Here is a 69542-nt window from a genome sequence, read left to right as displayed (position 1 = left end):
CACTCTCACCCTCCTCCACACAACATACAGGAAAAGTATTCAGTTACTGATCTTTGATTAGATGGATGTATTTCAAAGTAATTACCTGCAACCTGATGAAACTAGAAGGTAACAGATTATTCCAGGGCTGAATTAATGCAACCTTATTCGTTCCAGTTCAAATGATAAACATTGACATCACTTCAACGTCCAGCACAAAAGAGTTTATTTTTATGAATGTGAAATAAAAAATAAAAAAATGTGTTATGAGATTATTTAGTAAATTACACTAGAGCCCCCCCAAAAAAAATTAGCTTTGGGACACATTTAGTTGACAGAAAATTAGAAATAAAAGAAGCTGACATTGAAAACATCCATCACTGTGAAACACTATCAACGGATCTGCAGCTTCCACCTTTTGTTTGTCATTTGCTACAGTTCTTCCTTGTCAAGCCACGCGGTGCTGTCGTCTAATTGCATTTGTTTAAAATTTAACAGTGCTTCCTGAAAGCATCAACGGAGCCATCTTACGTTACTGCCTCATGATTGGGGAAACCACGCAGTGATACAAGAGAGCAGGATGGAAAAATGCTCATTAACATACAGCAATGCATTATGTAATACTTACACGTTTGTAAAACCTTCTATAATGAACACAGTCTCGTTTAAAGCTTTCAGACATTGGACTGTTATGTCACATCTGGATATCTAAATAATATTTGGGGAAACAAAATTATACTCTTCACCATAGACATTATATTGTATCTTTATTCTCTGAGATAAAACCAATCTTGTTTCTATAGAGACAAACCTGCTTCCTCCGCAGGTCTAACAAGTTCAAACCAACTTATTCATTTGAGGAAGCAGCTTCATGCTGAAGGGGACTCTTAGTTTCAGGGAGCTCTGTTAAACTGCTACAGATACTCTACAACTTCAAGGTTTAAAAATAATTAAAAAACTAAGTAAATTCTAGCAGGCATCAAACCTTACCTTTGATTCCATGTCGGACTTCTTCTTCGGACTCACCGCTACGACTCTGCTGAGTTTCAGTGATGTTCAGGGTGAGTCTGCGGCTGATATTGGGACAGAGGGATGCGCTGTGCAAACCACCTGTCTTGTATTTATGGCTGTCCATGCCGCAGCCTCAGTGCATCCTCTGATGTCCTACTTTGCTTCTGCTTCTACACCTGACCTTATTCACGTACAAGGGGACAGAGGACTTTACGATTTAGATGCTCATCAAAAGCTGCATGAAATCTGGAGAGTCTGGAATCAGCTATGAACAGGAGAAATGCACTTCATCCCTATTTGAAGATATTTCCGTTTTATAATATGTGCTTTGGACTGGCAGCTCACCAGGATGTTGAGTTTATTACAAAGACAAACAAAAAAGTCTGGTTCAGTTTGGAAACAATCTGAATAACATGGTTGTGTAATTTGAATAAAATACTGATTATTCTGGTAACATACTGTTTTTCTTAATGATATTAACACAATTACTGAGCAAACAAGCACACAAAAAGCAAGTAACACAACTGACAACACATAAGGCTTGGTTAGAAAGTTAAAAAACATCAGGGTAATAGCACAACCTACAGTCTGACATACATCATGACACTCAGCCATGCAAAATTGTAAGAAATGTATTTTGTTTTCATCACAGCAGCCCTTTTATCTACATTTTTTTAATTTGCCTGCAGGTAAGCTATTTTTCTGCAATGAAACTGTTTTTTGGAGGGTGTTTGGTATAAGTCAGTATAAATGGAATAACGTCATTTATGTCTTTATCTCTGCGATGTCAGATAAAAAAAATGAAAATAATTTTTGATGGAGCAAATAGCTTGTCTGGTAGATAACAGAAGTACCATTCACTATTTCTGGCCTTTAATTTGTATTTAGATACCTTAGATACAAACTCAGTTATGATTTCTACACTGTACCTGTAAAAACCTTCTTTTATTCTCTTAGGGTTTCTGATCCAGCTTGTTTTTGTCTATATTTGTTTATTTAAACTCGAAACTGATAATGACACTTTACTCCCAGGAACATTTTTTTAATTTAGCCTTCTTATCCGAGCATCGTTCATTTGACATATTGTATTTACCAAAACTTTGCCTACTTTGCACTGATTCTTTTATTAAACAGCTTTATTGTGAATCACCCCTTGTAAAGCAACGTTATCGTTTCCTGGTGTAACCACGCCCCCTTGAGTTTCTGCAGGTATTGTTCTCTGATTGGCTGTCTCGTTGAAACTTGAAGCGACTGCACCAGCAGGTTTGACAACAAATGACCTGTTTGACTTCAGCTGTAGCTATGCGTCCTCTCTATTGCAGGACTACAACATGGAAAACTGGACAAGATCTGCTAAGGTCACTTACAAGCGCTGGAGGAATCCTGAACCAGGGTAAAAAAAAAAAAAAAAACACCTAGATTTTTGTTTCTCTCTGTAAGTTATTGACAGGTGTTATATTCTCAGAAAAAAAATGTGCTTTCAGGGTTTGCTAATGCTCCTTCACTTCCTCATATGAACATATAAATACAGTTGTCTTCTTTTTTGGGGGGGTTAACATTAAGCTGTGAAATTAGTCGTTTTAATTTAGCAATTACTGAACGTGTTCTTTCTGTGTGCTGACAGAGATGAGGGAGATTTTGTGGGTCACACTGATGAAGACCAGGCCACGGATAATGAGATCTGCACCATTGCCTCAGCAAAAGTCGACTCAGGGAGCAGAGAGTCCGCAAACAGCTCTGGAAATAATAAAACTGCAGGTTTGCACAGCCTACTTGTGAATTGCACAGACTTGTTTCTTTGTGTTATCAACTATACTTGAATGCTAACAGAAGCCACAGATGTAGCTCAGTCAGAATCAGCTGATATGATGAATTGTGGTGGTTTTCTAATGGAAAAGAGTGAATGCAATGTAAAGAATGCTTAACTACAGGTCAGTCTAGAAATATGAGAACCGTTTATGTAGGCCGTGGCCTCTTTTAGTGTTTGGTTACACAACTGGATCCATAACTGTGATCAATTCTCTAAAGTTACGCTGCTGATTTATTTCTCTTTTAATAGCTAAACCCACATAGTTCAGTCAGTGAACACTCCTTACTACACTGTCATCCTATTGTGTATTACTGTATTAATAGATACTTGTTACATAAATATGATTGACAATTCTTTGTATTTGTAATCACAAATAACAGTTCAGTAAGGCCAAATAAGTGAAACATTGGTGTTTTTCTACCATACATAGAGTTTTGCTTAAAGGCCTAAAGCACCTATTTTAGTCCTGTCCAACCAGATAATCATCCTCCAGAACAGGGGTCACCAACTCCAGTCCTCAAGGGCTACCATCCTGCAACTTTTAGATTCACCTCTGCTCCAAAATGTCTGAATTCCCTCAGCAGCATTCATTCCTCTCTGCAATAGGCTGGAAACGAGCAGTTTATTTGATCCAGGTGTGTTTGAGGAGAGACGCATCTAAAAGTTACAGGATGGTAGCCCTCGAGGAGTTGGTGACCCCTGCTCCAGAAAGACCAGATTTATGGAACTTTGTTTACTAAGTGTCTTGAGGACAAGGGTTGGGAGACACTGCTCTAATATTCTTTAAAAATCCCTTCAGGCCTTCACAGAACAGCTGGATTTATCCTGAGATTAAATGATTGCACTAGAGTTTATTTAGGCCTTTGAAGATATCAGGCTTTGAAAGCAAACCACAGACTTTTAAAAGTAACTAAAAATAAGAAATCTGCATTTTGTCAACTTGCATCCACAAACTTCAGTGACTTTTTCTTGATATTTTATGTGTCATTTTATTGTGAAGTGGAAGGAAAATGATAAATGGAAGCAAAGTGCCTGATAAACTGACACCAGTCGCTGTTTCTGCCTCTTACCTTCCACAGGAACGTTTACAGTGGACGATGCACTGGAAATGATCGGATTTGGAGTCTTTCAGTGGAAGATCTCGTTCGTTACGGGACTCGCGTGGGTAGGAATCCTGAAGAGACCCTGGAGATGCCTTTCTCTCATTCTGTCCGTTCTGCGTGTGTCTCATGTGCTTCTCTGTGTCAGGTGGGAGATTCCATGGAGATGATGATCCTCAGCATCCTGGGCCCCGAGCTGCACTGTGACTGGAGTCTCCCCAGCTATCAAGTGGCCCTCATAACATCAGTAAAAAGCCTTTGGGTGCTTTCTGAGAGTTGTGTGGTGGTTGCTGTTGTTTGCATTCAGCTTGTCTATTCTGTTTGTTTTTGTTTTTGCATCAGGTTGTTTTTATTGGGATGGGGTTCAGCTCACTCGTTTGGGGTAATGTGGCTGACAAGTACGGAAGGAAAGTAGTAAGTGTCACATCTTGGGTTTTTTTTTTTTTTGGTTTTTTTTTTTAGGTGTGTTTCATGACCTTCCAGTACCTTCTGTATTGTTTGTGTCTTGGTGACAGGGTCTGGTAATGTCCATGTGCTGGGCTCTGTACTACGGCCTGCTCAGCGCCTTCAGTCCAGTCTACGGCTGGCTGCTGGCCCTTCGAGGCTTCGTAGGCTTTGGCATCGGAGGAACACCTCAGTCGTACGTTCTCTCGGTCCTTTTTGCGAAAGCGAGATACATTAGCAATTGGTTAATTTTTTTTTTTTTTTGCGTTTGAGTGTTTTTTTTTTTCTTTTTCTTTTTTTTAGAGTGACTCTGTACTCTGAATTCCTTCCCGTGAGAGCAAGAGGCATGTCCATTATGTTGATGGCGGTATTTGGAGTTTGTTTCTACGTGGTTCATCAAAGTTTACACTAAAGATATGGTAACACTTTATTTGAAGGGGGATGAATAAGACTGTCATGACACTTTCATAAACATGACATAACTCCTGTCATGAACATGAATAAGCCTTCATGAATATTTATGACTGTTGTCATAAAGCGTCATTCGGTAAATTATGACACTTCTAATACAAAGTTGACATTATTCAAAATGTCTTTGTTATGACAACTTGACATTAACCAGGAAATCATTACTATTTAAACTTTACCTTTAATAACATAAAGATACCTAATTTTTAAAGTGCAATCAGTAACACTTTTATAACAAATTTATAACAGTAATGACTTCTTGGTTAATGTCAAGTTGTCATAAAGACATTTTGAATAATGTCAACTTTGTTTTAAAAGTGTCATAATTTACCGAATGACGCTTTATGACAACAGTCATAAATATTCATGAAGGCTTATTCATGTTTATGACAGTGTCATGTCAGTCTTATTCACCCCCCTTCAAATAAAGTGTTACCAAAGAAATCACTCAGAAACATTACAGAAATCATTCTCTTCTCCAGGTTTTCTGGGTCCTTGGCACCGTGTCCGAGGTCCTCCTAGCCCTGTGGGTAATGCCCACTCTGGGTTGGAGGTGGCTACTTGGTCTCTCTGCCATTCCAGTGGGAATTTTTGTTTCTTTCTGCTTTGTAAGTATATTTTATAAGATTCAGACGTAAACGTAGCGAAATAAGCTACTGACAAACTCTAACCTGCCTTCATGTGTCACACAGTGGTTGCCTGAAAGTCCTCGTTTTGATGTGCTGTCGGGGAGAAGAGAAAAGGCCATAGCAACTCTGACTCGCATCGCCCGTGAGAACGGCAAAGAATTGCCTCAGGGAACACTCATCGAATATAAACAGGTGACGTTGGAGATAAATGTTTCCTCAGAGATGAGATGATGACGATGTCAGGTTATTTATATGTACTAGCACAAACATTTGTTTATGACTTTTATTTTCACAGAATGAACGTGGGCAGTATAAAGATCTTTTTTCTCAACAGTACTGGAAGATTACTCTTCTTCTATGGTTTATATGGTTAGTTTGTTTAATGTGTGTGCTTTGTTCTCAACTTTCAGCTTTAATCAAGTTGAAATATTTGGGGTGAATCAGTGGGTTTGTAGCTAGTTAGCATTTAGCAAAAAAAAAAAATTATATTAATTTTTTGGGCTCTATCAGAACATGTATAACCATGTACATAAATGTCATATTGGAGTTTTCCATTATTTATTTGATCTATTCTTTTATTTGGAGTGACAGAATTTTTAAACAAGCAAAAGTATTTTTTTGATGCACAAGTTTGAATTTCTGTTTTGTAATTCACACACCTGAACTGAGCCTCTGGTCAGGTTGGATATTTGACTGAAATAAGTTAAAAATGATTTCAAAAGGGCTTATATGATCGGCAACATTCTAGAAGCTAGTGCTAGTTTGATCCTGTGATTTAAAACTTAGTAAGATTATTATTGTTGAGAAACCAGATTTATTTAGGAAGGATTTTGAAAGTAGGTTAATTAGCTTTAAATAATGCAGATTAGTTTTTTAGAAATTGACAAACTTGCCTCCCTTTATTTTTGTATATTAAAGAGATGGGGCTCAAATAAATTATTACAAAGCCAGAATAAATATTGTATTTATGTCCGTTGTACATGTATATACACACACACACGTCTAATTCTAGCTATATTATTTATTCTTCAGTTTTTTTTTTATTTCCAAAATCTAATATTTGTCCCTCTTCTTCTTTTTTTTCTTTCACCAAAGGTTTTCTTTTGCCTTCTCTTACTTTGGGATTGTCCTGCTGACCACTGAACTGTTCCAAACAGAGTCATGCGGAAGTGTGTACTATATTTCACAAATTATAATAAGTTATACTTTTATAAAGTGACCATAAAAAGATATTAACAGCTCTCGCCTTCCTTATAGTGGCCCAGGGAAGCAGCATTGAACCGAGGTGCAGCTTAGAATGTAAATATTTGACATCAGCTGACTACAAGGATCTGTTATGGACAACCTTGGCAGAGTTCCCCGGTAAAACATTTGCCAGTATTTTTTATTTTATTTTTTTTTCTGAGGACTCGATCTGAACTGTAACATTGTTGTGTGCTTTAACAATTTTTCCCTTTTTGCTTTGTTTGTTGTTGTTTTTTTTGTTTGTTTTTTTAGGCCTTTTAATAATCCTGTTTGCAGTTGATTACCTTGGCAGAAAGAAAAGCATGGCGATTTGTTTTTTCATGTTTTCTTTGTGTATTCTGCCCTTGTATGCTTGCATTGGGAGGTGAGATTACTCTGTGATACAACAGCAAACGTACACTTTGAGACTCGTGGCATCGCTGACACTGACTTTTTTTTTGTTTTGTTTGTTTTTGTAGGATAGGTCAGACGATATTCATCTTCATTGCAAGAGCCTTCATCTCTGGAGGATACCAAGTTGTTTTTGTTTACACACCAGAGGTATGAATCAGTTTTGCATTAAAAATATCTGTAGACAAACTGTTGCCCAACACATGTACTTATTTTTATGATTCAGGTTTTTCCCACAGAAATCAGAGCCTTGGGCATGGGGACTTGCAGTGCTTTTGCAAGAGTTGGTGCTCTGATTACCCCATTTGTGGCTCAGGTATGCAGCTCCACTATACAGTTGAAACGCCAGATATTGATATACAGTGCATAAAAATATACATAGCCATATTTTCTCACAGTCATACTAAACTTTTCCTGTCGTAGGTTAGTTAAAATTGCCAGAAATATTTCTATTTGAGCTTTTGTGGAATGTCACCATTCTTCTTCAACAGATCATTTCACTGATAAATCAGTGAAGATATACATCAACAAACAGTTGCTAAAACTGCTACACACCAAAACCTCTTGAATGAGACTTTAATTTTCAACAAAAATAACAAATGTATTTTCTTTCTATATAAACATATGAAGAAAAAAAACTACAATAAATCACCTTTTTTGCAGTAGCTGGGGGGAAAAAACATGTAAATTTAAGTAGGTTTAAGCATTTGGAAATTAAATCACATTTGATTATCTTGAACAGAATAACACTGTTTAGACTCTATAATTGCATATTAAAGCGAGAAGATTTTCAGTTTTCTCTGACAAACTGATTGTGTCTGTCATTTTCAGGTGCTGCTCAGGACATCAATGTATCTGACCCTTTCGGTGTACTGTGGCTGCAGTCTGCTTGCTGCCCTTGCATCCATATTTCTGCCTATTGAGACTCTGGGCAGGAGTCTGCAGGAGTCCAGCCTTGACTCAGACAGATAAACAACATAACCAGACTGTCAAATAGTTCAACACGCGCCATGGACCAATGACAGGTCAACCAGGAAGAAAGTAATATTTTGTGCCATCTAAGCCTTCTGGGAATACATTTGCTTTTGCAACAATGAACTGAATTATCAGAATGATGACTGGACAAGGTCAGAGGGCAATCTTACAAACAGGAGGGAAATAAGTGAAGGGCTGCTGTCTGTGTCTAACAATAGCAGAACGATTTTGTACATTATCTTCCATTTCAACCAAAAATTAATTGAGTCATAGTCACCTTAGACATTTTTTGGATCGTTCATAAAATGATGCTGCTTAATTAGACTCAGAAAAACAAGAGGTCACTTTGAGCCAAATGGAAATCAGTAATTTCCAAAATTAATGTCTTATAGTTTTTCTCCTGTCTGTTTTACTGAACTGGATGTAGAAGGAAAAAATCATCTTGGTGAAATAAAACCTGATAGATTGAGGAGTGTAGGAGATCTGTATGATAATGGATTGTAATTTAAAATCTTTTAAGAATTGGAAACAGGAATGTATCATGTTCTATTTCAAAAGCTATCCCATGAATTTTTATTTTATGTATTGGACTAACACAAAATTATCCATTTTGATCAAATGAGAGGACATTAATTTATGCTTTTTTGTGCAGTTTTACAAATAAAAAAAAATTAAACTGTGCTCAATTTGTTTTTATCCTCTCCTTTTACTATCAAACTTTGGCTTCAACAAAAAATATAATGAAATATGTACAACATGGTGACTGCTTGTTCTTTGGGTCAATAAAACTCAAATATTTTACTGAGATTCCAGAAATGTAAATATTTAATATTACATTTGTTTTAATATTTAAATAAATTTTATCAGCATCATTTTATAATCTCAGTCATTTTATTTAAAAACTTATTCGCTGGAGTTTTATTTTATAATTTATTTCATTTTATTTGTTTTATATAATTTTATATTTTAAAAAAGCACGACTTAAATAATATTTATTTCGCAGAATAACAGCATGGTGTGGGAGTTCCTAGTCTGGTCTGTCACCTTGACAACATTGGCCCAATGACAGCCCGCACGCGAACTAGGCCAGCCAATCAGAGGCGGCCGCTAAAGCTGCATGTCATTTCTGCTCCGCTTTGCTACCTGCAGCGTGTTTTGTTTGTCTGTCTGCCGTGAAAATCTGTTGGACCGCTGGCTGGAGCCAAACACGGGACGTCTCGCCCCACTTCACGCTCATGAGGACCCTAGGAGCCGCGGAGGAGACGCGGAGCGGGCTTCCTTGGAGTCAGGTGCCGCTGGATGAGAGGGTCTGACTAGGCATAATTTTCTACCCGGTGACAGAGGCAGAAGCAGCGGCGCATCCTTCTCCCCTCCCTTCCCTGCTCCTCTGTTGCCCTCCACGGCCGCCGCAGTCCACCAGCCATGGCCCTGGTGACTCTGCAGCGATCTCCCACCCCTAGTGCGGCATCCTCGGCCAGCAGCAGCGCGGGGGAGGTGAGTGGGAAAGCCGGGGATCGGGATTTGTGTGAAGAAACGCTCCTGCACGAACCGATACTGTGTGTGGCGACTAATATCCTGCAAGTCACCCCCGCCTGTGTGTTTTGTGCACTTGACAGGGTTTTGTTTCGCTAGTTTGTTGCAGCTTTTGCAGCGGATTTGTAAACAAAATCCTGCAGAGGGGGAGGGGGAGCCGTTCAGGGTTTAGCTGTCAAGTCAAAGTGCTCATTTTGCACTCAGAGGTTGCTCTCTCTGCTTGTTTATTGGGATTTGTGCTCTCACAGCTTTAGCAGTTTGGCAGAGTGGCAGTCTTTTTTACACAGTTTAGTCCACACAGACTGTTGGATTGACCCGAGATCTTTAAGTGATGCAATAAAAACTTACAAAAACAACTCTGTTATGGGGTGGCAGCTGATTTTAAGGGCACAACACGTGGCTTTGCCAGGATAACAATTTCCTCTACAAAACCACACAAACCAGCCTTTTTCTGACAGTTTTTTTATCCCTTATTTTGCAGATTGCAACTGCTGCTTTTGATATTATGCAGATTAAAAACAAATATATTTTCTGAGTTGCAAGAAAAAAACTGCGTACTTTCTTCATCACTAATTATTCATATCACATTTTCTTTTCTTTGGCTTTCAATTCTGTAATGAGGGAGACAAAAATGGATATCCGCTTTCTGACTCTTTAAGAGTTTATAAAGCGTTAGATAACTGACCAGCAGATGGCGCTACAGCAAGCCGTGTTAGAAATCATTTCATGTGAACGTTTAGAAAAACAAAACTATTTAATATTATAAAACAGGTTCGCTCCTATCTGTGCTTAATATTTTTAATATTTTAAAATATTTCAACTTAGAACCAATGAGCTAATTTAAGTAGTATCAACATTTGTTCATCTGCTGTTTTTATTCAAATCAGATTTTCTTTTTTTTTAAGCAGAGTGGTTAAGAATAGCATTAGGAAAAACTTAAATTGTGATATTTTTGATTGCTTTTTTTACGTTTTGGAGAAATAGACTTAATTTTCTCAAAATGACTGCAGTAATTATATATTTTTTTTTACAAACACTAAGCTGATTACATCTTGAATAACTGTTTTCTTAAATAATGAATTAATCTAAATTAACTTTTTAAAATGACAGGAACAGTCTAATCTTTAACATATATTTAAAAAAAAAAGTTGATTATTAGGTAAAATGAACTCAGAGGTATGCAAAGGTAAGCGACCTTCTTAGAGAAATGACCCATATTTCAAAGGCGATCTAAAGCATTTCACTCACAGCTGCTGTCCGATTTCAAAATCTGCACTTTCTTTTCTTCTTCTTTCAGGATTTCGGAAGTGATGATGACAGGAAAAATAACCAGAGGTAAGACTTAATCAGTTACATTATCCTGAAGTTTGACAACATCCTTGTCCAGGCATGGATCTGAACATGATGCATCTTCCAGAGCTTTTCTGAAGCCTCTGGTATTTTCTTGGAATTGAGATCTTTTGTGGGATTTGTTTTCAGTTCGGACTGAACTTTGACTCCAGCATCAAGCATTTCACTGTTCTCTCTATTCTTTCTGCCTCTGTGTAAAGAAACACAGTCTGTCAAAAAATTAATACGGCATTGCATGGATTTGGTAGTACTCATTGTGTGGCTTTTGATTTCTGGTTTCCATGGTGACACCGTTTGTAGCTGTTGCATTGGCCGTGTTGCTGCTTGTAGCTGCGACGGTCTAGCAGGGTGGTTCAGACCAGACATGTAAATAAAGTTTAATATTATTTGACACCTTTATTGATCTTAATCCAGATGTTAAAATTAGAGTATTACATCAGACCAATAAACAAGTATTTTTAAAAACAGATGTGTGGGCTTAATGAAAAGAATGTTTGCTCCTGCTTAAAGGTTGTTCTTTTCAAAAGATGTTTTTAATCAGACAAACGAGACTCATCGGGACATATATTCAAATTTAGTGAAGACGACTGTATGTTTCCTCAGTCTTATGATCATTTTTTTAAAACCCTGAAATACATCGTCAGCTCTGAGATATTACATAGCTGGCTGGCTAAATCCTTGTTTTATTCGTCTGCAAGATATCTTTTCTAAAAAAATAAAAAAAAGATTACGCTGTCCTTTAATTTTACTTACTCCCTCCAAAAGGCTGGTTTTGTTTTGTCATGACAGAGATTTCAGCAGCATCTCTGATCAGAGGAAGAAAAAACAAACAAACAAATTGAATCTATTTTAAGATCAGTTGAAGTCATAACATGTGGACAGACATGAAGATTTCTGATCTTAGAGGTAAAAATAAAGGCTGAACAATTTTACTAAACAAGTTGAACAGTTTTTTTTTTCATACTTTGACACAACAAAGCATCCGTGATAATTGGATGCTGCTTATAGTACTATTGTCTTGGTTCTGTTAAGGTTTTTGGACTTCATTCGTTAATTGTTGAACAGGAAAAAGGCCAAAAAGTTTTTTTGTTAGTGATATTTGTGCTGATATGCTGTGTTTTGGCTTCTCTATCAGATTCATATTGATACTCTGACTGGACCGCTCCAAAACATAATTACTGGTCACTTCACAGTTAGACTTATGGGGAATTTTGTTGTGATACCCAGCTGTGTTGCACGCTTTTTCACGTTGAGTAACGAACGTTGCGTTGTGCGGTACTTCACCCGGTTTGATTTGCACAAATAGTGACTTCTCTAATGTCTTTCCTGAAGTATTTGCACCATGACTTTGCGTTTTCATGCACCTGCAGCCTTAACACCAACAAACTGTCAAAATCTTGATTTTATAGAGGTGGTCACATTTTCTGGAGACCAGTCAGTCAAGTTTTGTTATTATCATATTATATTTGGAATATTCTTTTTGCTTTTATACAATAGAGGTTTGTTTTAAATCGTTTTAGGACCTGGGAAATGCCACGTAATTATCCATGTCGTAATCCACAAAGTCTTTAAATTAGGTTTTACTTTTTGTCCTGTTATTGCGGCGATGTGTCAAACACAAGTCAACATTAAACAACGCTGTGAGAAGAGAGTTTTACTTTTTTTTTGTTAGACTTTATCCTGTATTGCATTTCTTCCTGCCTATTCAATACTTAATTTTCCTCCATGGTTCTCACAAACAAAGCAGGTGAAAAAATAGATTAAATTAAAAAATAAAACAGTTTCTCATGCTCTTGCATAACAAAGTGAATAAACTTGTGTCCCCGCTCAGAAACAAGGCTTTTCTTTATCCAACCAACGTCACAGAAGTCAAGGCATGTGTCAGCAAAGCTTTGCTGAACACTCTTGCCTTTGTGTTGGATTTGTAGGCTGAAAAAAGCCCCGTCATGTTTCGTGATTCATCGTCGGCGCGAAGCCTTGATTCTTGCATGTCAAACATGAGACGTTCCCACCCGCCTGCACACACTCGCATGAATGAAGCGCATTGTTGCAGAGCGTTGCACCGCAAGAGCTGATTGCCGAATCACATGCTGCGAAGGGAAGCCGGCAGCACGGCCATGGAAGAAGCGTGAGGTGGAAGGAAAGGAGAAGATGAAGGATGTGGAAGGCGGTATGAGTCGAACCAAATTAGGCTAAATCCAGCTGGAGGAACGGGCGGCTGCAGGACATGGACACCAGGGTGGAAATGAGGGGCGCCTTCTGGACGAGCTTGAACTTCTCCGAAGTGACTGATAACATTAAAACCAGCAGGATGCATCTGGTTGTGAAGTCTTCACATGGAGCTATTTTCAAAGAGCTGCCTCACCTTGTGGAGAAAGCGTCTGTGACTCGGAGGGAGATTTGTCGCATGTAAGTTCTCAGAGCAGCAAGACGTAGCGAGCTTAAGACAGGAGAGTTTCATCGGGTCGATTTACTAATAGTTCTTACTTTTTTAAGCCTTTCAGTTACGGTAATGTTTAAGCACACTCCTCATCTTTTCATAGTTTGTTTGCAAAGAGCTAGACTTTTGTCTAATCCTTCAACGTGATCTGAAAGCAGCTCTTTGCATGTTTTTATCAGAGGTTTTTACTTGTTTCTCTTTCCATTTCCCAGACCATGTTGGTATCTTGTGTGAGACTAATGTGTGGTTTTCCCAAAAAAACTTTGCAACAATTAAAAAATATGTTATCAGTGGCATACAAGTAGAATATTTTCACCTTTTATTCTGGGTGGCAAATATGCACATATGGAAAATTTCATAGAGGAACATAAAGGGATACATTTCGGTTCTGAAGATGTATGTCGTTATCACCATTTGCTCTGCAATGCACAGAGCATCAATCATGATGCTGAACCTCTTAAAATCAAATCAAAGTGAAATGCTTCAGAATTTGATAAATGCTGTTAAAGTTGATAATTTTCCAATCTGATCAGGTCAATTTCTGTTTTTACTTTATATTGTCAGTGTCAATTTGTTCAAAAATCCAGTTGACAGTCTTCGTGTTCTTTTGTTTTTTTTTAAATAAATTATTGTTTCTAGTATTATGTTGGTTCAGCAAATCAAGCCTCGGACTCCTTTTTTCCTTTTTTTTTTTTGCTGCCAACTCATCAAATGACAGGAGCAGCAGAGCTGAAACAAAAGGCCTTGTCATGGTCCCACTCAGACATACCAGGCTTTGTGGGCTTTTGGTTGAAAGAGGAAAATAAATAAGTGGTGGAACAAAGCCAAACTCTGTACTGGGCTAAAGCTCTCTTTCTGCTGCCTTTGCGTTACAATGTGAAGTTCTTCTTTTGGCATTGTGATCTGCAAAGGGCATGTGAAACATGCAGTATGTCGTAAATGCTGGATTGGGACTCAGCTGAGTTCCATTTAGCAAAAATCCTGCCTAGTGAGCGTGCAAGGAGGTTTTTAAAGCCCCTTTAACCAGTGGGTATATAATACTTTAATGAGTCGGCACATAGAGATTTATTATTTGTAGTTATAAGTTTCTTGGCAGTTTCTAACTGCATTTACTCTGTTATTGAGTAAAGCTTATCATTACTGGAGCAAACACAGCATTCTTATGTTGCCCTAATTGTTTCTGTTGCCACTACCTTACTGTCCACTGTGTTGATGACCTTTGTCAGACCGATCTAGACCTTTTGTTTTGCTTTTTTTTCCCAGCATCAGTGAAAGCTTCTTCATGGTCAAAGGAGCTGCCCTCTTCCTCCAGCAGGGCGGCAACGCACAGGGACCAAAGACTCCGACGCACCACAAACATGCAGGTAGGAAGAAATAGACACCAAAAGCTTTGACACTCCAAATGCTCAACGCTAAACCATATTTTTCTGCAGTGTTTGGGGAAAAGTTTATTGCCTTTTTTTGTCACATCTGAAATGTTTCGGAGCAGCAATGAACAAAAATCAGTTTAATCAAACGATTATTTATCCAAAGCAGCTCGGCCCTTTGTGGAAGTGTAATTACCCCCTAACCCTGAAAACATGTTTTCATGCCCACGCAGGTAAAAACTGGTATTAAACATTAGTGATTGTCGACGATGAGTCTCTTACATCATACGTGAGGAACTTTGACCCACTCTTCTTTGCACACGCAGTTGTTTCAATTCAGCAACACTGGACACTTTTTTTTTCATATAAACTGCCTGCTTAAGGTTGTGCCACAGAATTGCAATTGGATTTAAGTAGGCCACTTGAAAACACTCACTTTGGATCTTGAGCCAGTTTTGCTAGTGTGCTTTGAATTATTGCTCTGCTGTATAATCCAAGTGTCTTTGTGCTCAAGTTCACAAATTGATGGCTGTGCATTCTTCCTCAGCTTTTTCTGCTTGGTTGCAGATTATTTGGGATCATTTGAGAAGGACCTTTGTGCTGATTTTGATCAGCGATAGTTTTCACCTTGAAATGCTGCCTTGGATGCTATTTTTACCCCGTCTCTCTTTCTTATTGTTGAATTGTGAGGCAGTGAGGCCTGCAGTGCTCTGATGATTTTCTGGGTTCTTCTGTGACGTTCTGTATGTGTCGTCAATATCCTCCTGGGGTAATTTTGGTTTTCACCTAGAAAGGTTTACCGCTTACTTTGTTCCGTATCTGTTCATGAATCTCTTTCCCTTAATAAATAAATCTATAATTTGAGAGCTGCATTTTGTATTTGCCCTGGCTATCTTTTATGTTAATGCTTCCTTTTCAGGTGATTTACCTCAACACCTGCAGGTGATGTTCAAGATCCTGCGGTCTGAAGATCGCATCAAGCTGGTCAGCTTTTTGCTCTTCTGTAAACATAAACATCATTACATTTATGTAGGCCTCTAATATTACTGAAACACAGTTAAAATATACACATATTAAACATCCATTGTGGGGAACTTATGATAAGGATGAGATGTTAAGCACTGCACACTGCAGATGATTCATATTTTAGGCTATTTCAACAGAAAGCACAGATGGCAGATATGACCCAAATAATAATCCAGACCTGCTTTGAACAACAACTTCAAGTCCTCTCTAAGTTGTTACTATTTTTATCGTTGGATTAAAGTTGAAATATCTCCACAGTGCTGCTCTGTTACGTCTTCACTGAAATAGGTTTTTTTTTAATCACCAAATATTCTCCTTTCGTCCCCCAGGCTGTGCGTTTGGAAAGCGGATGGTCGGAGCGCGTGCGTTACATGGTTGTTATCTACACTAACGGCCATCAAGACACGGAAGAAAACATTGTTTTGGGAATGGATTTTCCAGACAAGGACAGGTATTCTCTCTTTCAAGCCGCTACTTTCTGTGTACTTTCAGATTACTTAATTTTCTGAAATGATATTCTGCTAATTTCCAGTAAAAACTGCTCCATTGGGATGGTCCTGCCTCTGTGGAGTGACGCCAACATCCATCTAGACGGAGATGGGTAAGATGGCTTACTGATGAGTCTTTCTTTCACGCATGTAGTGTGTCTGTTTGGGGTCACATGGTGACATACTGCCTCCTACTGTCAAACAAAGTGAACTACACATAAGAACGATTCTTGCTGACCTGGTAACATTGCCTATGTATGCTGGAGGAATGTTCCACCACTTGGGCCCACTAAATGGATCCTGTCCCGCTTTTTAACCTTAAACAGATCCTTTTCCCTCCTTTTCTAATTCACCAGAGGCTTCAGTGTGAACACAGCAGGCCGGTCACATGTCTTCAAACCTGTTTCTGTGCAGGCTATGTGGTAAGTAGACGCAATATTTGGTTTCTGCTTAAATTTATGGCAGCAATTTAACAATACAGTGTTATTTCTTCAGAGCAACACAGAATAAAAACGGCAAATACAGTCAATACAGTTATTCAGAACTTCATAAGCTCTAAAATCGCATCATCAAGGACCCAAATAGAACCTTTTTTTTTTTCTGCTATTACGAAATAGATAATTTTCCACTATTCAATTGTTGGATGACATAAACATGTTTCAAGCAACAATGATGTATATAGCAATATGAAAAAAATCATATAAAAGTTCTGATTAATTTTTGTCCTTGTGGGTGTAATTTATTTCTTCTGTAGCTTAAGTTTGTTATTGGGTGAACTAGAAACTGGATACATGTTTTAAATTTGCATAGTGTTACATTTTTTTTAACTTTCCCCATTTTCTCTTGGAAATGAACTGGGAAAACTTCAGAGCACGCAGATTTCAAAACAGAGACATGTTTAAAATGACTTAAAATGAATGAAATGTTCATTGCAGTTCCATAATCTCACACTGAAATATTTAGAATTGCAAACATTTAATGAACGAATTATGAATATGTGGAATAAATCACTTCATCAACACTGTTAAGTATGGTAGAGGATGTATGATGCTGTGGACCTGTTTTCAGTCTCTGGAATTTTAAGTTTCACACTCTGTTGAGAAAATATTAACTTTAACTGCACCCAAATATTTTATTACTGTAAAATAATTTGGTTATTATAATTATAAACATGTCAGATGCCACCTGCTGGTCAGTTTTGAAAATAACAATAAATAGTGTTTTTTTTTTTTGTTTGTTTTTTTTTTTTTCCACCCTAGAAGCAAGTTTTTTCTCCGCTTTTAGTTATCTCATTACACATTATTCTGACTGGATGACCTCTGGATGACCAAGCTGCCTTTATGCCCACAGGTCTGCCCTGCAGGTCCTCCATAAGGCGTGCGAAGTGTCCCGCCGGTTCAACTACTTCCCAGGTGGCATTGCTCTTACGTGGATGGCGTTCTATGAGAGCTGCATCACCTCGGAGCAGAGCTTCATCAATGAGTGGAACGCAATGACCGACCTGGAGACCACCCGGTCCGATTCCCCCAACATGTTCGTCGACGGGTAAGAGCCCTGCATGCTTTTGGGTTTAATTGTTCTTTTGTTGTCCCTGTTTTAAATATTTATAGTTTAGTTTATAACTTGCTTTTTAGACCGACGGAGCGAGAAAGAACAGAGTGTCTTATCAAGTCCAAACTTCGCAACATCATGATGTTTCAAGACTTGGAGAACATCACGTCAAAGGAGGTTTGTGCCGGGTTTAAACCCAAACGGTGTGAAACGTTTTACGTCGTTGGCTTTTTGGCAAAAAGTGTTACTTTACATTTGAAACTGGATGAGATGTATCGAACGTTTTGCGTGTCCTTCTCGTAGCCGAGGACGAAGCAGACGATGGGTGGTCCGCGTTTCTTTCTCTCCTATCTTGGTTGATTTAGTTCGACTGTGATGTCACACAAGGAAACGTTCCTCTAATAAATTAAAAGCATGACACCATGATCTGGACTTTTCCAAGTTGTCAAAAGGAATAGTTTTGTTAGTATTTGTAAATTTCTGATTTTGAAGAAAGTCATTATTCTGCCAGTTTAGTTAATCATAACTGATTATACGTTGAAACATTTGACAGTGAGAAAAAAAAATAATATTATGTATGTAAATATCTGGTCACAACTGTGTGGTTATCAAAGTGACTGCATATATGTGGAGTTTTACAGTGAAAAACGTGAAAATAATCTGGAATAGTACAGCACAGTAATGAGCTCCTCCTCTTCAGATCCGTAACGAGCTGGAGCAGCACATGAGCTGCAACCTCAAAGAGTACAAGGAGTTCATCGACAACGAGATGCTCCTGATCCTGGGTCAGATGGACAAAGCCACGCTCATCTTCGACCACGTTTATTTGGTGAGTCCGTTTTTTGCTTCGTTTCATTTTAGTGACTGTTTTTGGTTGCTGCTGCTTTCATGGTTGCGCTGAATTATCAGCAACCACATGTCCGAACAAAAGGTGACGTCACATAATTTCTGTTTGCTTTAGGATAAATAATTGAACCTTTGATTACACTTAGTAATTATTTATTTGAAATTTCTTACACGTGTTCTTCTGTTTTTACTTAATCCTTTATCCTCTTGCACCTCTGAATAGCAGTAGAAGGTTATAAAAACATGGACATCTGTGCCTTGTTTCCTTGTAGGGTTCTGAGTGGAACGCCTCCAACCTGGAAGAACTGCAAAACTGCGGGTTAGCAGTTCATTCATCATTTGAAACTGGATGAGATGTATCAATATATTCAAGATTTTTCATGATAAAATCTTGAATATATTGTTTTACTCCATTTAAAAGCTGAAACAAAAAAAAATGCATAAAACATAACTTCCATATTTGACACTGTGTACGCGTCAGGAGCCTCAGGTTACAGATTAAAGAATTTCATACGCTTCCTTTTGCAGAGTCGGTTACATTCTGAACATCACCAGAGAGATTGACAACTTCTTCCCAGGGATGTTTTCCTATCACAACGTCCGCGTGTACGACGAGGACACCACCGACCTGCTGGCCCACTGGAACGATACCTACAACTTTATTGTCAAAGCCAAGTGAGAGCCCTTCACATAGACATGAATCTGACATCGCTTAGAGAGGATTTGTCCAAAATAAACACCATGTGAAGAACAGGAGATGTGGAGATGTATTATGAGTGTCTAGTGGAGAGAAGATTACTTGAAGTAGAAGTAATATCTTTTTTTTTTTCTTTTGTTTGATTTAGGAAGAATAACTCAAAGTGCCTGGTGCACTGTAAGATGGGTGTGAGCCGCTCTGCCTCCACAGTTATCGCCTACGCCATGAAGGAATACGGCTGGTCTCTGGAGAAAGCGTACAACTACGTCAAGCAGAAGAGGGGCATAGCTCAGCCAAATGCTGGTTTCATGCGGCAGCTGGCGGAATATGAGGGAATCCTCGACGCCAGGTCAGCTGATCTAGATTCTTATGCATGGATCCAATAAGACAAAAGGCTTTTTGGCAGATTTGCCTCAATGGAAATTAGATCATTTAAGTGTGTTTATTCTGTTTTCCTTTGTCATTCATCTACATTTTAATTAGGGGCTCACAGATACAAAAATTTAGTTCTCTCGTTTCCTTCTCTCCTCCTTTCCTTCTTTCCATCCTTACTTCTGAATTGTCCATATGTCCACACATCCGTCCGTACGTCTACTCACTGTCTTTCTTTTCAGCCGTTCATCCACCCATTGACCTCACTGTCCAATGGTCACTTTTTCCTTCCTTACATTTGTTTATTTTTCATCCTTCCTGTTTTTTCATGGTTCTCCTCTATTATATCTTCCATTAATTCAGAGTAAATGTGTAAGAACTGGCATTGAAAACTCTATAAACGAATGTAATTTTAACATGAAAATGAGTGGAAGCCTTTTCATGTTCACAGTAAACAGCGTCACAACAAGCTGTGGCGGCCTGACACGGACGAGGAAGGTTCAGACGATCTGCAAGCATCGGGTCACAGTACAGGTGGAGAGGAGACGCCGGTGCTCAGAGGGGAAGAGGCCTGGGGAGGCTGCGGGGCGTCGCCATGCAGGGGTCTGGAGATGGAGCCCTTAGACTCTCTCAACTACAACTATTACTTCAGACGTCTATCGGACTCTGCACTCGACAGCGAGCCGTCCACACCGGTGCGGGGGCCTCCTCTGCTGGGCATGGAGAGAGTTTTTATCGAAATAGAGGATGTGGAGAGAGATGCCCTGCTGGAGGACGAGGGTTTCCCCATGGCCCACCTGACTCTGCCCGGCGAGGGCACCGCTGCGCAGACCTGCAGCCGCCTCGACCCGATGGAGGACATGAGGCTGAGGCTGGAATTCAGCACGCTGGAGGAAGAGGACGAGGAAGAGGCCAAGAAGGAGGAAGAAGAGATGGCGGCCTTGGCTCAGACAGCCGGGAGTTCGGATGGGAGGAAGACGGGAGAGGAGGCTGAGGGGAACGAAGAGAGCCAGCTGGGATTAGCCAACCTGAACACCAACAACAGCAACCGCCTGGCTGCCAAGCGTAGCTGTCCTGCAGCTTTTGATGTGAGTTATTTGAATGCTTACCTTGATAAAGTGGTCAGTTTAAACATTATTTAGGTTTCAAACACAATTTTAAACAGAAATGCAGCTAGAAATTGTTCTGTTTTACCATTTTGGATCTGGTTTTTACTCTGAGCTTAAAATTTCTCAGTTTAAACTCACCTTGGAGAAAAAGCTGGGAAGTCTAACATCCAATTTGGATAGATAAACGTTTCTCACCGCATCCAAAAGCCAGTAGAAAATTTGTTGTAATTCTGGTAGCCTGTAACTCATAAAGTCAGACACATTACTGTACAATTTGTCTCTTGAATGTGTTCCTTTAAAGTGTGAATTGATCAAATGCAAATAAATTCACTCGTGTTAGCTAGTACACTGCAAAAAAGCAAAATCTTAGTAATTTTATTGTAGGTTTTAGTGCTCAGACTCCTGATCTTTACACAGATGTGCAACACAGCTACAAACAGAAAGGTCAGACAGTAAGAATTAGATTAAAGTCTGATGTAAAACCTTAAAATTGTCTTCAAAGGGTTAGATACTGAATACTAAGAAATGTCTGTGAATTTTTTTTTCATATGGTTTTTAAAGTGAATTAGAAATTGGCTAAAGCCAGTCTCGGCAACAGGACAGTATTATGATTTTATTTTATTTTTTTAAATTATGTTGCTGACTCTACTCTGTTTGTGTTTCAATTCGGATCGATTTAGGACAGTGCCAGCGCAGGAAACCCATTAAAAGTGAAGCCTTCCTATCAGTCCTGTAAAGACTGCATGCGTCTACCACAAGGGCGGCGCTGTGACCGCCCAGCAGGAGGCCGTTCACACCGCCTTAACCCCTCCCGCCACTGCACCGTACCCTCCATATGCATAGATCCTCCGGGGACACACTTTACGTCAACTCCGGTTCTGTCGACCCCGGCGGTCATCCCGTCTAGCTTGGTCCAGCCCTGCACTAACTTCTACCAATGTTCCAGCTGCACGCTCGGTAGCACATCCACCCCTGAAGCCAACCATCAAAAACTTTTCTCACCCATGAACTGTGAGGAAACGCCTCCGGACGGCAGCTCGGTGGAGACGGAGGACATGGAGGAGCCGCAGAACGGAGATCTGCCGGACGAGGTCACGAGGCAGAGTAGCGAGGCCATCGATGTGACTGAAGCCGACGGGCTCAAATTCGGTGCTGAGATTGCAAGTTTCCAGTAGGTCCTCCGCCTTAGTCCCAAACCGATGCATCCTCTCCATGAAGGAGCTGGCTTACCACTGCCTCAGCTGCTGTGATGGCTGTGAATATTAGAGGCTGTGGTGTTGCACCAGGAATGCAGAAGCTCTGCAGTGACCTCTGCTGTTTCAACCTTGCCTCATAACTTCAAAAAATAAGTCAGTACACTGCAAAAGCACGCTGTTTTTTTTGTCTAGTTTCTAGTGGAAGAACCTTATTACACTTGAAATAAAACAGAATTAAATTACAGATAGCTTTTCAGTAAGATACAGGAGCCTGTTTTAAGTCAATAATTCCTTAATATTGATTTTTTTTTTTAAGTACTAGTTCTACTTGCAGATTATATCACTGTATGTTTTTTATTAATATTAAGGAATTATTGACGTAAATCAAGCTCTTATCTTGCTGAAAAGTTATTGGCAAGTTAGTTTTGTTTTATTTCAAGTGCACTAAGATATTTGCATTAGAAACTTGACCAAAAATACTTAAGATTTTGTGCTTTTTGCAGTCTAGCAGCTATGTGCGGCTTTACAGAGAGTGCCCTTTTGTAGAAGCTGGCTGTTTTCAAAACCTGGATAGATGGGGAGAGAAGAGCTGCTTCCCAACCCGTCATTAGCTGTTTAAGAGCCTCATATGAACCCTGTACACTTTCCAGTCCCAGCACACATGCAGTTTCACCACATTTCAGTGGTGATGCACCCATCATACCTCTAGCAGAGGTTGTTAGGTCTAGTTCATGTTGCTGCCTGGATACAAAACGCTAAATTTGGCATTATATCTTAACACAAACAGCTTCTGTCGGCATGCTCTATGTTTTCAATCATATTCAAAGTATTCAGTATGTACTCATGCGGGAGCTCAATACAGTATTTACATTTGGGCCTGTTCTCACACATCATGTTATCCTCTTGCCTGCTGATATTGTTGCTGCTGCAGCTGCTTTTTGCATTGTGTGTGTATTCACAATAATAATTTGAGAGACGGATGTAATCATGAGTCTTTGGACTACACACTTTCCCGACTGTTTTGGTGAAGGACTGTTTTGTTCCCAGTTCTCTTTCCTTGTTAAGCCTGACCTCTTCTATTAAAGTCAATTGAATCATCTACTTTAGGTGCTCAGTTTAGCCCATGAGTGAGCATGCAGAATTACAAAACACGTTTTTTTTTTTTTTGTTTTGTTTTTGTTTTTTTTTAAACATTTCTTTATTTTTACATTTTTGCTTGTATTAATATTGAAGCTGCGGGTCACGCTATTTAATAACAACTGAAAGCACATTGACTTAAAATTCAATTTTGTCGTATATGGACTAAAATGTTAGTTACCTTGAGGTACAATTTGACTGAACCACTGTTAACTATTTCCTCCCATATCGAAGTTTTCCTGATGCCTCTGCCACGTCTTGTGTGTTTTTCTACTTTTTGATACAAAACTGTGCCATTTATACAAATTACATCCACTTTTAGGGTTTTTTCCCCTAATAAATGAGTAGCTCTAAAGACTCTAGAAGTCCTCCATGTAAATGAGGGAAAGTATTGCCCCCCCGGAATCAGATTGTACCTTCAGTCCTCACTTTAAAATTGAAAGAAAGAAAGAATTATAAGACATAAATAACAAGAAGCCTAAAGGTCGACTTAATTGTGAGTGATATCAAAATGCATTAAAAAACTATTGAGTCCCACATTCGATTTTTATTCTTGGTTATGGCTCAAATCATAGGCATCATAGTTAATCACATCCTATTTATTTAAATATTTAGTCATTTAAAGAACAGCCAAAATGTGTCACATTTTCTCTGCGGTCTTTGAGAGCTCTAATGGAGTGCATCTGGTATGCAGCGAGAGTTTCCTGAGTGATTTGAGCATGCATTGCTCGTTTTCATAGTGGCAACAAAGCTGACTTTATTAATACAGGATTTTAAGAACAGCAAGCTTAAAATGAATAAAACAGAATAAAAATAATAATAATTGAGAGTAGAATATTGTACAAGTAAAATTAGCAAGAAGAAAACATGACGGACATAAAAAAATCTAAAATTGAATTCACAATGTTATGCTGAGGCTAAAGCTAAAGGAATGAGACGTGTCTTTGGAGCAGATTTAAACATGTAGCTAGTGAAGAGGCCTTTCAAATTTCTATAATTTGGTTGCTTCAATGGAAAAAAAACCTTTTCCTCCCTAAGTTTTTTTTTTTGTGTGTGTGTGTGTCCTTGGCACCTCAGCTGCAGCTGATTAGCTGATCCGCCTGACCAATACAAAGATTTGCAAGCACATAATTTGAAGATGAACTGGGAACACACCTGACTCTGAGTACCATAATTTATTATATTTACTTAATGAAAAAAATATCTCAGGCTTTACAGCCTTGGTGTGATTAATGTGGTGTTTGCAACTCCACAGCAAGCTGAATCTGATCCTGAAGGTGCAGAATCTTATTCTTTGTGTAATAAAACTATGAAGACTGTGAAAAAAAAAAAAAAGTTTCGCCTTGACACTAAAGCACGGTTTTCCAAATATGATAGGGATGGTGTTTCTGGAGGTTATGGGGCCGATCCATTTGTAATTGCACATCAACCAGTCAAAAATGTATAATTGCTCTTAAATCCAGTCAATCTTATCTTCATTCTTCAAGAAATATAAATATAGCATAAAGAAATGTCAATGGTAATCTTCTTTTAACTATGTTAAAAGCTGGAAAATATTTGATATTGATAGCAAAAGCTGCTTTTGTTATAAACCGAGTGATCTATGGCACATGGAGGTTTCGACGTCTGGCCAATCCGTTGTCTTTCTAATTTTATTTTGAAGATTATTTTGGTTTTACATGAGCATCCAGTCCAACTCACAGTTGACCAGTTTATTGGAAGTTGAGCCATGATTAGTTTCTCTTTAGGTTGTTTCTGTGTAGCTGATGGTATGTTGTGTTTTTTTTTGTTTTGTTTTGTTTTGTTTTGGGGGTTTTTACGGTTGAACCTGAATGATGCCTGCTTGTGGGCAGGAAAAGCACTTGTTTGTTACTTTGCTCTGTCTATTTTGAGCACTTCAGGGAAATGAAAGAACTGAAAGAGTCATTGCTTTTGTGTTATTTTACAAATTTGTATACAACTTGGAAGAAAACGATGCACCCAGTGTGTCTTAGCTGAATCTGAGAGAGCTGCGAGATTGCTCTTCTAATGAAATTATAATACTTTGGGTGTTTCTCAAGCTGTTTTGTTCTGTCCTATGACTACCTGAGCATCTTTAACACATATTCCTGGAATTTTTTTAAAGAGTCAAACTATTATATTTAAAAGTATAATTCAATTCTAATTATTATATAATTAATTTTGCAGACTGGAATTGCATAAACCTATTCATCAAATTCTCAAGTTTTTCTTTTGTTTAGATTTTCTGACATCTAGTGGTCAAGCTGCAAATTGCAACTTCTTGAAAAGCTTCATCTTACCTACCTTGTGCCGCATAATTTCACATATTTCACTCATTAATATATTACTGTAAGTGGACTATGCTGGGATGTTTTAAATCTAGCCAACCATGTAGTCCACTGTAATATTAAATAATTCAGATTTTCTTGTTTTGCGTTTATCGTAGATATGTGCCTGTGCGATTGTTTCTATTTCTTTAAAAAAAATGCCTCTGAGAGTTTATTTATAAAATTCAGGTGGTACTTATAAAACATGTGTCTATCACTTAGAAGTATGAGGTCTATGCCCCATCCTGGTGCTATTATGTTTTATGGTTTTTACAATTGTTTTTGTTTAATTAGGATACCATTGTTGTTTTTACTTTAATTGCTAATATCTCAATGTTCTGTTTTTGTTTTTTTTAGACTTCTGTGAGCTTTTGGTGACTATTTGGGTATGGTTGTACTTTTTCAGCTTTGGTGGTTTCTTGCAAAGCATTTTCTGGTGTTTAAAAAAAAAAAAAGCCGGACAATTCGTACTCATTGCAACAACCGATTTTCTACTGCAATGAGACGGGGTCACATGGCTCCAATAAACAATGGCCGTCAGCTGAAGTTATTCTGGTTCATTTGGGGGTCATAATCAAAAGGTGCTGACCGTCCCAAAATAGAGATCAGAATCACAATTATTTGAAACAAGAGTTGGAATATAAAAGGTACAGAACATATTTTATTGTTAAAACTGAATCATGTGAGCTCTGAGTTCTCCATAATTCATGAAAAGCGGTTCAATAAACTGATATCCAAAGCTTTAGGGGTATAAAATGGAAGCAGGAAGGCATGAAATGGTGATGTATGGGTACAAAATGAGTACTAATTATCAAAACTTGCTCAGGAGCCTTAAATTCAAATATCCACTATGCCACCATCTAGAATATGCTCAGTTTTAGTTTTTGTTACCTGGTGCTCTGTCTGCATCAGTCTCCTTCTGCATAAGTTATTGATTACCTTACACTCTTAACAGCTGCTTTACTTCTGTCTTCAAACTACAGCACCCTATTTGTTTTGCTTTTTGCCTCACATTTAAATATCCTTTTGTACGGAAGTGCCTTAACTGTGGCCACAGCTCTGTTGTAAAGCACTGCAGCGATTGCAGATGGGTTTTCAGAAAATGCGTTTAACTTTTAATTTATCTTCACTCTTTGAAAGTTTATGCTTCTTGCAGCATTTAACTCAGCACATGAATATTGTATGCAAACATGTATGCTCATACACGCCGTCCGCTCCCTCATAACTCGCATACTTAATGGACTTCCATCTATTATTAGCCTGTAATGATACTGTATTTGTTATCGTAAAGCTTGCCGTATGCTGCATCGGTTCAGTAGCTGGCTGAAGAACATTTATTTGCTGGACAAAGATAAATCATCTACATCAAATTGTTACAAATTAAGAGTTTGTCTTTGAGATGCTGCAGTCTGGACAAGTCTTTCTTCTACAGTACATCAGCTTAATGAAAACATTAAGAAAAAAAATGCCAATAGTGTTATTGTGTATCAAGAAGCACTTGTGAATTATTGTGTTTTTAGCACAGTAAAAATGATTTGCAATCATTGTAAGTTTGGAAAATATTTTCCAGTTGTGAATTAGGTTTTTAAAATTTTTATTTATTTATTTTTCAGTTCAATTGGTGCCAAACACAGGCATCAAAAAGGACAATCCCAGTTATGAGCCGAACATAACCGTGAGGGCCGTGGGGCATGTTGTAGTTTAAAAAGGGGGAATTGTATTTATTGAGTGTACAGAGCACAAGTATTTCCCAAAGCATGTGAGGTTGAGATGAGTGGTAAATGTAGAAAAAAACACCTGGAGAGCAAGTTGATGTAATGTTCACCTTTTGTTTTCTGGTTATTTGTGTACTGTATCAGTGTTCAGGTGTACGCACTTTTTTTTTCTTTTTTTTTTTTCTTTTTTTTTACATTTTGTTACACTGTGTCCAGTCTGATGTATATAATGGAAATAAATAATTTTTCTGTAAAATCTGAGCAATAAGTTGTTGTAAATGCTTAGAGAGTGTTGTTTTTCATTTAAATTTTTTGAACAAGTGGATCACACAGAAAAAAGTACGTGTGGCGTTCCTCTTGGCTATATTCTTACACTCCTTGTTTTCCTCTCACAGTATGACACTCAAATCAGGGCGATGGGACAAACACTCCTTGTTGATGGCTTGAACAAGTACTTTCTGCAACAAAATGCCTCAAAACGCTCGTACTTTGTAGCTGGATGGTTTTCTCAGGCTTTTAAAGCACTCCTTCTTTTTCTCTTGATGTAATGGTCACCATAGTGGCTAAACACTTCAAGTTTAATTTCACCAGACCACGGTTTATGTGCTGCTGTTGGAGAAATGGTTTCTTCGTCTGAGTTGTCTTTCAGTGTTGGTAAAGGAGTTTTTTTCACCAGTCTTACCAAGCGTCATCACAGGTTATTTTGCTTTTCTGCAACATTTCAGAGCAAAACACATTTATCTTTGGAAACCAGAACTTCCTTCCTGAGTGAATTAATTCCTGGACAGCAACAAAAAAAAAAAAATGTGTGTTTTCTTATTCTTACCTGGTTTCTGACACTGGACAAGAGAAGAACTTTTAACTGAGACCAATTGTGCCCAAATGCAACTTTCAGGTGAATGTCAATAGAGAAAAAAGGAGAAACTGTCATGAAAGAAGCTCAGAATGTAATGATAAAAAGCACCAGCAAGGACACAAACCAGATCTGCCTGCTTCTGCTTTGACTGTCTTTTTTAGTCAAATCCAAGGAGCAGCAGGCGCTTTTATTGAATTAGTCAAATGAAATACAGCTGACATAACGGGGCAGGTGACTCCGGGAGGAGTGATCTCCCAGACGGACCAAAGTCCCAAAGGACGACGGTCAGGCGCAGCATCATCGTAGGTAAGTGTTCACTCTATCGATTTATCCCTCTGCCTGATAAAACTCTTTGCTAACACTGTTATAACTTGTGAAAAATTATCTCACTGTTATTGACACATAATGGTTTTTCTTTAGTTTTAATGCGCATGTGTTATGTGTTTATGGCTTAAATGTTAATGGTTGATTTATTTTGCTATAGTAATAGAATAGCCGTCATATAAAACAAACAGCAGGGCCAGATCAGTGTAAAATATCCAAACAGGGGGTTTATGAACACATAAACACGTCTCTGAACCTTAATTAAAAACATTTCTTGAGTTTTTGTAAACCCTTTTTTCAGCTCTTTACATCATAGCACATCCCGTCTCGCTTGTCTCCATGTAAATTTTACTGTGCGGCTTGATCAGACATCTGAATATCACCTCCGACAATTTGAATTTCAGTTTATTACCGACAGTAGAGTCGATTCTGCAACTGGAAAACAAGGCCTCTTCTAAGACGGAGATAATAGTTCGGGTACTCTTGGTCACAAGGCTCTTATAAACTTTTGGCTTGCACTGTAAGGCATGAGAGACACAAACATGGGAAACGGGCGTAGAGACAGAAAAGGAGTGGGGCTGGAGGGGGTTTCACAAGCCAATACCATGGATGCCTCCCACTGCTGCCATTTTAACACATCCATCTCAAAATAACGCTTCAGATGCACTAAAGCCGCAAGAGCACGCATCTGTCAAGCTGCTAAACTGCCGTCACCGACACACCAGATGAAAAGAGCTGCAGTGAAAACATGTTAGCTGATACGGGGATATAAGGAGTTTAAGTTGAACAAAATGTGGCAGAACTCCCACACTCCGGTCAGAAAATGTCCCTTTTGCTGATCCAACTTTTCTGAGTTTATCTTATCCAGTACATTTCCATAATTGTCAAGACAGGGAATACAATTAGTATACTATATCTTTATTCTAATATTTAACTAGCAAAAATTAAAGCCACACTGTCTTCCCTTTTGACCTTTTTGACATTGTCATGTAGCAAAAACTTAGTGTGCTCTATCTGAATTACCACAAAAGTTTCAGTGAAATTAAATGTAAAATAAAACAACAGTAAAAACAACTGCTTTATGAAAGTCTTAGACATTTTTCAGAGAACTTCAGAGAACTAACAGCATAATGCAGGCCAAGGATAAAACCAGACAAGTCAGGGATGAAGTTGTGTTGAAGATTAAAGAATTATTATGGTATATAAAAATCTCAAAAAGCATTGTTCCAACCATCATCCACAAGTGGAAAGAGCGTCACATACCCACTGATATTTGGCCGTCCACTTAAAATTACAGACTGGACAAGAATCAGAGAAAAAACCTGGAGGCGTAAAGTAACTGGGGGAGCTGTAGAGACACACAGCTCAGGTGGAATAATCTGCCAACATGCAGGAACTCCCTGACGTGCCACAGGTTTTGACCTTTGCAGAGAAGAAGCAGGAAGAAAGTCATTAAAAGCCTTGCAAGATATAAATCCCTTATGGAAAAAGAGTGAGATTCTTATAGCTTAGAAATCAGTAAAACAAGCCACAGATGTGTTTTGTTTATGTTTTGATTTACTTTTGTTCAATCACTGGAAAACTTTCAATGCTAGCTGTTAAAACCAGAGCAAAAAAAAAGCAGGATAATCTTGCTAAAATGACAATTAAATTAATCCCAAAGTTCATTTTAAATCAACTTTATTTGGAGTTTAAGTGGTATTTCAACAAAACTACCTGGTATTGCATTGTTTTGGGGATCATTTCTGTTTAGGTCTAGTGTTTTCTTTGTAAGTTAAATATACTCAGGGCGCCTGACCGTAAAGTCAGTTGAGCTGTTTTCCCCTTGTTATAATCCCTCATGCACCGTCCATCATGTCTGCAGCTAAAACCGGCTCATCAAACCACAATTCCCCTCATGTGTCAGAGCCTTTGTGACTCGAATCACGTTTTCCCGGCGACCTTTCTGTAGCTCCCGTCACCAAAACAATCATAAACATTCAGACTGTCTGAAGGAAGGCACGCATGGCACAAACAAGTCTTGTCAACACAGCAGTAATTGGCAATGTGGGGTTCATCAGAACTGAGTAGGTGTCTCTGTAGTAGAAAAATTTATTTCATAGAAAATCAAAGCTTAGTGATTTAGGTTCAAAGAAAAACAAAAGGCGTATTTATTTCGTTGACGTATTTGTCTGCAGGCGTGGGATCATTTGATCATATCTGACCTTGGCACCTGGCAGCTGACCTCCTATCAACCTTATCTTGTTTCCTTTTTGGCCTCTTGACTCACTGGCAGCAGTCAGACCTGCTTTAATTATAGCCTCTGCAGCATTCCTGTCTGACAGAATAGGGAGAGGAAGATAGTGAGGCCTTGGGAAGCCAATTATGAACAGTGGAAGAATATCTAAAAATAGAGAGAGGTTCAAGATAATTAAAGATAATCTGTAAAAATCTGTAGTGGAATTTCACTTCGTTCAGGGTAGAGACAAAATACATCCTTTATGTGTGTGTTTTGCTTTTGCATTTACAGAAAAGGAGTCATGGGGCAGAAGCTGGAGAGGGTGTCTGAAAAAGACGAGGAATCCCTGGGTAATTCTGACTGGTCCGAGCAAACCGGAGACAAGCGTCTCTCCGAAGTTACAGGACAAGACGAGGGAAGACATCAGGAGGACAGCAGCTCTGTGTCCCATCTGATCATTGGTGGGATCAGAGTAATCAGCAACTCAGGGAAGCTGGCTGTCGTTACTTCACGTACAGGCCCCCAAAGCGGGCCGCCAATCAGGACTGGGAGTCAGCAGGAACACCTTCTGAACTCCAGAGGAGAGTGGGTGGCTCCAGGCAGGGAGACAGACTCTCACGCAGTTGGGGACTCAAAAAGGGTCCTGAGCTTTAGGGAGACGGGACGAATCTCCAACAAAAAGCAAAGCTCTGAAAAAGGGTCTGCAGCCGGGACGGGGACTGCAGCAATGGATGAGCAGGACAATCTGAACTTCTCAGAAACAGACAGTAGCAAGGGTGTAACAAACGCATGCAACCTTTCCAATGAGGAAGACTTTGTAGTTCTGGAAAGAGACGAGAACTGGATGTCAAATAATGTGGAAAACAACACAGCAGGTCACCAAAGTAGACCTGGGGACGAGGAGGACAGTTCTGATGGCAAGCTTTCACAATCTTCCAGGATTTCTCCTCAAGAGAAGAATAAAGACATTGCACGTGCTAAGGGTTCAGCCGGAGACAGTTTAGAGACGGAAATGGGTCGTCATTCGACTCAAGTGACAGGCAACAGGTGTCAGCTAAAAGGAGTAAGCTGTGACCGGGCTGCTCAAACCAAGACAACTGGTAAGGGAATGGCAGAGACGGACCAAAATGTTGGCATTCGTATGAGGGAGGAGCAAAACAGCTGTAAGGATCAGCGGCAAGAAGTTGATCACAACCATGAGAACAGGTTTGCTGGGGCTGTATCAAAGAGGGCCAAAGCTGGAGTCCAGAGCCTATTACTGTCTACCAAAAGAGATAACATTCAAGTCACCAGCTCTCAGCTTTCACAAACTGTAGCATCTAGTTCTGGAGAACCACGCCTGCAAGACGGTCATTCATTTACCCTGGAACAAGCTAACTCTATGCCTTCTCCGTCGCAGGCGGGAAGCTGTGATGAAATTATGCAAGTCGCTTGCCTGAAGAAGGAAAGTGAGCTTGTTTGCTTCTCTGCTGTCGTCACACCTCCACCTGTAACTCATCGTTTACCGGGGGACGATGCATCAAGTCCACCAGAAGCACCGTCTGCCTTGTCCACCATGCCAGCAGAGAAATCCAGACCTAAAAGTCCACCTCCTCCTGTTCCCAAAAAACCCAAGAATCCTTTCATAAAGCTTAAAACTGCACAGCTAATGTCTACTGATGTGCAAAGAAGAGTCAAAGACCACCTGCGATCAGAGGACAGGGCCAAGAGGAGACACACGTTTCATTTTAACAAAGATCTCCCATATGGTGCACCAACTAATCAGGACATGTGCATGTTGTGGGACGAAAGGGGCTCGTTTGCCGTACCACCTAACTTTCGCCGACTATCAGCTGACGTTGGTCTGTGGGACCATCTGTCTCTAAGGGACATGGATGATCGCTTTGGAGATATGATTGACTATGAATATTGTGTTCGAATGGCAGAGCTGTCTCCAGAGGAAGAGCCTCAAAACTTGGACATGACGCAGAGACGGATGTTCCTAGAGAGACGATCCAGGCGCAAATGGTCACCTCCTCCTGTTACGGAAAAGCCACAGCACACTCTGACCTGCACCGAAACTCTTTCCAGGCCAGGGGTCACGCCTAACGATGAAATTGAAAGCCGAAAATATACTTTTTTAGAAAAAAAGGAAACACAACCAATCCTCCTGACTCACAGAGTCAATACACACAGCCAGAGCCAGCATACTAAAGATTTCACAGATCCCATCAGCAACAGAGACACAGACAGATGCAGCGAGGTGGGGTCCTACAAGCCGGTGGCGGAAATCGTGAAAGAAACAAACCAAATGCAGAGACAACAGGGTCGAGTCAAACCTGACGGGCCCAAAGTTCAGGTCCGTCTGGCAGAACAGAACCCAACTTTGAAAGTTTCCCAAATGAAGAATACCTTTGATGTCCCAAAGAAATCCAAGGAGAGGCCAGCAGAAGTCCAAGCACCTCCAAAGAAAGGTAGGAACCACAACTACTTACCAAAATATCCACAAATGCTGATGTCCTCTCCCACATTTTCAACATTATTAAACATGTCTCTCATTAAACTCCAAACTTGGTGCCCAGAAACCGCAGTAAACCATCCCTTCTGCTTCTAAGGTTTTACACTAATTTATTTAATTTTCTGCCAGGCTATGCCATTATCAGACTAGAAGAGGTAAAAGAAAACTTATTTACAGACCAAAACTAAATTTATTAAGCTATGACTGAATTTCTAAATAAACTCTGCAGCTTAAAAGAAACAAAAACAAGGCAGTGAGTGTATGTGTAGTGATTACTATGAGTCTGTGTGTTTTATTTACTGTAAAATTAAAATTAGCAGCGGTTCCTATAAGATTAATACGCTCCGTTGATTCTGAAACTTTACATTTTAAGATTTTATTTTCCACTGACCAGGTCATTTGCATTATTGTTCTAAAAGGCTACACAGAAATCATTCAAATGGCCGAAAAAGGCCCTCGGACCACACAGTGGACGCTGTGATATCAGCTTAATGACATCAGCTGTAACACCGCATTCTTTCAAATGTGATTTATTTTAGCAGTTGTCGCAATAAACTATGTAGTGTAAAGGGGGATGAGGGAATGGAAAGATGTTCAGCTTGAACTCAATTTTTTTTTGTCTTAAGAACATAAAATTATCCTATAAAGACGTGGAGGACAGACGGACGCATTTTTTTCTAACACTCCCCATCCCCATTTCCATTCAGATCATTGAGAAATCAGAGCTGGCATTTGGTTTGCGCATGTGCCGTAGCCCAATGTATCCTGGTGAATTTAATAACGGGATGAGAATAGAGTACGGCTAGTCTTCCGCAGGTGAGGAGCGGACAGTAGATGCTGTAGTTTCTAATCACTATATTTAACGAGATTTTAACCCTGGTTCACTTTACCTATTAGTACTTGAGAGGGGGCTGTAAGAACCTTGCAACTGGGCTCATTTTTTCCCAGCGGAGACAAGGGATACTGAAGCACCGTCCTGCAGGATAAGGGCGCGCCTAAACTGCCACATTCATGTGTTGAAATTGGTTTTTCACCCTCCTTGCGTTGGAAAATCTTGCATAGATTTTAGGAGGTAAGGAAACTTAAACTGTGTCTTTTTGCATTGTGCAATTTAGCATTTATTCTTTGAGCTTTGCAGCATCCGCGGACGCTCGCTGGATGGGTTTGGGAATGGGAGCAACCCAAAAAAAAAAAAAAAATCCTGGGTGGAAATTTCTGCACTGGCGTCAGCTGGAAGCGGTCCACCGCAGCTAACGGTTAGCAAGCCTGCTAACCCACAGGCAACTGAGATGGAAAACACATTTCAGGTGTAAAGGATGGCTTGTTTGTCTGGATAGTGGTTCCACATGAAGCTAACAGCTCCTATTGTTCAGCCTCCTAACGGTGAAACGTCTGTGTCGGTGTCTGTTGACGGGACCAGCCCCGTTACAGCCTCCAGCTGCCACTACATTGAAGTTAGCTTCCGATTCACAGCTTTTGATGCAGTTGTATAAAGGATCGTTTCGCTCTTTTTACGGACTCTACACCGGCTATAGTCAAAAATGTAAAACTGTTTAATTGGTCTTAACTCTTAAAAATAGATTAATTTACTCTACACTGGCTACAGTTTGTTTAAAACATAACCTGCAATATGTGCAACCTTTATTCTTTCTGTGAAACCTAAAAAATTAATAGATTCTCCAACGAAGCTATTAAACAGATTTGCTATTAAATACGAACATTTTGTGTTGCTTGTGTAGATAATATATGTTATGTTTATCCATTCAACAGTGACATTTCTCAGATTTTTATTTATTTATTTGTAGCTATCATTTGGAAACCCCAATGAGATCCTGCCCCTACTTTGGGAACAAATTACCCCTAGCGAAATCCTGCTATTCTTAAAGAAGTCATACACAGACTGAATTGTTCTACATAAAGTAGTTGTGTAAAACACTTTTTTTTATCTGTGAAACCTTTCTTGGTGTGTAAATCCACAAATGTATTGATACTGAACTTATTTGCATTCTTGCATATAAAGTAAAGATTTGAACAGCCATAAAACTTGTTTTAAGCTATCTGTAGGTTCAGTCCAGTTTCGACTATTATTTTAGGTTTTCTTACTATAGCAAACTAAAGTTATATTCACAAATAACTGTAAAAGACCCTCATTCTACGAATCGGAAGCTAACTTCAAAGTCCACCCTCTGTTTAATCTAGCACTAAAGTTAGCAAGCGCGGCTAGCTTTCATTCTCTTTTACAACGTCAAAAAGGATGCTTGATAATGTCTTGCAAAATAATTTTGAACCACTACTCTAGCGTAACTGTCTTCTTAATTTCCTTTGTATGTAACGCGTGTTTTTAATGTAGAGCTCAATGGAAATATTAGCTAATGTTGCTAGCATTGCCTGCTAGGTAACCATTGTTCAACAGCAGCACCGTGCTGCGCAGCTTCCATTGAAAGCACGAAGCGGAATTCAAATGTTCAACATGCCGGTGGTGTGATAGGCTAAAGCCGAGTTAAAGTGATAGTAGCCGTGTCTGTGGTGGCACTGTTAGCGGAAGCATCATGTTCTGCATGGTTTTTCACTGTTTGCTTTTGACTGTAATGTCCAGAGGAGTCCGGGGGTCATTGTAATTGAAACTGCAAAATGGTTACAGACATTTAGGAAACAAAAACTATCAAGGCCACTAGCTTTAGAAATATAAATAACCTTTATTTTCCCTCACTAGACCAGTCCATCTGACTTTTAGGTAGATTTACCCTAAAATAACAACATAAAAACAGAATAACATACTTTCTAATACTAATAACATACTAATTGCACATTTAGAGAATATGAAAATACTGTGCAGTTCTTAAAAATGGCAGACTGAGTAGGATCATTGAAAAAAAGTGTAACACGTGCATTTATATTTGTGTTGAAGAAACAGACCATTTTCAGGAAGTGAAAAAACTGCAAACAGGGATGTGTAAACCAAAACAAGAATGTTGTTTGAGATGAGGGAAAACAACAAATAACAGCAGAGATGTAAACACTTTGTGCTTTTGAGAACAGCAGTGGTTATAAACCATGCTGGAAGGAAGAAAGAATCAATGATGTTTAGTGTGTTTGATTAATTATAGATACAAACAATCCTAGAGATATTGAATTGTAATTTACTTTGATGTTGGACCGTAACATGTTTCCTTTTTGTGGGCATCTTGACCTCAAAACATGATCCTATTCTTTGGAGATTTGAGAGTAAAGTATTACTGATAAATTTGTGTGTTAGACTTGGTAGCTGCTGTTGAATGGGGCTCTGTGCGTACAGGATGTTCTGATCGGATGGCTAGACATGCCATGTGTCAACGTCGTTTCTTCCATGTCGAGGTCTTGCGTTTTGATTTATAAGATTTGTCAGCTCTTTCATCCTGTTCTCAGACCATACTAATGGTTACAGATGTTCTGCATAAGATTTTTATTGCTACTGACTCTTTGCATTGATACGTTTATCATTTAACACTTGAAAAAAATCAGTCACAGAATGGAGAATTAAATTAGAAGTGGCAGGAAGGAGACAGGACTCTTCAGTCTTCTCCTGAAATCCCTGCTGCTTAATTAGCTTTTATATGTCATGTTTATACAAACATAAGAAAAAAGAGTAAAAGACAAAACTAACCCTTTAGTCTTTGTTTTCAAAATCCCCGGTGCCAAATCTATCGGCACCTTTTAAGGTTCCCATAAAAATGAAAAATGTAAAACATTTTTTTTATAGATTTATGAATTTTTGACTGCATTCAGATGCCACGAAGCACTTCATGTGGCTCTGGCATTATCCAAAAGATAAATATGAGAAAAATAACCTTATGCCCACTGTTAGGTACGATATAGGATCTGTGATGCTGTGGGCTACTTCTCATATGTTGTATGACCTGTGAAAATACCAAGACATTTTTTTTAATATATTTTCCAGAAAACGGAGTGAGTCATCCCCGGGTTTGAATAAATTTTGTTTCTTGTGGTAATTTGCTTTCCACACGACAGATGTGTCCAGATAAAATGATTTGAAGAGTTCAAAATGCATTTAAATAAAAGATAATAAAAAATCTGTGTATTACACCTGATGTGACCAATGCAAAGGACGCTGCCAGTCAGTCTGCGCACACCCACACAGTCACAGTCGTAAGATAAAGTCGAAACGGACGAAATAATTGGCACTTATGTGGGTGTATAATGTGCATGTAAGGGCTTTGAAACAACAGCGGTCCAAAAAAAAAAAAAAAAAAAAATCCTGGAGTCCCATCAAAAATAAATATCAAGTTTCCAAGCAACGGAGCTATTTTATCAGATTACAGCTTTAAATCGGAACAACACCAACAGTGGCGGTAACACAAGTACAGTTCACCTCTGCAGTCTGGTTTGTAGACAAGGGTTCTGGATTAAATCCAAGTCTCAGCTCAAAGAGGGGTGAGTCAGCTTTTCCATTTTAGAAATCTCTCAACTGTGAGGGAACAGGTGGCCTGCTGTGATGGCAAACCTGGTCACAACTGAGGGAGGAGACAACTAATGCGTCGCCCGAGGGCCCGTTTAGGAACCTTACACATATTTAAACACCGAATTGGAAAATTATGTCAAAAACGATTCAGTTGCTAGCTTGTGTTTGAGAAGAAATGAACAGCATCTAGGGCTTTGTGTTTAGAGCGAAGCTGACTCAAGCGCTGTCTAATGTTGATGGAAGACGGGGATCGTTTTGTGACGGCTGCAGCGGTAACTAACAGCCCATCTGTGCTGCATTCACAGGAACTGATGCAGCAGCTTAAAATTATAGCGTCCGTTATGACGGCTTTGAGCCTTCGCCCTGCTTCCCGTTCTGCAGATCCCGAAAATAAACTACAGAGTCAGAGAGCTCAGGCAGCAGAACAGAACACTGGTCAGACTGGAATATAACTAAATTAAAATATTTACCAAGGGAATGGCATAATGATTTAATCAGACCCACTTAAATAAAATTTACTCCGTGTCAAATGCCCTCATTGAATTTAGTCTGGGAATTTGCACTGATGTACGTAAAAGCGTCAGGAGAAGAGATGAGTCTTGTACAGAAACTGATGTTGATGGAGCATAAAAGCTTAAACTCAGATGTAATTCATAAACACAACCTCAGTGCCATGACTCCCATTTTAAAGCTGCTGGATCAGTAGAAGCTCCTTTTTGACCCGCTTGATCCCGTCCTTCTGTTTGTTTTGATGGAGTGACTCAGACCCGCCGTGCTCCTCCCTGTCTTGTTTCTCGCCATAGAAATGTCGCGGCGAGTTGTGCGACAGAGCAAGTTCCGCCACGTGTTCGGTCAGGCTGTGAGGAACGACCAGTGTTACGATGACATCCGCGTATCCAGGGTAACGTGGGACAGCTCCTTCTGTGCCGTCAACCCCAAGTTTGTTGCCATCATCATAGACGCCAGCGGAGGAGGAGCGTTTCTTGTTCTTCCTCTAAATAAGGTATTCAATTTGTGATTTTTGCTGTGTATTTTAGAAGGTTGATGTTCGGTTTCTGTGTTTTTAGTCATTTTTGCTTGCTTCCTGTCTTTTTTGAAGGAAAACCCTGTTAAATTCTGAGTAGAACTTGAATTTGGACATGTCACTAAATGTTACATCAGCCCTACAGTGATGGGAGTGTTTCCTAAAGTAAGCAGAGTTTCCCAAAGTGTAGGTTAGGACCTCACTTTGGTTTGTGAAACATTAATACTTGATTAAATTCTATGATTGTCCATTTGAACTGGTTTATTGGGAAATTTTGTCTCCTTCAACAAAGAACGGACTGGGTCAGAAACGTCTGCTACAGCCATTTGGAGGGTAGAAGTTGAAAAGTTTAAGAACTGAGAATTGTGTAAAATATGTGTAATCTTTTTATAGACTGTTAAAAGTTAATAAAATAGACATTTTGTCAAGATTTCACCAAATATGTTTTCTTTCTTTTTTCTGCATGCATTTGGGATAATACAAAGGAAGATTGTTGCACAATCTGCATTATTACTGCAAATTACCTGAGCTCTGGGAAAAGAAAGCCCACTGCATTGAGCCCCACTGAAAACCTCCTGGTTATTCCACAAAATATTGATTTCTGAACTCTTCCTTAGTGAAAACATTAGTATTGTTGTTTCTAAATGAATATGAAATTGTTTCCTTTGCATTATTTGAGGTCTGAAAGCACGGCATTTATTTATTTATTTATTTTATTTATTTATTTTTCGTTATTTTGACCATTTCTCATTTTCCACAAATAAATACGAAATTTTTGCTTGGAATTTCAGAGACATGTTGACAGCAGTTCATTGAATAAAAGAACAATCTTCATTTTACTTAAACATATACCTATAAAAAGTAAATGATCAGAGAACTGATCATTTTGCAATGGTCTCTTCATTTTTCCCAGAGCTGTACTATAAAATAACAACTAATAATACAAATTTTAAAAAGTTTTAGTGTCCAAACAACATTTTACGTTGTTTTACAGTTCCAAGAACTTTTAATAAGAACCTAGAGAAAGTGTCATAGTGATTGGAGTTTTCTCCAGCATTGAGGAACACAATCATCCTGTCCTCCAGCTATTGCTGCACACTGCAAACCAGCAGGCTGAAAGAAGACACCTGCACATTTCTGTTCTGTACACCAACCTGCTAGCACCATGTCAGAAATTATGCATGATTGGCTTGCTTTGTTTTTTTAAGCGCCTTGAGATGACTTGTGTTGTGATTTGGCTCTCCCTCTATGAACTGAACTGAATTGTATCAATCATGAATGATAAACCCGTTTCTCTGTCTCTTAGACTGGCCGTATAGACAAGGCGTACCCGACAGTTTGTGGTCACACGGGCCCAGTGTTGGACATCGACTGGTGTCCACATAATGATCACGTCATTGCAAGCGGCTCGGAGGATTGCACAGTCATGGCAAGGCCTCATCTATATGTTGCAACACTCATTCAATGTTTGCTTTATAGCAAAGTACAAATATGATTCTGTGATGTTATTTCTGTGGTTCCGAATTTCCCTTCATTCCATGCAGGTGTGGCAGATCCCTGAGAACGGACTGGATGCTGCGCTGTCGGAGCCTGTGGTCGTGTTGGAGGGCCACTCCAAAAGGGTCGGCATCGTGTCCTGGCATCCCACAGCTCGCAATGTTCTCCTCAGTGCCGGTGAGTTTGGATTGAACTCCTCGAATCAAAATAAAACCAAGAACATAACAGTTTTTCATACGAACGGCTCCTGTCGGACTGCTGAGAATAAACCCGCTTCCGTTCCAGGCTGTGACAACCAGGTGGTCATCTGGAACGTGGGGACGGGAGAGGCCATGATCAGCCTGGACGACATGCACCCGGATGTCATCTTTAGCGTCAGCTGGAGTCGCAACGGCAGCCTGCTGTGCACCGCCTGCAAGGACAAAAAGGTCCGCATCATCGACCCACGTAAAAAGAAGATAGTGGCGGTAAGTAAAAGGTGCTAGATCAGAGATTAACGTCTCCCCGATAAATACGCATCTAGTGCCGCGGTTTTACAACCTGACTGGTGTGACTCTGCTTTTAGGAGAAGGACAAAGCCCACGAGGGAGCTCGACCCATGAGAGCCATCTTTTTAGCAGACGGAAACATTTTCACCACTGGATTCAGCCGCATGAGCGAGCGTCAGCTGGCCCTGTGGAAATCTGTATGTGTTCATCGTTTGGTCCTCTTGACTCTAAAATGTAGTCTCTACCCAAATCATAAACCCAAATCTTTACATCCTGACCTCACTAGTGATTTACAATAGGACTGAAACAATCGGGTTAATTGTGGTGAATCAATTATTGAAGTAATTGTCAACAAATTTAGTAAACGATTAATTGTTAACTGAAGCATATAAACTAAAAAATAAAAAAGCCAATCGATGTATGAAGAGGACATTTAATGCATTTCTTGTGTTGTATAAAGAAGGATTAAATTGAAAATCTGCAGAATGTCCAAATTGTTTTTATCTGATTAATCAATTAATCATCAAAATAACCAACCGAATAATCGTCAAACTGAAATTATTTTTAGCAGCCCTAATTTAGAAAGCAACGAGAGAGAATCAAAAACATAAATAAGCCGTTAAATAACTACTTTTATTGGGCAACACTTTAATCAAGTTAGAAGTGAATACAGCAAAGAAATTCTGATATTTATGTTATTCTAATGTTGAAATAATTCATTAAATACATAATTACATTTCTAAATAATTTTTCAAGGCATATATATATAATTGTATCAGTATTTTTAGTATTAATGAAACTAAAATGATAACATTTTTCTGGTCAGATGAATTGTTAATGTGCACAGCTGTTTAAATACAGACCACTCAGATGATTAGTTTCAATATAATACATAATATCTAAATAATCTGAAACATTGAACATTTCCTATTTTTTCCAATCATGCCAAAGTTTCTGCTGTGCACCTCCTTTCCAGCAGAGGGCGATGAATACCAAGTAACATTTCCTGATAGAGCACATGCTCTGATTTTTTTTGCCCCCCATTTTTAATTAATATAATCCTAAATCATACCAATAAAAGCTTATCTAAACTGCACCGCCCCTTTAAATGTATAATTTTGTGTTTGCAGGACAACATGGATGAGCCCATATGTGTCCAAGAGATGGACTCCAGTAATGGAGTTCTGCTGCCATTCTACGATCCAGACACTAGCATAGTCTACCTGTGTGGAAAGGTAGTTGAGACTAAAGGTTTTTTTTTTATTATTATTATTATTATTATTATTTTCAAATGTTAAATCGAGAGGTTTACACATTCTGTACCTGCAGGGAGACAGCAGCATTCGGTACTTTGAGATCACTGACGAGGCGCCGTTTGTTCATTACCTCAACACCTTTTCAACAAAGGAGCCGCAGAGAGGCATGGGCTACATGCCCAAGAGAGGCCTGGATGTCAACAAATGTGAAATAGCAAGGTATTCAGACTGTTTTATATATATATATGTATATATATATATATACATATATATAGATAGATATGTTCACTCCTTTTTGCTTCTTTATGTCTAAATGAAGCAAAATCGTAATAGTACTTTTTAAAAAAATTTAAACAATAAAGCAAAATGTAAAGGCAATGAGTCTAAACCCAAATCTGCTCCAGGCTTAAAAGCATTAATAATTTCAATAAATTGTATTCTGTCAGACAAACATATAAACCCAAATTATTACCACCGCGGTTGACAGTTGGTTGGGTTATTTTCATAGAAATGTGGTGTTTGGGTTTACTATAACAAACACCATCATGATTCTGCAAAGGACTTTCTTTTAGACGTCCAGTGGTTTATTCAGATGCAGCTTTACAAACTTAATTCATACTGGAATAATCTGAGGAATTAAATTTTACCAGTCTTCATGTCTGGATAAATATGGAAAATATGAAGCAGAATATGGAAAAGGTTTTGCATTTCCTAATTTTCTTTCATGCTCTCCGTTTGCTTAAACACAAAAGGCAATTTTCTTCAAATGGTTTATAAAGACAAATTTTAATCAAATGTTCTTTTTGTATTACATTTTGTTCCATCCACATCAGCCCTGGAGTTATTAGTATTAAATATATCTGATTGTTTTTCTCTCTTTTTTATGCTTGTTAAAATATTTTTAAAAATATTGTACAAATATTTAATAAGAAATTTTCAGTATATATGTTAAACTGGATTAAGGTTTGAGGACAAAATGAAAAGCTTTTGTCTTTAATGTGGCTGGAGCAGCAGAAATGCAAACTAAAAAGAAAAATCACTCAAAATCTTTATATAGATTTTTCATAAACATACATTTTTGACATATGGACATAGATTTCCTTTTAGACCATTACATCCACTGCTATAATGGGTGAAGCCAAACTCTATTAACTACGATAAATCTCTAGAAGACAAACATTTACAAATTCCCAGTTTACTTTAACAACTTAATTCAAAAACTAAACCCAAAAACACTCAGTCATCAGTCTTTCCTCCAGTTGTGTTTTCTTTCCCAAAGAGGCGGATTAAACTCACCAGTCTGCACTGTTTATGGGTGCGTTTCCATGGCAACACATGGCCAGTTGACCTCTTAAAGAAGGAGAGAGTAATGAGGAAAACATCTTAAAGTTACATTATGAACCAGATAAACCAATTCTTTATGTAGATCAGTATTCACCTAGTGCATGGAAAATGAAAATAAAAGTACTTGTTAGTGAAGGAATGGATCCCGCTCTCCTGGAAATCATAGAGACCAAAAATAAACTTTTTATAAAAAAAGATCTGAATTCAAGATTCCAGATGTATGAAAATGTCAACGTTGCAACATGTTTCTGATCGCGTTGAAGTGGCAGCATAAATCTGGAAAAATATGTAGTTTTGAAATGGAAATATGTAGTAACCCTGCTGGAAATCCCCTTAAAGTCATTTAGAAGCAGTGTTATTGTCATTTTGTCACACACTGTAAATGTTGCTTATGTTATCAATATAAATAATAATAATAATGTTTTTATGCCAAATAAACTTGAAAGTTGTTCTATTCATAACTATATTCATATATTTATTCTCCATTATTATCTACTGACACACTTATAGCTGATATGCTTAACTTTTTAGGTGTGTCAGACCAAAGGACATGTCTGATGTTTGTCTTTGAAAGCATTTCCAAACAGTAATCTGTCCTTCATGTTGTATTTGGAGTCATGGCTTCTTCTTCAGAACCAATCTCCCGGTGGGAAGGCTGGTTCCTTGCTGTTTCATAATAATTCTTAAAACAGAGGGAAACGTCTCCTTCAGCCATGTACCTTCGGAAAAATCTGTCTTCTGATAAAATTTGAGTGCCATTAAAATAACTACTTTGTTTTCTCTTATATTAAACTCTTATCATTTCTCATCCCTTCAGGTTTTATAAATTACATGAGAGAAAATGTGAACCAATCATCATGACAGTCCCGCGGAAGGCAAGTTTGCTTAAAGCCATCATGTTCTGTGAGCTGGTATGCTTTTCCCTTATTGGTGCCTAATAATTTCCCCCTTTTCCCCACGCCGTGCCCCCTCCCAGTCGGATCTGTTCCAGGACGACCTGTACCCGGACACGGCCGGCCCTGATCCCGCCTTGGAGGCAGAGGAATGGTTCGCCGGGAAGAACGGAGGCCCGATCCTGATCTCGCTCAAAGACGGCTACGTCTCCACCAAGAACCGGGACCTGAAGGTGGTCAAGACGAACATCCTGGAGAGCAAGCCAGCCACAAAAGCAGAGAGCATGCCAACCATCCAGAAACATGCTTCTCCGCAATCCACTGTTGTGAGTGTTTGCAGAAAATACAATTTTTATCAACAGTTATTGAATATTGACTGTTGTTGTGAACAGATGGTGTGATGGGATTGCAGGATTTTTCCTTGTTCACGGTCATAATTTTGGAAAATCCAAGAAAATTATGGATCAGTACATAATCTTGTTTCTGGCTCTCAATTTAGCACAGCTGCACGGAAAAATAAAACGCCATTGCCCGTTGGATCACATTTGACTTAAACCGGATGAACAGATGTTATTTTTTTTCTGCTCACGATCCAAATTATTCCTCCCCTGGTTCCAAATATTCAATATTCCTCTTCGTTCTTTGTTTTTTTTCTTTTCCAGAAAATGGAAGACAAACTGGAAGAGGTACTCCGAGAGTTCAAGTCACTCAGGGACCGCGTCATCCTCCAGGACCGCCGGATCGCCCGACTCGAAGATCAGGTCTCCAAGGTTGCCATGTAAGACGCAGAGACCCTTGCCAGGATTGCTGTTTTCTTTCGGAGTCAGCTGCGGCCAGTTTTTAAAGATTCGGCTTCACCGAGCTTGGTTTCCGTCCCATTCCGTTGAAACCAAGCCCACATTCCAAGACGAACTTTTATTTTTGCTCATCGGTCCTCCCGTTTCACACTCTGCCCCGACCCGCTCACAGAGGAGAGGCAGAAACTTTCAAAGCTCATGTTCACATCCGAAGAAAAGACATTTTTGTTAAAGAAAGTCTTAACTGTTTTTATTTTTTAAGATGTGGTGAAGCATTCTCACGTGAAGGTTGTATTTACTGCTCAACAACTGTAGCATCAGTATTTCCATTGTTCTCATTGTGTTGCCAAATATGAATTGTGTGCCGTCTCATGCACTGCTTTTATGTTTTTGTTTTGTTTTTTTTCTCCTCCTGTTGTACATTCCAGTCACAACCTGGTGGAACAGTACAAGTCAAAGCTGGATTATTTTTAAAACAAAATGCTGTCGGACTGTTTTCTTCCCCGCAGTTTCCTCGTTGGCATCGGTCAGAATATGAATGTGGAAGAGATCCTAAAACAATTTTCTCCTGTTCTTCTGGGGCTTTTAAAATTTACCATTGGGGTCCAAACATGGAGGTGGAGGGTGGGTGGGTGTAACATCTTCCTGCTGTAAATGTTGTGAAAATGTTGTGGTGCCTCTTGTCACTGTTAAGGGTCAGACGAAAGTTGCCCTCTCCGGTGCGTATTGGCATTGGGAAGAGACCACTCGCAGCCCGTGTTTTACTGAACCTCTGACAGACAGTTCTGTGCACATAATAAAAAAATTTTACACATTAAAACGCTGCTTCTTTTCCTCTTTATTTAATACAATCTGATCTTATCCGTCAACAATTTTACATTTCCTCTATTTCACTTCTGTTATCAGATAAGCATTTGTAATCTGACTGAAAAATCTGACACATTTCAACTATAAAAACTGTTGTAAAATGTACTATTATGCTTCCTTGAGCAGGTTAGGATAGGTCTATGGTGTATTTGTTTTTTTGTTGTTTTTTTTTTGTCCAAAGTCATTCTCAGATGATGTAATTTCAGTCTGGTCAGTTGTGCCGTTTTTGAGTTCCTTTCACAATGAGGCTTTTAATGCGTCATGTCACTTTAAATCCAAATAAGCTGATGCTGGCCACGCCCACCCGACTCCACGTTTACACTCGCATGGGAAAACAGCTGCAAACATGTGTTTGAAAAACAGAAGTAGAGCCTCCTACACAGTCAACAAGAATGCAGCAAGTAGTTTCTGGATAGACGGTCAACAACAAAATACTTCCAGCAGCCATTGTACAGCACATACAATAAAACCAGCTGACCAAATGTGCTGGACCTCGGTTTTAGCCCCATCGCTAGGTAATAACTGTCTCTCATTATTGTGCCATGTAGCAAATAGGAAGGATTTTCGTAACACTAACTGACCTGAAAAGTTTAGTCAGATTCGATCTTGGTCAGTAAGAAAAGATTATATGGTTTCATGCGCACTCGGTTCTACTTTTCTTTTCCTCTGCTGGCAATTAACATAAGAGCGTGGGTGTACTTAAGAAGCCCATAACTAAAAGCCAAAAAGTGGGTAAAAGGAGAACTTCTGCTATTTGGATTCAGGTGGGTCAACGCAGGAGGAAGAAGCAAGAAAAAGACGAGTAATAAACCATAGGAAGAGGTTGAGTCTGTCTATTTATTTACCAATAAATAAACAGGGCTGGACGTAAACGTTTTTTTTCCCAGCCTTTCCATTACATATGTATCTTTTCGTCACTTCTTCTTGGTAACCCTTAAACAAAAACAGGCTGAGTGTATATGTGCCGTGAACGTTGTGCAAAACCGCATGTCAGTGTGAGTCAGTACAGGAAGTGACAGTTACGGTTTCCACATTAGATGGACGAGTCTGTTTCCACTCGGATCTTCAATGTAGAAGGCCAAGCATGAAATTATGCACCAGTCTCTTACAGTTTGGCCACTGTCACCAGTCATCTGACCGCAGCTTTATCTCAGCATGAAGACTTCTGACTGATAAAAGGGAGTTTCAGTTGACTCCACTGCTTTATTCAGGGGAAAAAAACACACACATACTAAGAAAACAATGATGTCCTCATATGACTGATCCTCAGTCCCTGCGGTTACCTCTCAGTCCCTTGAAATCTCTCATTTGCAGCTTTTCTCTCACATGACCTGCAGCTTTAAATGTGAGGCAGAAATGTGATCAAGGGTTGACATGCGACAAGCATCTGAGTGTTTTACAGAACTGAGCACTTCCTGCTATTTTAAACAAGCCAGTACACTAGACATGCTAAGGACGCTCCGCAGCAACGAATCTGAGCTCTGCTCTGCCTTGCATCTGTCAGGTGAGTCTCATCCCATCTCAGCAGATACAAATTAATATTGGTGGTGGGGTTAAATGAAACGGTCGTTATCTCTTTAAAACTGCAAGTGCTCTTTTTAGTGAATGCGTAAAGATAAGGATTTCAAAAGGAAGTGTCTCATCATATCTAAGTCGTCTAAAAGTGTGATATACCGTCATGTTTTTTTTTTTCTTCGTTTCCTGTTTCTGTCATCAAGCAGAGCAACAGTTGCCATATCAGTGCAACGAGGATGTGCGCAATGAGAGCCTGAAATGAGCTGAGGTGAACATTTTTATTGGATCTAACATCAAATTCGTCCAACACCGAGGTAAGGCATGAGCAGGTGATTCTGGAAACACTTTGTTAAGATAATTTTAAACACCTATTTTACCTGAATGTAATGGAGTTTGTTAGTAAAATGTAATGACATGTTCCTCAACTTCACCTTTTTTTTTTTTTTTTACCACTGTGACACAGTGGCAGTTCTTTAAAAACAGATAACGCTGTTTGAGTGTTTCAAAACACTGATATTTCCTGAAGTTTTTAGTGTTTTTCTGGTGAGAATGAAGCAAAGGGTGTGGTGAAGGAACATGATCGTTTCATTATATGTAAGAAGTTACTGGCATACAAATGTCACATACAGTTTTCCCCTTGTCAACATCGCAGTGGGAAGTTTATACACTCATCATGTGCGTGGATGTATTAATTTTGGGGGGGGTAGGATGCATTTGAGCTGTTTTTATTGCAATGTGTATGATTACACACACATCTTAGCAGTTTTTAGAGGATAAACACTTTCTGAGGCCTTGAACTGGATCTCAGCATCATCTTGTCTGGTTATTTAGCCACTCAGAATTTGTAAACTTCATTTATGTTGGTTCATCTCTTTTTTTATTTAATACTGTTGGGATCTACGTAAATACAGAATCTCGATTGGAACTAGTTTTTCCTGTCAGAATGCCCAATTATGTCCAGATTTCAACCATGTGGCCCAAACTATGAGACTCAGATAATAGATAATCGGTGGAAATCATCAGGACTAATTATGCAGTTAATGAGTCTCAAAGCTATTAGTATCTGGAGGATGCTGCAGCGTCACTGTCCACGGCAACATGAGCTGAGAGAACACAGACCAATAAATGAGTCCGTGCTTCAAAGTCAAAGCTGGATGGAAATTTTCACCTACAATGAAGACAAGAAGAACATGCATCCTGGTGAAAGGTTTCACGGCGAAAAGAACCAAACATTGAGCTTTTTAGTCGTATTACAAGAGGAATGTTTGGACAAGTCAGGCAGAGAGTTTCAAAGCTGAAAACTGTCAAGCATGGCAGTGGCCGCTTCATACTGAGTGTCTGTTTTGCTTTATTGACAAACTGGATTGAGTCATGTTGAAGCAAGACCACCTCCAAATTCCCCAGCCTCGGCTACAGAGGTGGAAGCTAGGCAAGGCTTATCGCTAAAAAATAAGAAACTGAAAATCTATCGTCTATTCTTGATACCAACCTATTCTCCATCTACAAAGCCAGAGTTGTGGCAGGACCTTGACCGCAGTGACAAAAATATTTGTTACTCTGTTTATAAATAGAACATGTCCACATGTCAGCGGTGAGCATACATATATGTAACCCTAGTTTACAGGAAATTCAAGAAAAGCGTACAAATTCACCGTCACTTTATGTCTCTTTAATACAGGCAATGCTTTCAAAATGATTTTTTTTTTCTGTGATTTCAGATCTCATATTCAACAACCATGCCCTCCAACATGAAGATATGTGCTGTGCTGCTGTGGGGAGTGTGTGTGTTGTTTCCTGTGGAGTCGGTGACGAGTTCAGCGCCAGAAAACAGCAACACGAACATCACTGTTCCACCAGACATCACAGCCAACCAGCGGATCACTGCATACGCAAGCACGTTGCAGCCTGCAACCCCGCATCCAGCAAAACCTACAGATGCTGCTGCTCGTGCGACGGAGGCAGCGTCACCCACAGCGGACCATAAGGACGGCGACAGAAACACAAGTAAAAGCGAGAGCAGACGGCTTGGTTTGACTACCGCTGAAGTAGCAGTCAGCCATTCCAAACCTCTCGCCCCCACAGAAAAGGTGACGACCCAGGATGTAGTTCCTGTAAAGACGACAAATGCAACTGCACAGACCTTCCCTGCAGGGCTGACGACAAGCACAAGCAAACCTCCGTCTGTCAGTCAAACAATCACAGCTGGAAGAGAAGAAACTTCTGCTGCAGTGACCACAGCGAGTGGTGGAGCTAAATCTCCCACTGCCAACGTCACTGCTACAAGTAAAGAACAAATTTCCTCGTCAAACACCACAGGCCATGCGCACACTTCTACCGAAGTCGCGTCGACCGGAAGTGGACTACATCCGTCCACCGCCATGACGACAGCTACGAGTGATGTGCAGCCGTCGTACCGTTCAACAACAGCAGAACCAGTAAATCAGACAACAGACCATCTCCCCCACACATCTGCCTCGAGTTTTACTAACACGACTGCTCCTGCAACACATCCTGCGACTACTTCAACCTCATTTGTTTCTACTCAAAATTCAACATCCGTTACTGGATTCAGACCAGAGGTACCTTCCACCACCTCTATGGATAACTCTACTCAAAGCACTTCCACCTCCAGTGGTCCCACAACTTCAGTTCCTACCTCAGGAACCATTAAGTCCACCAGCACCGAGCTCTCATCGAAACCGTCTTCTGTTTCCGGCACCACTGACTTCAAATCTACATCGCCTGGACCAGTTTCCACTTCAACAGATTATTCCAACACCACCGCCAACTCTACCAGCCCAGCTGGGGCTCTTATTCCTCACATCGTTGGGTCAACAACACGCTCGACTCCATCGACTACAAAACCTCCCTGCGAACCATCAAAGGACTCGTCAAGCAGCAAGGTTCCGCCCTGCTCCATCAGGAGCGTGGAGAAGCAGTGCCTCATAGTTATCGCCGTCTTGGCCATTGTGGCCACCGTCTTCATAGTTTCCACCATTGTCCTTTGCATCAAACTGTCAGATAGAAAATACAAAGTTAGGAAACGTCAGCAGGACACGGAGATGATGTGCATCTCCTCTCTGCTGCCTGATAGGAGTCACACCTACACAAGGCAGCGCAATCCGGTGAGCAACGGAGTCCTGGTGTACCCTGCGGGAGGAGACAGCGACGAGGAAATTGGGGATAATCTCACCCTCAGCAGCTTCCTGCCAGAAAACGACCGCTATGTTTAGCTGCTTTGGTGCAGCCTTGTGAGATGGAATGGGTCTGTCTTGGATCAGTGATGCAGAAATCGGATGAGTTGATGTGGCAGACACAAAAACCACAAACACTTACCACTTCATGAAAGCTGGTTCACCCGGATCTGACAAAATTTGATCTGAAGGATGTTGACTTTGAGCAAAACTCGCCATTTTTGCATAACTTTACACACGTTCTCCCCCCTCATGGGAAAATTGAACCCAGGATGCAGAGAACGATCAAAGCTGCTCTCCTTTTTTTTTTTCTTTCAAACATCCGGACCAAAAACTCTTGTGGGATTTCACTTTGCAACAAGAGACAGGAAGCCTTTGCTTTGTCGAGACAGAGCTCTTCTTCGCAGAGACTGCTCAGTTTTTTTTTTTTTTGGAACCTGAAGACTTAACAGTTTAAAATCGGACTTTGTTGAATAGATTTCACCGTTTATCCATGTGTAAAAGCACACCTTTTGAACTGCAATAATTGTTGTTTTAATGTTATATGCACGGCATATAAAAAGTCGACACACCTATTGACATGACAGGTTTTTCGTAACCAATGTTACTTCCAGTTATTACTTAACTGAAAATCAGAAGTATTTTAGAGAGCTTAGAGAGGTGGATTTACAAACTAAAATACTGTGGTTGCACGTCTGAGCACAGACTGGACCCATTCAAAACGTTATTCTTCTTCCAGGAAAGGCATCCCTCCATTTTGAACTGTGATCATTTTCATAAAAACCTGTTGTTTTTATGTGCACCACTCGTAGTTTTAACAGCTTCCTCAACCTGAGTGTTGCATCTCTGCATCTGAATAATGTTCTCCTTTTCTGACTGATCACTTTTGCTAGTTTTGGGATTTGCTACCTGTTTAGTTGCTAACTCCTATTTACAAAATACATCTCTACAATTCGTGCCTTGTAACACAAAAGGGACATTGTAACAAGTAGATACTTTACGGCATTATGTGTCGTTCCTTAAACCAGGGACAAATATGTGAAGTGGCAACAGTTAATGCTAGCAATTTTCACCACAGTCTAAATGCACTCAGTCATGTTGAAAACCAAACTAAAAGTTCCTCACTGAGTTCTGTATTTCCTAGTCGTTTATATTTGCTTTTTTTTTCCAACTACAAACCTGAAAAATCTGACTTCCTAACACAAAGAATGCACAAAATTTGAGTCATCGTCCCAAAGTTTCTTTTCTTCCTCAGCTTTTTACCAGAAACTTGAAGTTTTCTGCTAAAAAGAAACCTTCTCTGGTATTTGGAAACGCTCATAAGTTTTTTTTTCCATTTTGACTAACGCCCCAAGTCCAACTGAAGAGAAACAGGATCAGTTTTCTTATTTTCATCATAACTTTTGATGACGTTTGTCTTCCCTATGCTCCGTTGTGTTTCTCACATTTTGGAGAAAGTTTGTACCTTCTCCTGACTGATACCTTTTTGACACTGTGATCCCTCTGATGCTCATTAAGGTTTCTGCAAACCATTGCTTTCACTGAGATATGATGTAGGAAATGTTAGGCAATGCCCACTAGAAGAGTTTTACTTCATTTGAGGTCCATCAGAGGAACTTTAACTCCAATTTAAAATGAGCGTGTAACAATGAAACCACATTTTAACCTGGGTGTGTAGGCTTTTTATATCCACTATATAATATTCTGCTGAAAATGGCTTTTTCCTTGTAGGGCTGCAGGATTTCTTATTTATTTTTTTTGGCATCTTTGAGAAAAAATTTTGCATAAGTTTTTTGGAAGAAAGCATAAAAAAGTCTAGCATGCTGGTATAGTTGACACTGAAGGGGGCCAAGTTAAGTTTTAGTTGTTTATCTCTAGGAAATTGTAGACTTAAAAAGTATATACATATGTTTTTTATTATTTCTGCAGAACATTTTATGTTTTGTTGTCTCCATTGTGTTCTCTTAACGATACTGTTATTAAAAGCCCAGTCCACTCAGACATAAATAAGGATGTTTTTTTGATACATGTGCTTTCCTCAAAGTTTAATCTGTAATTGATATGTAACACGAGGATAGAGATTAGTACTGTTGAAGTTGTGACTGCAAGAAATTGAGGTTGAATCAAAGTCATTTTGAACTTTTTATACAAAAAAAAATCAAAAATCGCAATTTTGCATGTTGAACTTAGACTTAATATTTATTGTCTTGTCACATGATTGTTTAGAATTGGAAAAATCAGAAATCTCTTTAGGAAGGTAAATGAGAATTGGTCAGATTTACTGAACTTCTGCTCCTTCTTCTCTGCAGCAGAGCTGAGGAAATAGATTAATAATGACACATCTACTCTGTGCGTTTTCTGTAGAAAACAGTGTCTTTCATCATTAAATGTGTAATTTTGGTACTTCTTTTGTAACTTCTCTTTACGGCTCTCTAAATGGCAAACAGTCATAATAAAACTGGATCTTCTCTAAACTCATTCAGTTCCCTTATTCACAAAAGGCTTCACAGACAAACTTTTGCTTCCTACACTGGATTTTAATTTCACATTCACTTCCCTTCTTGTGAAATGATAACAGTTCTCTGACTACCTATTAGCCTCACAATGTCCCTTTTTTACCCCCTTTGTGTCCCATCAAATATGTGAAGCAGGCAACAGCAACTATCAACAAAGCCCAGACCAACGTAAACCTTTCTGACGCCGGACGTCATCTGATGCTCCTCTTGACCATATAAAGCCGGGATTGTCTTCGGCCACAGACAAAGCAGAGTAGTAAAGAGAAAAGCGCCGTCTCCGGCGCAGTCACACTCCCGTCCTAAACTGGCCACACACTCGGCGCGTGCATTGAATCGTTTGCTTGTGGATGAAAAACACCTCATTGTTTGCAATAGTTTCTCCTCCCAGCCTTTTCTCTGGTTGTTGAAGTTGTTTTGTCTCCACAGGAAACATTAACCTCTCCCTGCATTAAGGAGGTCAGTCACACAAGCTGCTCTATGACTACTTCATTTAACCCCAGGTGGTCGTCTGCTACTCATTAGCATCACTTCAAGGCTGCCACATCTGGCCTTCTCGCTGCATAAAGTGTCAGAGCGAGTGGTTGTTACCTGCAAAAGTGTCAATTTCTCTTAAACCTTTTTCACATTTTGTCACATTGCAGCCGAAAGATTCAATGTGTTTTTGTGACATTTCGTGTGATAGACACACATGAAAGAGTACAAAAAACTGTGAGCTGTAGATGTGTTAGGGCAGATCTACACACTAAAATGATCAACCTCAGTTTTGGTCAGAGTGAGTAAAGCATCTGTGAAAATCAGTTTGCTTCCGATTTTTAATTGGATCTGCTTCTGGACTTTGACTGGGCCATTCTAACACGTGAATGTGCTTTAAACCGTTTGATTGGAGGTTGGGCTTAATGGTCAGAGTAACCTCTGACAAAATCTTTTCCAGCTTTTCTTTCTGTATTTAGCTCCATCCATATTCCCATAAACTGAGCAGATTTTCAGTCCCTTCGTGAAGAAAAGCTTCTTCGCAGCATGATGTGTTTCTTTGAAGAGATGTTCTTTCTTTTTTCAGAGAGAACCTGAGATGTTCATTATTGGTCTTCTCTCACATAAAGTTGGTTACACTGGATTTTATGTTGTGGTATCAGGAAAAGTTGGTTAAAACCAAATGCTTTTTGCACTTTTTAGATTTCTCTGTGTAAAGAAAAGCAAAACGTACTTTATTTGTTTCATTCACTCTGCTTCACAATTAATTTTGTATTGATCGACAGCATAAAGCCCCAATAAAATACACAGGATTTCTTTTGGTTTTAATAAGACAAAACGGGATAAAAAGGTTAAAGGCGTTTAAATACCTTCCATGTCCAGTTAGCCACACAAAGAGCAGAGAGGAGGTCCCTGCCCCCACAGCACTTTATAAACTCATACCTAACAAGAACAATCTGTGCGCAGGCCTGGAGAACCCAGACACTGTCGGGGAAACTGGAGGAAGGGGGAGGAGAGCAGAGTCAGAAGGAGGGATCTGCACTCATGGCTAATGACATCTCTCCTGCGCTATCCAGGCAAACCTCCACACTGAAACCTGAAACTTGCAGAGGTTGCACAGTTCCCCAATCAGTCACACGTGCTCTGCTCTGCCTCTAGCTTTGCTTCTTGCAAACTGGTTTCAGTCACCCTTCCACCAGAGGGGATTTCAAGTTGAGAAGCTTCTTCCACACTGAATGGTGAGTGAAATGGAAACGCATTAGAAAGTTTTCTTCTTATTTCGGAAAGCGCAGACAGCATCACGCAGCTCCTGATGCTGTCTGAAGTCAGGAGGCATGACAGCATCAGGATGCTGCCAGACTCAGTTATTTAAACTTCTGGATATATTTTACATCCAGAGCTGATAATTACCTATAAAAGAAGCTGATGGTAAACTTTAATATTCCTTAATTTCTTCGTGTAACTTCTTTTCCTTTGTTTCCATTTGGTCCCCTTTTGCTGGCATGTTTTTTTTTTTTTTGTGTCTGACTGCACAGACATATTTGGGTATTTGGCTCGGGGTGATTCACGAAGTGGAGGGGAAAAAGTTTATTTTCCAGTTGGAAGCTGGGACAGCTTGAGCACAGATGCAGCTGAGATGGATTTAAAAAAAAACAACAGTGAGCCGCTGCCAGTTAACACACAGACAGAGCAGAGAACAGAGAGAAGGCCAAGTCAATAACTACAGCTGGCTTTACAGGGTCAGTTCATGAAATATGCAACAGAGAAAAAAAATCTCCCAAACAAACATTTAAAATTAGGCCAAGTAGATTTATTATATTTTAATCTGTTGTCACTTTCCATGATAGAAGAGAACAATCAGCAAAAATGAACACTTACTGCAGTTTTAAAGGTGGTACTTTTAAGCAAAACTACATTTTATAAGTATAATTTTCATAATGCCTTCATTTGCATTCATTGATTGCTCACTATATTTGTAAATTGATATACTGTATACTAGTCCAGACGAGTCAATTAAAGTAGTTTTGACATGTCATGAAAAAACACAAAAAGTATATGGAGCAGATGAGCAGCAGGGAGAGAAAGTTGTTAATTAACGACTTTCCAAAACCAAAACAGTAAATCAGTAAAACATCTACTAACAGATGTTTTGTGTGCTATTTTTACACTCCCTTCACTAATGTCAACATGTGCTCATGTGTTCAACATCAGGCTTGGTGGGAGTGAAACTTGAGACTGAAGCCAGTTCAGGGTCAAACTAGAGGTCACTAAACTGAGTGACCAAAGTCTGAAGTCTTCTCCTGTCAAGTCAGGTCAGGTTAATGCATTAAAACAAAGTTAATAAAAAATATGTTGATATTAAATGTATGTACATTGCAAATGTTTTCAAAAAGGTTCAAAGAGTAAATATGTGCCACACAAGGCACTGTGTTTCAAGCTTGTAAGTTGATACTGATTTACAAAAAGGCATTTCTGAGTCAGGACAGTCCTTTTTGCAAATGCATAAATCGGGTTTTATTCAGAAAAGATTTCAACTCAGCACGGGCCAGTGTGAGACTCTCATGGTATAACAATGAGTGATAAAAACTGAGTTTTATTAGAAAAAAAAATGAAAACAAACCCATATATTCCTTATATATGCCAGAAAAATGCAACTGGACATTGCTGTAGCCAGCAGCCCACGTTTAGCAGACTGCTCCAAAACTGTAGCTTTACAGCCTCCCTTTGATAAGAACAGTGTTTATTTGCTTTTTTCTTTTCTTTTTTTCTTTTTTTTTTTTTACCAGGACAGTTCATGTTTGTTGTGATAAGAAATGTTTCCAGACAGCTGAATTTGTCTTTCTTGAAACTGATGGAAAATTGCAGCTGCCTTCATTCGGCCTGATGACCAGGACTCTGTCACTCCAGCACTTTCCCCACGATTTCATCAAGAGTAGCAAACTATAGCGATGGGCAACATGGACTTAAAGTTTTATCACATTGTTTTGTGTTACTATGGCGATAACGATAAAAGTGACAATAACAACTTTTTGTTCCTTCTTTTTTTTCGGTAATTATGTGGCTCTGACTGATTCACAGCCCCACAAACACAAATACTGCTCTCGAAAAACATTCCCATTTTGTAAAACGCTTCACTAAACGGCACACAGTAACTGAAATATTTTCAAATGCAATGCAATCTATTGATACTCTCAACAGTGGGAAATATAATAAAGTTAACATTCCAGACAATTCACATAGTTTTGGAGGCATTTAAGCATCAAAAGCCTTGCCTTGTTTAATGTCTCACTATAACTCTATATTGCTCACTAGCCTGCGCCTTTTTTTTTTTTTTTACTGATAACAATAAAATAAAATGTTGACTCTGTCATTCGCATGACAATAAATCTCCGTTTACAATAAGTGATTTATACCTCCGTTTAGCATTAACTGTCTTTCCGTATGGACCTTCGCAGATCCGGAGAGGAAGCCATGCATCCAGGAGCCCTGCGTCCCATCAGCCTGTGTGTGGTGTTTTGCATCAGCAGAAGCCTGGCCACACATTTACCTCTTTACGGTCCCCTAGAGGGAAGTACGGATGAGGAAGAGTTTAGTCTCATAAATTCATCCGTCGTTCCCAGAGTTCATCCAACTGAGTACCAAACCACACCACCACCGGAGCCGTCACGAGAAGGAGGAAACCTCCGCGAGTTCACCAGGTTCCTGGAGGAGAACATGCTCCTCATCCTCGTTTCAAGCACACTCATCTTTCTCACCCTCCTCATTACCTGTGGAGCGTTTTTCATGAGCCGCAGGCTCAAGGTGAACTCCTACCACCCGTGCTCCTTCCCCTCGAAAATGTACGTGGACCATCAGGACAAGACCGGAGGCACCAAGCCCTTCAACGAAGTGCAAGCCAAAGCCGTTCCTGAGCTGGAAATGGAGCCAGTGGACTCCAACAAGCAGCTCCAGGCTGAAATCTTAAGAGCTGCAAGCAGCCTACGAACGCCAAGTAAGTGTCCTCAGGCTGCAGAAAGCAGCGAGACAGCGGCGGACCCCAGTCCTGAGGACGACTTGAAACCAGACCACAGCGTCCCGGAGCAGCAGCTGCCGACTCTGCCTGAGGAGGAGCAGTGTGAGCTGCTTCCCGACAGCAGGGAAGCCGAGGCAGCAGGTTTAGAGTCGGACCATCCAGAGCATCTTCACCCGGGAGACGGGGATTCAGAGGAGCCTCCGACCGGAAGGAGTCTGCGGCCCTCGTCTCTGCACATTCACAATGAAACTGCAACACTGCAGCTGATCGCCGGAGAGAAAACGGCCTTCTAATCAGCCTTAATGAGACAAGCCGAGAACTTATTCACAGGGATCCTCTAGCGACGTTTCATTCTCGCCACTACTGTGTCATTTTGTAAAGAAAACAAGTCTTGTAAGACGTTTTAGCAAAGGACTAAAGCTATGACTGCATGTTGAAGGATCCACAGTGCCTTTTAATTGCATTCATGTACTTGAACTTTTCGCATTTTTTGTGTGTGTTTCAACCACAAACTTCAGTCAACTTCATTGGGACTGAATTTATACATTAACATGAAGAAGAGAGTTCATTTTGAAGCTTTTTTTTTTTCTTTTTTTCAAATTAAAATTAGAAATGTCTGATATCTATTTGTATTCAGTCCTCATTTACCAAGCTAAGAACTTATTCCATGTCGATGCATTTCTCCAGCAGGGACAGATAAGCCGGTCAGAGTCGGTGGGAGGATGGATTGACACAACAACCAGAAGAAAACCTGCTAAATGCTGCAGGATTTGAGACAGTTTCACCTGGTGGTTGCAGCATCATGCTGTGGGAAGAGGGAAACATGGATGGAGAGAAATACAGGACAGTACGATGGAGCAGAATTGAGACGGCCCTAAACGTCCCACTAGAGATGATTGAGATCATATTCCTATCTTAAACTGGCCCAGTCAAAGCCCAGACCTTAATTTCACAATGTGTGGGACTGTTGGTAGTTTTACAGCTGTATTTGTGATGAAAAGTAGAGCTATGCAATATGTTGCAGCAGAATTTCCATTTCAACATCAAATATGCAACACCTGAAACACAAAGGACCACCTGGATGCTATGATGCTACAACCATTCAGGTTGTAAAACCCTGTTTGCTAAAATCCTTCTAGATGATTCTGAGCCTCTGAGTCGACAAGCAGAGGGAGTTTGGAAAGCTTAGGAACAACAGTAAGGACTTTATGATTGTAGAAAATCCTGAGGAATATGTGGGCTAATTATTATCAATAATAATTTTCCCAATATTGTGCAACCCAATTATGAAGTACCATAATGCCTTATTTTATGCTTATAATGAAATTAGTATTGATTTTGAAACCAGGAATCAATTTCTTTCCATAATATTGCACTACTTTGTCAGCCTAGAAATTAAAATCCCAATAAAAAGTATTAACATCTACGGTTGTTATTCTACAAATGAATGAAAAGTTCAAATGGATGAGTATTTTAGAGAATTACTGTTACTTAAAACTGTATATCAGTTTTATAATGCTTGCTTTTTCTCTAAATGTCATATAAAATCAATAAAAATAAACATTTTCTTTGAAACAAGGCATTGAAAAAGTTACATTTTCTGCAGATCTGTCAATAAGCTCCATTAATTATGAGGCCTAAAAAATACAACTGGGCTGAAAACGTAATGATGCAAAACATTTTTATTGCAGGCTTTCGAGGAAGCATTTGTGAATATAATAAATTACACTTTCGACTACTGGACCCCCGTCTTCAGCGCAGATCTTTACCTTAATCCCACCTTTCAAAATAAACACTCCTCCTCAACGCAATCTGAAAACCAAACATAATCTCAAACAGCATAAGGCTCAGCTTTGTACCGCCAACCCAAATAGTACATTGTGCGTTTACGTGACAGGCTAAAACATACGGTAGACAGGGTTAGAGGACCAAAGACTAACACAGAAAGCCTTGTGTAACAGTTCTATAAAGGGTTGACGAGTGTGCGTTTGTCTTAATTACTGCTGGAAAGTGAAACAGAGGTACTGGGCCGCTGCTATTTCACTTCTTCTGAACAAGAAGCAGACGGCATCTGGCTCAAAGCGGGAGAGCTCGGTTCAGTTGCTGGCTCTGACTGCCTCCTGCTGGTCGTCGTGCTGCTTGAGGCGATAATCTGCGAGGGCCGCTTTGATGGCGTCCTCTGCCAGCACTGAGGCACAAACCAGGCGAAGGTCAATTAAACAATGCATGAATGCAGGAGGTTGAACCGAGAGGATGTTGTTAGAGGAAAGAAACACGACATTGTCTTACTGGAGCAGTGCAGCTTAACGGGTGGAAGACGGAGCTCCTTGGCGATGTCGGTGTTTTTAATCTCCAGAGCCTCGTCCAGCTGAAATAGAAACACGAAATTTAAGTAACAACACAACTCGGATTTGTAAGACATCAAATTAGTAGGTTTCCTACTGATTTTTCATTTCAAAATTTTGTACTTTTCTAAAAACTGAAATTTGCAGATTCCTTTTCCATTAGTTTTCTTAAAGTTTTGGAGAGTTGAGAAAACGAAACATTTACCTCTTTGCATTTTGTAAACAGCATTTTATTTTTAAAGCAATCCCAAGTCATCACTTGATTTGTTGGGGGTTGTTTTTATTTTCATTTTAAACTAATTATGTGACTTTGATGATAATAATAGTAATACTTTGTTTGGCATCTAACTGTCCAGAGGGTCTTTCAGTATTTATTTTTTTTACTTATTATTAAGTAGCACATCAGATGGAATGATCCTTTTTAAATGGAAATCAACATAAAAATCACTGGTTTTTAGTCATTTCGATTTTTATTTTTTAGGAAATGACATCTGAAAACAAAACTTTTTCCCATACTTTCTTTTCTTTTGTTTCCTCTTGATACTTATCCAAATTTGGAAAGTTCTGAAACCATTTCTGATACTCTTCAAGACTGCCTGGAAACCATGAAAGTAGAAAAGTGTCAGCTTACGGTTTTGCCTTTCACCCACTCAGTTGCCAGAGAGCTGGAGGCGATGGCAGAGCCGCAGCCGAAGGTCTTGAACCTGGCGTCCACAATCTTCCCCTGGTCATCCACCTCAATCTGTAAATGGAAATATCAATTTTAAACAAAAGGGATTATAAACATAAGTCCATACATTAATGCTCTACACTTTAGAGTACCCCCATGACATTTTAAAAAACCTTCTTTGTTACAAGGAGTCAGCACCTGAAGTTTCATTACGTCTCCACAAGCCGGCGCTCCCACCAAGCCGGTTCCAACTTTCTTGGAGTTCTTGTCCAGTGATCCCACATTTCTTGGGTTTTCATAGTGATCCACCACCTTGAGATGTGTAAAGAAAACGTGAGAGCAATTCCACTGCTGCTTATTCTGTGATCTGATCTCTAATTGTACTTTGTGGTCCCAGAGTGCCACAAAGCATTCTGCCCCAGAATACATGTCTAAAAGTCCTGGATGTTATGTAAATACCAGTTTCCTGGCTTTCTTACATAAGAGACTGAAATACACAGACTTGGATTGGATCAGATTTATCCACAAAACCGTCATTTGTCCCCCTTCACCCGTCCCTCCCTCCTACTTTTCGTTTCAGCTGAGTCACTCTGACCGACAACGTGTGAGGTCAGAGGGTCATCTCAATGCTCAAGTGGTTCTAATATGTTGAAAGAATTTACTTTATACTATTTTTGATGTATTTCTTCACATATCAGCGATGTAGAGTTTTATGGCAACATTTAAACAGAGTCTCATCGACTGATTGCACAAAGTCACAACACCTTTAATTGGATTAATGTGACTGATTATTGAAATAATTGTCAACCAATTAAGTAATCAATTAATCATTAACTGGAGTAAACAAACTCAAAAATGTGCTTTTTATTTATTTTTATTTAAAGAGGAAATTTAATTATTTGTTTATTTGCAACTTTTTAAGTATTTCTTATAAAAAAAGACAAAAATGGTTAAATTAAAAATTTGTAGAATGTGCCATTTTTTATACAATCAATTAATTATCAGAACAATCAATAGATTAGTCGATTACTAAAATAGTTGCACCCCTAGTTATTTCCCCAATATATTCCAGTAAACTATATTATATAAACAACCAGAGATCACAAGTGAAACAAAACTCTTATATTTTTAATGCCTTTCTAATTCTGACTGACACATGGCCACTTTAATTTGCAAAACTGATAAAGTAAAAATCTGAATATTGTTGCTGTTATGTAAATGAAACACAAGCAGTTACACTGACATTCAGCTGTTTCTAGCACACGGCGGACACTTAAGCATATTAATAGGATCTAATTATATTTAAAACTGCGGGCAGCTGGTTGGAGGATCAGTGACCTGGTTCTAGTTTTAAACTTGCCAACTAGATACTGTAAAACAATGAATAATGTATATTTCTCAGTGTCCTTCCCTGCTATGTAGCATGGTATTTATAACTCTGTTAAACACGCCTCCTGCTGCTCTGATGTAACAAAGGACATTTATCAGCAACATATGTAAGCTTCTTTCCTCTGGTTATCCCCGAGTTTCTAACAACCTTTAAGTAATTTTCTGAGCAAAAAAAAAAGTTCCACAATTGCACCGTTCTTTCTTTAGCAACACATCTATACCTAAACGTAAGAGTAAACATATCGTAAACATTATCCTGACAGATTCGAGGACAGCAATGGCGCTGTTTACCTTCTTATGGTAGCAGCACTGAGTGATGAACTCAGGAGCTGAGAGCCTCCGAGTGAGCAAAGACAGAGGACTGAGACACTTCTTCGCCACATAGCCCGCCATGTTGACCTAATGGCGCAGTTAACGTTACCGGACAGAAGACCGAGCAGCACCGAGGTAGAGCGGGGAGGACTTATCCAAACTGCGCATGCTCAGTTAATGTAACTCAGCCGGAGCATATATACGGAGTCCTGTAGGTGCCAATTTTTACAGAAACAAAGTACTGCCATTACATACGACGAAGTATTACGGCCATATCAAGAAAAAAATAAATAAATAAAAAATACGAGAATAAAATCATAAAATTGTATAAGAATAAAATCGAAATAATACGAGAATACAGTCATAACTTTTTTCTCGTAATATTATGATTATATTTTTAGAATTTTATTATTCTTATTGTTGTTATTATCTTTATTTTATTAGTGTGGCCACAATACTCTGTTGTAATAGGGTCATAGGAAAAATAATTATATGGGGGTTTTCTAAAGTTTTAAAAATGTAAAACAGATTATTAAATCCAAGATAAATACCTTCTAAGACACTGTTGTAAAACTCACAAGTTTAGCTACTCTTCAGCTGCAAAAAAAAAAAAAACACACACACACACAAACAAATACAAGGAAAAACAAAACTGACAAAAAGTCACAAAGTTTCTAATCAAAACAAGTGTTACTCCAAAAGTGGTATTCGCAAGCTGGAAATCCAGTATAATTTCTAAGTGTGTATCAGTATTTCTGTATTTTATGCATTCCAACATTCAACTCAAATTAAAAGAGGAAATGTTCCCGAGAAGTGGTTTTGTGTTGTTCTTGGCTAATCCCTTTATGATAGAAACTCTCAGAAGGTGCAGTTTTGTGACTTTTTTTTCCATTATAGATTTGTTCTGTTTAATCTTTTTTTAATGATTGAGCTTATCAAACAAAATTTCAGACAAAGACAGTATTGTAATTGTCATGAGAGAACTGGTGTGCTCATGGAACCTGACATGTTAGCATTTTTGGATGACAGTGAGGAGGGTAAATAAAAACAGTTTTCAAATGCAATCTTTTGTCTTAAAAAAGATCCCAACCAACATGGTAAAATATGAAAATACAATTACCCCGCTTATTTCCTATCCACACCCTTTCTACCAGATCTGTGGAGAAATTGCTTGAATAGAACTTGCATTACAACATGAACTTCAACATGAGAAACAAATTCATTTACATATATCGATCAGTAAAGAGCAGCAAAGATATTTCTATGACTAGTGAACCACAGTAAAAGTCATTAGCTAAAATTCGCTTGGTTATGCTCTAAAGCCCAGCTGCAATTGCACTGCAGAATGAATGCAAAAAATTTGGTTTTGGAGCAACTTAATCAGATTGAGATGCTGTGGTTTTCAACACTAAACAGTTCATTAATCTTGAAAACCCTGCAAATGAGGTTGAATAAAGCAATCCTCTATAGAAGAACACATAGCAATGTAAAACACTCGCTGTCTGATCAAATACTTGATACCAGTAGTTGTCACGTGGTGCAAGTAGTTTTTCTGTTCACTGGGTGATTTCTTTTTCCAATAGACCCAGGTTGGTTTGGTTAGTTTCTTTGCTTTTGGTGTTACATTTTTGGTCATACTTGTCTTGATCACATTTTCTCTAGACTGGACATTATTAGGACTTTTTCTTCCCCATTTTTATTAAGATACTACTTGACATATGCTCTTATTATACTGTGAAATCAGCATTTCTGTGATGACCTGACCAGAAACCAGTTGCGCCCCATTCTGTTTATTCCTCTTTTTGCAAAGATATCAAACCTATAACATTCTGTCTGCAGTCACTCTTGTTTGACTCAGTTTAGGATAACACCAACGTTAGTCTTGACTCTCCCTCCAGGGCCAACCTGAGAGTCTTGCAGGAGTCTTAGGACCCCTGCTGGCCTGGGACCCTGAGAGAGCTCAACCAATTACATCAACTGCAAAACTTTGAGAAATGGTGGGCTTCAGTAAAGATAAATAAACTGCGGTGTTCTCAGGATGCATACAACAAATACATTGTCAGGTTGAGGAAGTGGCCAAGACCAACAAGTCTTAATTTCCATAGAGGGAGGAACTGATAAAATCACAGGAACAGAGTTACAGAGGTTGAGGTTTACCACGTCAAACAAGATCCAGGACAAGGGTAATGCAGTGATGTCCCTGAAACAATCAAAAACATAAAACCAGGCCGTAGCATACTGGCAGGCAAAGCTTACATGGAACACCAGAGCCAAGCAGATGAAATAGTGGACAACAATGTGGGACAGACCAGCAAGAGTGTTTAAGAATAATAAGGCTAAGATTGTGTGGGACGTGCGAATCCAGACTGACAATCGGGTATTGTGAATTTAGACGAAATAGAAAAGAGAACAGCCATGGCATATATCGCAATCCCAAGCAACATCAGGAAGAAGGAACATAGGAAGCTTGAGAAATACCAAAGGGTCAAAGAGGAAATAGAGAAGTAGTGGGGGGGTCGGGGTTTGAGTGGTGACATTGGTCATCAGAAAGTAAACAAAATTAAAAACCATGTGTTTAACAGTTTTTATTTTACAAAATAGTTTTTGTAAAAACAAAAAAAAAACAATCAAAACCAGGTGTCTTTTCCCTTCTTCTTATCAACTACTTGATTCACTGCAATAATTTGTCTCAGAAACTTCCTAATGTGTAGTGGTATCACAAAATGTTAAAATGTTTGTGTGTGTTAAACTTTTATTAGGCACTGAAATGAAACTGCGTTCTGATGTTTATCATTCTGACCGGGCATCAAACCTTTTCTCACAACAGTTGAACTACTAGTTTCTTGCAATCTTGAATCTGTTAAGCAACACGCTCAGAGAAAGAGAAGTGAGAAGTTATATTCAGCACAGAGAACTACGGAAGGGAGATGATAAGGTCTGTTTTTACATCCACACAAGAAGTAAGTATTTAGCTTTATCTACTTTATGTTACACTTTGGATTGCAGTTGTTGTTTATTTTCACTATTGTCTGTATGACTATGTTTATGAGGAATGTCATTTATTTTTATTTTTATTTTATTTTATTTTTTAGAAAAAACTAACAATGGAGGTGGATTACGTTGAATACGATGATTACACTCCAAACAATGAAACTACAAACCTCCTGCAACAATCAGACAACTCTCAGTCCTCTCTGACTCTTGTTATTGCCGTGGTCAACATCTTCATATCGTTTCTTGGTCTGATAGGGAATGCTTTGGTGGTGTGGATCTGTGGGTGTAAAATGAAAAGAACGGTCATCACCACCTGTTACATCAGCCTGGCTCTTTCAGGCTTGTTTGTTTGTATCTTTTTGCCCTTTAACATTTTTTATTTGCTGACCTCAAACTGGCCTTTTGGGCAGGTTTTGTGCAAGTTCACCTCCTCTGCTTTGTTTCTCAACATGTACAGTAGTGTGTTTCTGTTGGTCATAATCAGCGCTGACCGTTGTGTCCTTGTTTTGTTTCCTGTGTGGGCAAACAACCACCGAACGGTGCACAAAGCATACGGAGCCGTCGCCGTGATGTGGCTTCTCGCTGGACTACTAACACTTCCTGCGGCAATTTTTAGAACCACCGCAGTCCAAGAATCCATCACCAAGTGCCAGTTGAATTACACCTCCATTTTCACATACAAGGCTGTGGTACTGGGTCGGTTCTTCTGTGGATTTCTTGTTCCTTTCTTGATTATTGTACTCAGCTGCGTGGTGATCGGTGTGAAGCTGAGAGCCTCAACCGTTCGATCCAAAAGGCCTTATAAAATCATGGTGGCACTCATCCTGTCGTTTTTCTTCTGCTGGGTCCCCTACCATACTTTTGCCCTCATGGAAATGAACCTTAAGAAACACAGGCTAGATGTTATTGAGGCTGGAATAAAAGTGGGGAACACCCTGGCAGCAGCTAATGCCTTCATATCCCCCATTCTCTACGTGTTCATCGGCAATGACTTCAAGCGAACTCTGAAGCGCTCTGTGATGTCAAGGTTTGAGGAGGCGATGGCTGAGGATATCCGCACGACTGGGTTCAATCACTCAAGATCCAAATCAATGGAAATAATTCAAACTCACACTATTTCCTAAAAAAAACAACAAAAAAAAACATATTGTATCTTGATCTTCTTTAAGTTGATTTAAATCTTTAGCTGTGAAAAACACAAAACATGTATTTTTTATTTAAACTTTTTGATGGCTTTTAATTATTTTTGCTATCCTTTGTAACTGAAACAAATGCTGTGGTTGTAACTAAATGAATTATCTACAATAAACTGTTGTTCTATGCACTAAAAAGTAAGTATTTTATTAAAATTCAATGTGCATTCTATATATTTAAATTGTTTGCTCACATACAAAAAAAAATGAACAGTCTCATGGTTGTTTTACTGAGACAAACCAAAATATACAAAGAACATACTGAATAAACACTCAAAATTTGTATGTTATTTAATAGTGAAAATATTTTATTCTCCGAACAAAACGTGACTTAACTTGGTTGAAAAAGTTTTATTGGTAAGGGTAATTTTGTGTAGTTAATCACCATAATTTCCCTAGGTGGATGCCAATTTCCACTGCTCCTAAACCCATGGTGTTATTACTGAAAGTTTTACTTCAAAAAATATCAAATATACTACTAAAACAATTCAGCATTTGCTCACTAGCTTGCTTTAGACCAAAGTGTAGCAGAATAATAGAATGTTAAATCCATCAAATGTGAACAATATAAAAGAGATGATAGTGCTGCTGTGTGATTAGTAGTTATAATGCATAATAATGTTCCCCAAATCGAATTAAGCTTAGTGCCTCAGACAAATGAAAATTATTATGAGGAGTAAGAATCATATCTCCAACTCCAGTGGCCCGGCTTTCAATCATACAGTCAGTCATAGGTTTAAAGAGACAAATTGGGTCAATAAGTAGTACTTGCCAACCACTGATTGTGTCATCCAGTACACATTACTGTGAAATTTTATCTCTGCTGCTCAGATATTGAACTGTTACCATGTCATGACTGTCAAACAGCAAGAGCCTTAAATCAGAAGCTTCTTGAGATTCGTTGCAAGACTGACCTCTACTGGAGTACTTCCTGCTCACAGGACAACTCTATGAAGATATTTGGAGGCTATAAGATTCCTTTCGGTGTAAATAAAGTTGTTGTTGTTGTTGTTGTTGTTGTTGTTGTTGTTGTTGTTTTTGTTGTTTTTTAATGAGCTGAACTGAATTAGGTATGTATTTAAAATTTTAGGTTCTTAGAAGTGAGATTGTTAAATGGTAAAAACGAAAAAAAGTACAGATTTGAAAGTAATATCCATTTGATTACAGACCATCACATATTATCAATAGATTACAGTAAACAGATTAGTAAAAGTAAAATTGATGGTGTTAGAGAAAGTCTAGCTCAACACGCCCCCAACGTTCCCCCAAAGGAAGCTACCAGATTAACTTGCGGATGTGATGCAATCAGCTGTGAGTTTTGTCCCCTAGTAGTTACAGCGCCTTACGATTTTCAGCTACTACCTGGTATTTTACAAACAGCTTAACTGAATTGGAATTTAGCTTCGTTAATGTTTACATTTTACTTTCAGTTTTTCTATTAAACAGTCCGTACAGCTGTCCTTCTCGCTTGCTAACGTTAGCGTAGCTTCCGTTTCCAGATGGACGCCAGCTGAGCTGAGCTAGCAGCTGGTGATTTTCTTTTTGTTTTTGTTTTTTATCCCTCCTCCCCGTTCACTTTTCTGCTGCTTGTCAGCGACCACCAATTCAGTCGGACTCCCCTATGTGTCTACTTCGGGGGCTGGCAGAGAAAGTTCAGTTGCAGTAGATAAATGGCCGCCGCTGCCCCCTCTGCTCCTCCTCCGGCAGCAGCCTCTGGTTCTGCTGCGGCCGCTGCTGAAACCTCCAGTCCGGGAGGATCCAGCAGCTCGACCGCTGCCGACGGCGGCAGCCAGGACAGCACTTTTGAATGTAACATCTGTCTGGACACCGCCAAGGATGCCGTGATCAGCTTATGCGGACATCTTTTCTGGTGAGATTCAACTGGGATTTTTGTGTATCGTTAGAATCAGAGCAGAGTATCAACATGCTGGACTGCTTTTAGTTAGAATCTAATAGAATCAAAAATTTTGAAGTTAAACAATTTCAGACATGCAGATAGTATTTAACTTTAGTTGTAAAAAAAATTATTTACAAAAATGCAATTTAGGATTGTTTTTTTTTTACACTCTCTATAGGAGAATATACCACTAACTAAATAACATATTTTTGGAATTTTCATCCTAATAAAATCATACATGATTATATTTACTTCCAATTGAATGTGGCTACAAAGAGCTATTTTTAAATAAAAACAGTAAAGCTTAAGCTAAATCCAGTGTATTTTGTCTCATAATGTTTTTTTATGTCAATGTCACATTTATTTGTGTAGCACATTTAAGTTTTTCAAAATGTTCACCAACCCCCATGACATAAAACAAAGAATAAAACAATGAAAATAAAAACTCTGAGGTGTTAAACGGCACACAGAACACAAGTTGATTACTATAGTTGAATTATCCTGATGAACCAGTAAATCTGTTAAAAAATAATAATAATTCTAAAGTTAAGTTGCAAACATTGCTACAAAAATATCCGTTATATGTAGTTGAGAAGCAAATTATTATTTTGCTTTTGTAGAACAAAAACAATTGACTAAAATGTATAACGTTATTTTGTGGTGGAACTCTACAACTTAAACTCATCAGTCTTTAGTAATGACAGCATTATCAGTTTTATGCCGCAGTTAGTTAAATTAAAAAATGTCTGCCTCCGATTGCTTTGTTTGAATTTTATTTAGCATTTTTCAGTCAAACTCTTTGATCAAACTCTTTCCTTTTCTGTGCTCTTTGTAGCTGGCCTTGTTTGCATCAGGTAAGCTGGATCTTATTTATCCCCTTCCAAAAAAAAAAAAAATTCCGCAAACTTTACAAAATAAGTTGTTAGCTCAATAGCATCACTTCTTGCTCATGCAGTGGCTGGAAACTCGACCTAACAGACAAGTGTGTCCAGTTTGCAAAGCTGGCATCAGCAGAGAAAAAGTGATTCCTTTATATGGAAGAGGAAGCACTGGACAACAAGATCCCAGGTGGGTGCTGTAACCTGTTGACACAGATGTAGCGAAGACTAAAACTTGATATATTTTTTTTTGTTATAATACACATTATGACACTCGGAGGTTAAAAATGTCACATTAAGTTTCTGTAAGGCTCTGTCACATCAGATTAAGACTGCAGGACACAGAGCAACTGGATGTTGTAGGGCAGTCTTAATCTGGTGGGATTAAATAAGCAATTTTCAGAAATTTAACTGTATATTTTCTTCCAAAC

The 69542-nt window shown here is 39.1% G+C and overlaps 7 protein-coding genes across 10 annotated transcripts; all 7 read left to right on the top strand.

The window, feature by feature from the left end:
• The first annotated feature begins 2252 nt into the window (after positions 1 to 2252).
• svopb (SV2 related protein b) lies at positions 2253 to 8730 on the top strand. Its single transcript, XM_015058145.1, has 16 exons — positions 2253 to 2383; positions 2615 to 2748; positions 3880 to 3965; positions 4049 to 4147; positions 4243 to 4314; positions 4416 to 4540; positions 4648 to 4711; positions 5295 to 5420; positions 5505 to 5633; positions 5737 to 5810; positions 6537 to 6610; positions 6699 to 6803; positions 6939 to 7050; positions 7145 to 7226; positions 7303 to 7392; positions 7908 to 8730. Exons 1-16 carry the CDS (start codon positions 2322 to 2324, stop codon positions 8046 to 8048), a joined length of 1575 nt encoding a protein of 524 aa, XP_014913631.1. The 5' UTR covers positions 2253 to 2321; the 3' UTR covers positions 8049 to 8730.
• A 430-nt stretch (positions 8731 to 9160) lies between these two features.
• ssh1b (slingshot protein phosphatase 1b) lies at positions 9161 to 22260 on the top strand. 2 transcript variants are annotated; one of them, XM_015058138.1, is made up of 15 exons: positions 9161 to 9545; positions 10882 to 10919; positions 14638 to 14738; positions 15661 to 15725; positions 16097 to 16218; positions 16300 to 16368; positions 16612 to 16677; positions 17606 to 17800; positions 17890 to 17983; positions 18507 to 18635; positions 18925 to 18971; positions 19181 to 19327; positions 19498 to 19698; positions 20173 to 20809; positions 21511 to 22260. In XM_015058138.1, exons 1-15 carry the CDS (start codon positions 9474 to 9476, stop codon positions 22003 to 22005), a joined length of 2478 nt encoding a protein of 825 aa, XP_014913624.1. In that variant the 5' UTR covers positions 9161 to 9473; the 3' UTR covers positions 22006 to 22260. The 2 variants fall into 2 exon arrangements, with proteins under 2 accessions (XP_014913624.1, XP_014913623.1); XM_015058137.1 differs by lacking the exons at positions 9161 to 9545; positions 10882 to 10919 and adding an exon at positions 12714 to 13343.
• Positions 22261 to 30894: 8634 nt separating this feature from the next.
• coro1cb (coronin, actin binding protein, 1Cb) lies at positions 30895 to 44888 on the top strand. Of its 2 annotated transcripts, none has more exons than XM_015058139.1 (11): positions 30895 to 33056; positions 38363 to 38562; positions 39890 to 40012; positions 40128 to 40257; positions 40366 to 40547; positions 40646 to 40765; positions 41699 to 41803; positions 41898 to 42043; positions 43986 to 44043; positions 44145 to 44387; positions 44724 to 44888. In XM_015058139.1, the coding sequence occupies exons 1-11, from the start codon at positions 30905 to 30907 to the stop codon at positions 44841 to 44843; spliced, it is 3579 nt and encodes a 1192-aa protein (XP_014913625.1). In that variant the 5' UTR covers positions 30895 to 30904; the 3' UTR covers positions 44844 to 44888. The 2 variants fall into 2 exon arrangements, with proteins under 2 accessions (XP_014913625.1, XP_014913626.1); XM_015058140.1 differs by lacking the exon at positions 30895 to 33056 and adding an exon at positions 33846 to 34172.
• Positions 44889 to 46953: 2065 nt separating this feature from the next.
• On the top strand, positions 46954 to 52912 carry LOC106963307 (serine-rich adhesin for platelets). The gene is made up of 3 exons (XM_015058146.1): positions 46954 to 47229; positions 47447 to 47554; positions 48959 to 52912. The coding sequence occupies exon 3, from the start codon at positions 48977 to 48979 to the stop codon at positions 50471 to 50473; it is 1497 nt and encodes a 498-aa protein (XP_014913632.1). The 5' UTR covers positions 46954 to 47229; positions 47447 to 47554; positions 48959 to 48976; the 3' UTR covers positions 50474 to 52912.
• A 1549-nt stretch (positions 52913 to 54461) lies between these two features.
• tmem119b (transmembrane protein 119b) lies at positions 54462 to 57851 on the top strand. 2 transcript variants are annotated; one of them, XM_015058143.1, is made up of 2 exons: positions 54462 to 54659; positions 56877 to 57851. In XM_015058143.1, the coding sequence occupies exon 2, from the start codon at positions 56893 to 56895 to the stop codon at positions 57724 to 57726; it is 834 nt and encodes a 277-aa protein (XP_014913629.1). In that variant the 5' UTR covers positions 54462 to 54659; positions 56877 to 56892; the 3' UTR covers positions 57727 to 57851. The 2 variants fall into 2 exon arrangements, with proteins under 2 accessions (XP_014913629.1, XP_014913627.1); XM_015058141.1 differs by lacking the exon at positions 54462 to 54659 and having other exon boundaries at positions 55434 to 57851.
• A 6123-nt stretch (positions 57852 to 63974) lies between these two features.
• Positions 63975 to 66474, top strand: LOC106963296 (chemokine-like receptor 1). The gene is made up of 2 exons (XM_015058130.1): positions 63975 to 65110; positions 65244 to 66474. The coding sequence occupies exon 2, from the start codon at positions 65254 to 65256 to the stop codon at positions 66265 to 66267; it is 1014 nt and encodes a 337-aa protein (XP_014913616.1). The 5' UTR covers positions 63975 to 65110; positions 65244 to 65253; the 3' UTR covers positions 66268 to 66474.
• A 1128-nt stretch (positions 66475 to 67602) lies between these two features.
• LOC106963293 (E3 ubiquitin-protein ligase RNF185-like) lies at positions 67603 to 69458 on the top strand. The gene is made up of 3 exons (XM_015058126.1): positions 67603 to 68206; positions 69069 to 69087; positions 69189 to 69458. Exons 1-3 carry the CDS (start codon positions 68007 to 68009, stop codon positions 69312 to 69314), a joined length of 345 nt encoding a protein of 114 aa, XP_014913612.1. The 5' UTR covers positions 67603 to 68006; the 3' UTR covers positions 69315 to 69458.
• The last annotated feature ends 84 nt before the right edge of the window (positions 69459 to 69542 follow it).

This window comes from Poecilia latipinna, unplaced genomic scaffold (assembly GCF_001443285.1).
Source record: "Poecilia latipinna isolate Pla-1442-1.1 unplaced genomic scaffold, P_latipinna-1.0 Scaffold1519, whole genome shotgun sequence".
Classification (NCBI taxonomy): Eukaryota; Metazoa; Chordata; class Actinopteri; order Cyprinodontiformes; family Poeciliidae; genus Poecilia; species Poecilia latipinna.
The sequence above is the reverse complement of the archived record's forward strand: the minus strand, read 5'-3'. Positions and strand labels throughout refer to the sequence as shown.

What these genes read in the sequence shown, in the direction of transcription:
- LOC106963293 (XM_015058126.1), top strand. Translation starts at nt 68,007, where the DNA reads ATGGCCGCCGCTGCCCCCTCTGCTCCTCCTCCGGCAGCAGCCTCTGGT.
- LOC106963307 (XM_015058146.1), top strand. Translation starts at nt 48,977, where the DNA reads ATGCCCTCCAACATGAAGATATGTGCTGTGCTGCTGTGGGGAGTGTGT.
- LOC106963296 (XM_015058130.1), top strand. Translation starts at nt 65,254, where the DNA reads ATGGAGGTGGATTACGTTGAATACGATGATTACACTCCAAACAATGAA.
- ssh1b (XM_015058137.1), top strand. Translation starts at nt 13,162, where the DNA reads ATGGACACCAGGGTGGAAATGAGGGGCGCCTTCTGGACGAGCTTGAAC. An exon ending in GATTTTCCAGACAAGGACAG is followed by an intron (nt 16,219 to 16,299) that starts GTATTCTCTCTT and finishes GCTAATTTCCAG; the next exon opens with TAAAAACTGCTCCATTGGGA. An exon ending in TCTTCGACCACGTTTATTTG is followed by an intron (nt 18,636 to 18,924) that starts GTGAGTCCGTTT and finishes GTTTCCTTGTAG; the next exon opens with GGTTCTGAGTGGAACGCCTC.
- tmem119b (XM_015058141.1), top strand. Translation starts at nt 56,863, where the DNA reads ATGGACCTTCGCAGATCCGGAGAGGAAGCCATGCATCCAGGAGCCCTG.
- svopb (XM_015058145.1), top strand. Translation starts at nt 2,322, where the DNA reads ATGGAAAACTGGACAAGATCTGCTAAGGTCACTTACAAGCGCTGGAGG. An exon ending in CACTCATCGAATATAAACAG is followed by an intron (nt 5,634 to 5,736) that starts GTGACGTTGGAG and finishes TTATTTTCACAG; the next exon opens with AATGAACGTGGGCAGTATAA. An exon ending in CCAAACAGAGTCATGCGGAA is followed by an intron (nt 6,611 to 6,698) that starts GTGTGTACTATA and finishes CCTTCCTTATAG; the next exon opens with TGGCCCAGGGAAGCAGCATT.
- coro1cb (XM_015058139.1), top strand. Translation starts at nt 30,905, where the DNA reads ATGGGGCAGAAGCTGGAGAGGGTGTCTGAAAAAGACGAGGAATCCCTG. An exon ending in CAATGTTCTCCTCAGTGCCG is followed by an intron (nt 40,258 to 40,365) that starts GTGAGTTTGGAT and finishes CTTCCGTTCCAG; the next exon opens with GCTGTGACAACCAGGTGGTC. An exon ending in TCATGACAGTCCCGCGGAAG is followed by an intron (nt 44,044 to 44,144) that starts GCAAGTTTGCTT and finishes GCCCCCTCCCAG; the next exon opens with TCGGATCTGTTCCAGGACGA.